The 56,164-nt window shown below is 44.1% G+C and overlaps 3 protein-coding genes across 3 annotated transcripts in view; 1 reads left to right on the top strand and 2 right to left on the bottom strand.

The window, feature by feature from the left end:
* Positions 1 to 8,448: 8,448 nt before the first annotated feature.
* On the top strand, positions 8,449 to 9,697 carry LOC138796463 (vomeronasal type-2 receptor 26-like). Its single transcript, XM_069976068.1, has 2 exons — positions 8,449 to 8,488; positions 8,811 to 9,697. Exons 1-2 carry the CDS (start codon positions 8,449 to 8,451, stop codon positions 9,695 to 9,697), a joined length of 927 nt encoding a protein of 308 aa, XP_069832169.1.
* Positions 9,698 to 31,739: 22,042 nt separating this feature from the next.
* LOC138796462 (vomeronasal type-2 receptor 26-like) lies at positions 31,740 to 32,543 on the bottom strand. Its single transcript, XM_069976067.1, has one exon. The coding sequence runs from the start codon at positions 32,541 to 32,543 to the stop codon at positions 31,740 to 31,742; it is 804 nt and encodes a 267-aa protein (XP_069832168.1).
* A 19,061-nt stretch (positions 32,544 to 51,604) lies between these two features.
* LOC138796461 (vomeronasal type-2 receptor 26-like) overlaps positions 51,605 to 56,164 on the bottom strand; it is a 14,113-nt gene continuing 9,553 nt past the window's right edge. The window contains exon 4 of the mRNA XM_069976066.1: positions 51,605 to 52,512. Within this exon, the coding sequence (XP_069832167.1) occupies positions 51,605 to 52,512 (908 nt within the window). The remainder of the gene's footprint in view (positions 52,513 to 56,164) is intronic.

Raw genomic sequence — 56,164 nt, 5'->3', positions numbered from 1 at the left:
TAGCAAGATAACAGGGGGGTTGTTGGGGTAGGAGCCGTTCTTTCCTCCAAGATCTGAGTACAGACATTTAATTTTTATTTGTGATTGAGAGTTTGAAGAGGATTGCTCCAGGTTTTTTTTAATATATTAACAGGTACACTTTAAGGATACCTATACAGTTGACAGTAGTGCTAAACTTATAGAGTACAGAATCAGGCAGTCCATGTTAGACTAGAGTCCTTGTTCCTGTATGCACATTCCATGCTGTGGTATGCATAGCTGCTCTCTATGCAGGGGCTCACTATCTTGCCTCCTGAGGCAAGATGCTCATCTTGCTTCAAGGCAGTTGTAGCCCTGCCCTTATGAATACATGTAAGATTGAAGGGAAATTAGGAAAGTAGGAAAATAATATTATGAATAGTAGGGACCACCCTGCTGTTTTGTCTACTCTTGTTTCTTGGGGGCATTGCTTAGCATCTGCTAGTCGATTAGTGTGGATCAGCAGATGATACTGCAGCCCAGGGCTCATTTGTACTAAAATATTAAGATTGGATAGATTCTCTTTAAAGGGTCACTGTCATGAATTTTTTTTGCACAAATCAATAGTCCAGGCGATTTTAAGAAACTTTGTAATTGGGTTTATTAGCCAAATCTGCCAATAATTGCATGTAAAAAGCCTTTTACCAGGCCCCCCCCCCTCCTCTCCTTTCTGTTGTCCACTCCTTAGAATCAGGAGACCTAAATCAGACGCATCCTGTTTGTTCTATGAAGAGGGGAGGGGGGAAAAGAGACGGAGCAGAAATGTCAACAGCAGAAAACAGAGAACAAAGGATTACTCAGTGGGGGAGCTATTCAGAGTGCTATTCAGAGATCAGATAGCTCAGTGGTGACTATCAGAGGAGAGAGCCCATGTTGTAGCTTTTAATTAACTCTTTGTTGTCCTGTTTTGGTTTCTTTACTTTCTCTCTCCATAGGAGAACAATGAAGACAGGGGGGAGAGCTTCAAACTGCTTTTTCATGATAAAAATTCATTTTTCGGCTAATAAACCCAATTACAAAGTTTCTTAAAATCGCCTGTACTATTGATTTCTGCAAAAACAAATTTCACGACAGTGACACTTTAAGTATCCCTCAATAGTTTAGTGTGGTTTTAAATTAAACTTTATGCTTTGTGTTTTAACTCAGCATTATTTGTATTTCTTAAGTACTTTAGTAGTTTCTCACCTACTTGTTTTGTCAGCTCTGTTGTTTCCTGGATCATTCTTAGAAGCTCATATTCCTGTATGTTGTAGTTGCTCTTGGTTCTGGTTTTATCTTGTAGCATTAGCTCCTTGCTAATAGCTCCAACATTAGCCTAATTGGCAAAACTAATGCTGCGTTTACACGTAACGATTATTGTGCGAATTTGCGCGATAACGGTCGAATTGGAACGATAATCGTACGTGTAAACGCAGCGAACGATCGAACGACGCACGATAAATCGTACATCGTGATCTTTCATCAGGTCAGCAAATCGTCGTTCATCGTACGCAAAAAATTAGCAAATCGTTCCGTGTGAACAGTCGTTCGCCGATTTAACTAATGTGTGAGATAGGCTTAAACGATCGCAAAACGATCGCAGTGCGAATTTTCGTACGATATATCGTACCGTCTAAACGCTGATCGTTATAAAAAAAAAATCGTAAATCCGACATCGCTAATCGACGATCGGGCCAAGCTTTTGAAGCCAAAGCTAGAAATGGATTTGAAAGAGGAGAAATATTGGTCTTTCCTTTATGATCTGTTCTCTGTTTATAGTCTGTTCCTGGCTTTGGCTTCAAAAATCTGTTGTCAGATAAATCTATCAGTGTAAAGGCACCCTTATTTTTGCCAATTAGGGTTCTTATTGGAGATATTTTTTGTTACAATGAGGAGCTGGAAAGTAGACACACCATAGAAAGAAACAGTGCAGCTCTTTTACCCACCAGAACACCCCAACACATGTTTTGGTCACCCCCTACTGTCTTTAACAAACTTTGTGATATGTTTTTCATAAACTATCGGTGTGGCTTTTGTGTTGTTGTTCTTTTGGGGATTATTTGATTCTGTGACACATTTTTGAGCGATTGTTTGAAGAACCCCTCTGGGGTCGGTTAGAAATATTTTTGGTGTTGGCTGCCTGTCTGTCTAAGTAGCTGATGTGCTGGTTGTCTATGCACTGTATGGACTGAGCTATATGCTGTGATGTGTAATAGGGCTTTTGGGCCTTTTGCCTGCCTAAAATCTGTGAAAATCCTTTCTTTCCCTACTCCAAAATCTCTCTCTCAACTTTTTCTGCAACAATTAGAATGTAGGAGCAAATAGATCCAGTGGAGTCTATTCTTCACAATAAACAACAGCTGTCTGGCTGTCTGTGAGAATAAGCAGGTGCTGTGTTGGTAGCCGTCTTTATCACGGTTTATTAAGAGCTATATGCTGTGCTGTGTATTGTAGTAGCCCTAAAAAGGGCTTTTGGGGTCTTTCCCGCCTACAATCAGCTAAAATCCTAACTGTCCCTACTCTAGGATCTCTCCCTCACTAGGTTCAAGAAGGCATCTGATAAAGAGCAGCAGGTGCTGAGTTCTTATAGTTTGGAGGTCACATGAGTAAGCCATCCAATGTGTGTAGACGCTGTTCTTGCAATGCCTGCGTGCTCCTAGGGCCTGTCACACCATGCCTACTCGGATGCTCAATTAAAAACGAGTATATCGATTGGTGTAATATTCGGTCAAACAGCTACTCAATCGAGTACTACTCGCTCATTCCTAGTTATAACCTATTGTTCTTTCTTTTTTTTCTGGATAAATGTGAGATACATGAATATCCAGGATTTATATTTCATAAAACCCCTTTATCCCTTCTAGATCAGCTACAGAACAGCAACGCAAAGGGACACTGACATTTTAGAAACTTATTTTAAAATTAGTCAAAATGAGAAGTTTTGGTGTATGGCGGCTGTATTTCTTGTTAAACATTTTGGATGGAACTGGGTCGGTATCATTGTATCAGATGAAGGCGACGGAGAATCAGAATTGTTCTATCTAACCAAGGAAATGGCCAGACAGGGAATCTGTATTGAATTTGTAGTTAGATTCTATAAGTATACCTTTAAAGAATCGCAAAATATCATATCTAAGTCAACATCTAAAGTTATCATACTTTGTGGTCAATATTCTTTTACTCTTCTCACATTATTGGATATAGAAGTTGTCCACCGGGATAGAACTCTGATCCTCAGTGAGTCTTGGTTCACCCACTCGTATGTTATAGATTTTTTCCGTCAAGTAACCAACTGTAGTTTGATTTTTTTCCCGTTTTACAAGCCCATTCCGGGTCTGGTGACGTTTCTCAGTAATATAAACCTAAAAACCCATCCAAGTGACCCGATACTGGAAGATCTCTATTACTTTCTTTATAATTGTTCATTTCCAAATGTTTCTAAGTTAGGCATATTAAAACATTATTTTAAGGTTCCTTCTAAGAACTGCACAGATCATGTGGATCTTCTAAAATTTTATTTGAATCACACATCGTACTACTCTGTGTATACTGCGGTACATATCCTGGCTCACGCTATTCATGACATGAACGTCCATCTGAAAAGGAGCCATAATAGATCCAGAGATTGTGATCGCAGCCGGATGGTAATGTAAACCAAATAAACTCTAAGGAGCAGATCCATCAAGGACTGCACCTAGTGACCACCCTTGTGGAGAAATTGTGGGACTTTTGCCATGTGATTTGGGAGGGGGCATGGCATTGCATGTGGGGAGGCGTAGGGGAGACATTTTCGCCTTGATTAGGCAACAATGAATCTAAAAACCTCTGCCAGCTCGGAGCAGCCTCCAATGCCCTAGACTTATCAAGAGAAGCGTGAATAGGGGAGGAGGAGTAGAATTTAATATTAGGGTGGCACAAAGAAACACTGCTCATGATGTACCATTTTATTAACATTTTCCTTAGAATCCAATGTAGTCCAAAACAAACTTAAAGGGAACCTGTCACCCCCCGTGCCGGGGTGACAGGCTCCCGACCCCCCGCTACAGCCCCCTATACTCACCTGATCCCGCTGGGTCCCGCTTCTGGATCCGGTCGGGTCACTGAGATCTCAGCCGCTGCAGCCCGGCGCGCGCTGAGAGATGAGTCCAACACTCATAGAGAATGACAGGCGAGTCCAGCGCTCCGTCATTCTCTATGAGCGTTGGACTCATCTCTTAGCGCGTGCGCCGGGCTGCAGCGGCTGAGATCTCCGTGACCCGACCGGATCCAGAAGCGGGACCCGGCGGGATCAGGTGAGTATAGGGGGCTGTAGCGGGTGGTCGGGAGCCTGTCACCTCGACATGGTGGGTGACTGGATCCCTTTAAAACAAAGTTTAAAAACATAGAAAAAGTTTAGGAAGAACTAACTAACTAAATAACACAAATATATTTACCAATCTTACCTTTTACAATCTTACTCTTGCTTACAGCCACACAATTATTTGGCACACAATAATTTTGGAGAAAATTGTCAACAATCCCCCCCCCCTTCTCTTTTTTTTTTGTCTGGAAAATCCTGTGGTATTAAGCGGAATAATCTAGCACTATGTAACCTAGCACTACAGTAACTTATTGTGGCATAAAAAAAAGCTGTACTGGCCCAAGGACTCTATAGAGAGCCAATGCTTGTCAAAATTTTGACAGGAGTCCCTGCTTTATTTATGAAGTACACAAGGCATCTCTAGCTTATTGTCTTCTCTCCTCTTTCCATGGTGCCATGCACACTGGAGATAGATGTAGCATGTGGTGCTGTCTACATTTATAGAATAGACTTACAACCATATTATCTAACCATATTTATCTGAAAGAAGACACCTTACACCTTGTCAGGATGTTGAAGTTATGGAGATGTATTCTGATTTGTGAACTTTTAGCATTAGTGGAGTTTTTTCCCATTTATGCTTGCCTGAGCCTGCTCTCCCGTTGTCCTTCTTCTCCGGTCCCTACCAAAATTCAATTTAGTCCAATCAGATCTAAAAAGAAAAACAACTTTCATCCTTGTCTCGAGAGTGGCAGCCAATGGCGCTCTCCCATGTCAGTCAGCCAGTGATTTCCTGAGTAGGTTGTCACTACCAAGACTTGAGTGACAGCCTGCTCAGCCAATCACTGGTTGCAGTACTGTCCCATCTCAGTCAGTGGTTGGCTGAATTGGCTGGAAGCTGCTGGAGACACCGGAGACCATGAGGAGGACACCAACGGAGTGCAGATAGGTGAGAAAATGTTTGTGTTTTTTTTTTTTTTTAATGTGGTCGCCAAAACTTTCCAAACTCTTTCATTCTTCTTTCTCTTCTACAGACAAATTTTGTTAAAAGAATAAATTACCTGGATTACAATGCTGAGAAGATTTCCTTCACTGAGGAAAGACTCCTCAACTCACAATCTCCATTAGATATAAGAAACTTGGTGATTATAAATGGCAATGTAATGTTTCTGGACACAGGGAGCTATTTCACTACAGAAGACCAGAAGTTCTATGATCCCAACAAAATCATTACATGGAAAAAAGGCAGAGTGAGTGTTTTCAGTGATGGCCAAGATCATGGATTCTTCTCTCTGCAGTCAAAAAGATCGAGAACTTGTTTAGGAGAATCACATAAAACAAGAGACAAATAATTCTTGTAGAATAATAATTGACATAAAGGTGCACACCTTCTCACCTTCTAAAATATCAAATAAGCCCAGAGGGAAAGTAAAGTAAAACTAAATTTCAGAGGCATATAGAAATTTTAAAGGGGTAAAGGGACTTAAAGGGAAAATTAACTTGTCCCCTATCCACAGGACAAGAAATAGATAGTCCGGGGTCCTCCATACCCCTTGCCGATTTCCATATTGGGCCCGCGGCTTCTTTGTTTTGAATAGAGTTGATGATACGGCACATGACCCGCGTCTCTATGCTCACTCAGCTCTTTTCAGCGGCTCCATAGGAATTAATAGAGCTGCGGGTCACATGCCATACCAATGGCTCTTTTCAAAACAAAGAAGTAAGGGGCCTGATATGGAGATTGGCAGGGGGTATGGAGGTTGGACAAGTTAATTTCCCTGGACAACCTCTTTAGAGGGGTACTTGAGAGGAAAATTGTTTTTAAATCAATCAGAGGTGGCAGCAGAGAGCACTGTGTCAGACTGGAAAGAATACACCACTTCCTCCACTTTTTACATAGATGTGGATAACAAATCTGTATAACTTGAACACCAGTTGATTTGAGACCAATTTATTTTCTCTGGGGTACCCCTTTAAAGCTATGTCTGACTGTATTTGATTGGGCATGACCATAACATGTTTAAATAAAATATAATTCAAAAATTTTCGTGGACTTGATAGACAGTTTATATTTTTTTTACATAAGCAGAAGCCGCAGTCTCGGTGTAATGATCAATGTTCTCCAGGATACAGGAAAATCACCAATGGAGGATATCATGTCTGCTGCTATAACTGTGTGCCATGTTCTGAGGGGGAAGTGTCCAATATAACAGGTAAAAGCAGAGAAAGAGAGAAAGAGAGAGAGAGAGAGAGAGAGAGAGAGTGACAGGGCTCAGCTTCTAAAGAAATATGGATATAAGTATTGAGGTGTGGAGTAAGGAGGCATTCAAGCCTCTGGGACTTCAGGGGTTCTGGACTCCACCTCCTTGACACTTGGCTGCATATTAAACATTTTTCTAACTTTTGGAAGCACAGACTGCCCCTTTGCAGGTACCATGTCGAGATGAGCGAACTTTTCAAAAGTTCGGACAGGACTTCCGGATTTTTTCGGAAAGTTTGGTTCTACCGAATTTCGGATTTCTTCGGATTTCATAGTTTAAAGTATCTATATGATACGGGGGTAGTGTATTTGGTTGAATTTAGGGCTCTACAAGTCAGTAACATTATTATATTTTCAATATCTTAAAGTCAATTGTTTTTTTTTTTTAGACTTCAATATTCACCATTACAGGGTCTATGCAGGAAATTCACCATTACAGGGTCTATGCAGGAAAAATGTCACAAATGCAGTGAAGGAGCAGCAGTAGTCATTGGAGGCCAGTGGAGGTCCAGCAATAGACATTTGAGGCCAGTACAGGAGCAGCAGTAGTCAACATGGAGGCCAGGCAGGAGCAGCAGTAGCCAACATGGAGGACAGGCAGGGGCAGCAGTAGTCAACATGGAGGCCAGGAAGGAGCAGCAGTAGCCAACATGGAGGCCAGGAAGGAGCAGCAGTAGCCAACATGGAGGCCAGTACAGGAGCAGCAGTAGTCAACATGGAGGCCAGGCATCAGCAACAGTAGTCAACATGGAGGCCAGGCAGGAGCAGCAGTAGTCATATACACTCTCACAAGGGAGACAGTATAGTACTTATATATCTGTAGAGACCTTTTTTTAGAGTTTTATTCTCCACAAATGCACAAAAGGTATATTTGTGCCTCAGGATAACACCTATGTCATATACATTCTCACAAGGGAGACAGTATATTACTTGTATATCTGTAGAGCACATTTTCCTCTGTGCACCCTTTGCTCTCCTATGCCTAATCTATCTATATTTCACCCTCTCTATTTTTCTCTCTCAATCAGTATATGTTTCTCCTCTCCGCTTTCCTAATAATCTTGTGATCTTTGCTTTTGTAAATATCTTCTCAGTAGTCAGTACAGCAGAGTACAGCAGCAGCGTTTTATCACTGACTAGCTGTGTGCAGTAACAGACTCCTTCCCCTCTCTCTCTCTCTGTGCAGACTGTGTTGTGCGTTTATGTGACCGCGCCTCTTAAAACAATACCACGTCACACAGGGGGTGGGCTAGTGCAAGATCCCTGCTGATTGGATGTGTTCCAGGCATCATGGGAAAGCGCTTTTCCCGCCCGGAATACTTCCTACTTTCTAAAATGGTGGTTGCCTTAACTTCTAACTATGGTTATCTGTAGATTGTAACATGATCTTCAGCTGATTCCCTTTAAGTATTGTACCTGCAACCTGGTGATCTGTAACTGTTTTGTGTAGCACAGGTGCTGAACAACTGATTGGCATGGGTGTCGGATGTATTCACCCCACTGATTAGTGACTGATGAGCTATCCTATTCTTTTTACTGGGAAAATCCCTTGAAAAATGAAAGTGAGAATAAACTTGGCACAGGACTTTATTCCACATAGACATTTTATAGCATATTGTCTGTCTTTTTGTAAATTTTTGCTGTATTGTAGATATGAATGTGTATATGGTACCTGTCTTAAATGCGCCCGTGCAGTAGATTTTATACAGTATTGCCCAATCCACTGTAACCAAGTCAAAGAGGAGCGGTGGCTTCGCGTTTGTGCTGCACTTCGGCACGCTTTACCACCAATTCTTCCTCCCTCTTTTTGCTGCATATTTACCCCTGGCCGGCATCCTGCTCCATGCTATCACAATCTTGCGCCGTTCTGGCCCTAGACGTTTTCAGGAGCATGCGGGCAAGAGATAAGAAACGCAGGCATGAACTGGCAGGTTAGCGCATGGAGCCCTTGGCTGCAACAGTGCATGCATGTACTAAGATGATGCCAGCAGGGATCAGAAGGCTGGCCAGCAGTAAAAAAGAAGGGGGAGGAAGTAGTGATGAGGCATACTGAAGTGCGGCACAAAAGCCAAGCCACTACTCCTCTTTTACTGTATAAAATCTACTGCACGGACGCATTTAAGACAGGTACCATGCACACAAGGGGCCAGACACCTATACTACACTGTCTGCACCTCCGGTCCAGTCCAGGTGTTGACAGATTCCTTTTAATTTGAATTGTCTTATAATACCTTATTGTTCTCTTCCCCACAGACAGTGAGATCTGCCATAGATGTCCTGATGATGGATGGCCTGATGAGAGGAAAGTAACTTGTATCCCTAAAACATATACATTTCTATCCTATGAGGAGGATATTGTCATCATTTTTATAATCACCTCTTTATTCTTATCTGCTGTAACCATTATTATACTGGGAATCTTCATCTATCATTGGGACTCTCCCATTGTGAGGGCCAATAACCGCACTGCAAGCTTTACCCTCCTGGTCTCCATCTTGCTGAGCTTCCTCTGTATCTTCTTGTTCCTCGGCCGTCCTGTGGATATAACCTGCATGCTAAGACAGACTATATTTGGGATATTCTTCTCTATCTCTGTATCTTCTGTTCTCTCCAAAACTCTCACAGTCTGCATTGCCTTCAAAGCCACCAAACCTGGAAGCACCTGGAGGAAGCTGATAGGCGTGAAGACATCTACTTATGTGCTGGGGATTTGCTCCTCACTCCAAGTTCTCATCTGTGTTTCTTGGATGTCCGTTTCTCCTCCATATCAGGAGTTTGACATGACGTCCTATATGGATCAGATTCTCATTCAGTGTAATGAAGGGTCAGATATCTGGTTCTACTCCATGTTGGGTTATATGGGGTTTCTGGCAGCTTTGAGCTTTGTTCTGGCTTTCATGGTGAGGACATTACCGGACAGTTATAATGAGGCCAAGTACATCACCTTCAGCATGCTGGTGTTCTGCAGTGTCTGGATCGCCATGATCCCGGCCTATCTGAGCACCAGAGGGAAATACATGGTGGCTATGGAGATATTCGCTATACTAGGCTCTACTGCTGGGTTATTAGGATGTATATTCTTACCTAAATGTTTTATAATAATAATAAAGCCTGGTACAAATGTTAAAAGAAATAACTAGGAAGAATTAGAAATAAAAGTTAAATATAATAGTGAACTGAATAACTGGGGGGATTCGCATGTTTGGGTCTTATCTCGTGTTCTGAAGTTAAAGTCTGACAAAAACCTCAATAGAATGTGCTGTGGCTGTACCGGAATGGGAATGGGCTGTGCCGGAAAACAATTAAGAAAGTAAACGTACCCCTCCCTGTGCTTGTATTCCGCCTACCCGGGGACCTGCCGACAGCTGACAGATGTAATTTTCTAGCTGGAATCTGGATATGTCATGTACCCGGCTCTTCCAGGTGACATGTCATGGCCTATCTGAGGGATTGGATGCTCAGTCAGTCATTAGGTGAGTGGCCAATCATTCAACCGACTACATGACATTGCAGCTGGAAGAGCCGGGTACATGACGTACCTGGATTTCAGTCGGAAATAATGTTTCAAAAGATTTTATTTAAGGATTTTTCAGGTAAATTTCTTCAAAGTTGGTATAAAGTGGTAGGGTAAAAAGTTCTTGTTAGCAGTAGTCCCTGTGAATGAGTCGGTATCAAGAGCATCATTTAAGCTTCATAATGGAAACAACCTCAGAGTTAACATAACAACAAAAAAGAAAAAAGAAAACAACCGTCTAACAGTTTGCAGGCATTGTTACAGTAAAAAGAGTGTCAGAGAAAATATGTAATATATTTCAGTTATGTGTCAAATGTCCGATGGTACATGGTACTAACTTATCTCCCAGGATTGCCATTGTTTCGTAAAAGTACTAGTTGTTCCCCTACCATAAGCAATATATTTTTCCATCAAGTTTTCCAGGACATTCTCCAGGACACTTCAAGCTTTTTTTGAAGTAATGTAGACATTGGAGACAATGGCTATGGATTTAAAGGGGAACTATCAGTAGGTTTCACTAACCAAACTACTGGTAGCCCCTTATTGAGCACTGGGCGCCGAGGACGAAGGGATGTCTCTTACCTTCTTCCTAAGCACCGTTCCCTTGCTGTTAGCAGTGTAATCCTGGGTCCGGAACACTGTTAAGAGCACTCTCCTCCCCCAGAATGGCCTGCCCGCCTGCTCCATTGACTATCATTAGAAGCAGCCGTTTCGGCGCTTTGGGGGCAGGGAAGTGCTCCTTACAGTGCTCCAGACCGAGAATTACACTGCAAACAGCATGGGGACCTTCCTCCTTGGAGACCCATGCGCAATAAGGAGCTATCAGCAGGTTACATTTGCTCCTTTTTAAGCCCTTTATACCCTAACTATAGGATATATAACACAAAACCATAATACACCCTCTTAGCTGTCCAAGGAAGTATAGGATAGTGCTCAAAAGTAGCAGTCAGGGTGCAGTTTTACAATCCAGGAAAACCACGGTACTCAGAAAAAATAAAGTGAACATAGAATTTTTTTTATTTTTTTTTTGCATGTAATAATATGTGTACTCCGACCAGATAGAAAAATGTAATCATTGATGGTATTTGCAATCTCCAGACAAAATTATATTGAAGGCAATGTTTTGGTTCTTCACAGAACTTTTATAAGTTATATATAGGCCTAAATGGAAAAGACTAAGTATGCATATTATAAGTAAAGTATGTGTAGAGTACACTAATAAAGTAACTCTGACATATCATAAGATAAATTTATACACAATATATCACTAGCGCAAAGTACAGCATACGTAAAATACATCTGGAAATACAACATTCTGGCATGCTACAAAATATGTCATTAGGAGCACTGGGGGCGGGGCAGGGCTGCGGATTAACTTCACCATAGGCCCCGGGCTGTTCACCAAGCCTGGGCCCCTCCATCTCACTGTAACTATGGCAGCACTAATGTTGTGTTCATAGTACAGGATAGATAATGTCATGATTCCCTGATTTATGCAAAATTGAGGAAAAAAGAAAAGGAGCAATTATTTGCAAATGATGGCAGAATTGTAGCGAGGGACAATACACCACTTCAAGTATAAGTCTGTTTTGGTGGCCATGGGCCCCCCAGGAGCTCAACAACCTGGGCTACCACCCGAAAAGTACCTATTATAATCCGCTACTGGGCTTGGTGGGGGCCGATTGCCACGCGAGGGGGTGCTCTTAACAGCCTTACCGGTCACAGTATTTTTCCAGCAAAAGCGCGGGAACAGTGCCAAGGATGAAGGAAAGAGACTTCATCCTCAGCGCCCTGTGCACACTAGGGAGCTATCAACAGGTTAGATTTGTCTAATCTACTGATAGTTCCCCTTTAGACTTACTATGTAGCCAATGCCATTACAACAAGGGATCAGCAAATTTACAGTCCTAGCAGAGGTCTTTGCTAGACTCGGCGATCAGCTTGTCAGCCGGATGCCTTTGAACTCCGTTTCGTGCTGCTCTACTCCGAGTGCCTGGAAAAGCTGGATGCAGTCCAGAAGTTTCTCGTGGGAGAAGTTGATTGCTGAGCCTAGTAAAGTGCTTTGCTTCGCTAGTACTGTAAATTTGCTCTTCCCTAATTACAATATGAAATATTAATAAATGTTTTAATCAGTTTTATATTTTTAAACTGTATGTGTTAAATATTTTTTACTATTTTTACTATTGCTCTTGGTTTTGAACTTAACTTGTTAACAACCATTCCCAGGCCCCTCTGCTGCCACCAATGTTTGTGTCGGGAACTGCAGGGCCGTTGTGACACCATATAATATATGGAACTGATAAAAAAAGGTAAAAAAAGGGTTTCCCCTCAAAATGTGTTGTCTGTTGGAAAAATGAATCTGTTTATTATTTTACACAGCATTTTGTTATTCCTAGCCACCATCCTTTTTATCTCCAACACCGCATAACACCTAACAAGTCCATGTAACTTCTTCATATACATTAGTTAATATTAGTAGTTAATAATAGCGAAATCACAGCAGCACTACAATATGGTGATCAAATAAAATGATTTATATTTCCTGTGGTGTCCCACCACAAGTGTTTCTTGTCTGTACACCCCCCCCCCCCCAAGTCTGTACTTCAAAGTGGAACTGGTAATGAAGTAGTACCAAAGTTTTGCCACTAGATGTCGCTAGTATGTATATTGTGTGCCTAAGTATTGCACAGCTGTAGGTAACCAAAGGGTTATTGTTTTTAGGACCTGTGTACCAATGAGAGCTCTTTCTGTTTTCTGCCTATCTCTATTTCTCTTGCACTCTCTTCTCACCCACTCACAGAACACGTTCCAAATGCTGTAGAAGGAAGTCACATGGGGAGAGAATTGTAGCCACACCTTTAGTGGGTCTTACTCTGGCTTTGGTAGAGGAAGGACGCAAGCAAGAATAGTCCCTGTTGTAGCCAAGTAGGGCCCTGGCCTATGCCCGGTCCCCTGTGGAGGGTTTTTGTTGGTCTCTGTAGAGAACGGACGCAAATGAGACACCTTTGCACTTGCTTCTTGAAAGCAGCCCTTTTATACACTATGCAGTGCTGAACGCACACTTAGAGAGGACAAGTCAGGGATCACCCCAACCCACGCCGAGAATAAGTCTAACAGTGCAGGGCAGTATCCTGAAGGAAGAGGAACTGATCCGGATAGAGCAAAGTTGCTAGAAGCCTATGTACTTTATAATGCAGCATGGGTGTCATCAGAGAACTTTGGCCACTCTGCTCAACCCAGACAACAAAGTCTGGGGCTTTTCTCACCCTCTAGGACGGGTCGCTCGACACTGGTGGGCAAAAGGTGGTGCAAAGACCAAAGAGTCAAAACAAAGGCACAAGTATTCTCTTTACTCTCAAGTATTCTATGTATTCTCCTTCTAAAGTTCTGGCAGAGCAAAGTACTACATTGGGTTGGGACTCTCTCAACATCCTCTCTGCTTCTCTAAACCTCTTCTAACTCTCAGCACGCATCTCAGTCAGCACGACTTTACCTCTCTTTAAGCTCTCAGCACAGGTTGTGTCACTAAAGATTAAAGTATATTGTAGAATCAAGATGCTACTGAATATCACCGTATTAAGCCTTCCAGCACTAAAGAACAGTTTATTTATTCTAACTGGACTCAGGGGATATTTGTGAAGCACCCACATAGCCGATGCACCTTCTTTGGGTCATCTCCCCTTTCTGTGGGTGGCGGTACCAATAGTCCTGGTGGGCCATAACTCCACTCCGGACCACCGTGATAAGCGCCCAAGGGACCCCCAAACAACCCGGCAGGTTACTGACCATAGGGAAAAAGGGTATAGCCAGCCTACCAAAAAATAAAAGCAGGTGTTCCACTATACCTGTGTGCCCAACCGGCACTGACATCACGACAATCTAACATCTGGGTGAGCTATCCCCGACCAACCACTACTGTAGTGGAGTCACACTTCACCATCTGGCAAGTGACCGGTCGCACCACTGCATCAGTGGCATACTGTACTACCACACCACACTCCCACATATGCTATGCGCATATGTGAGAGAAATAAATCACTTAGTTTGATCACCATATTGGAGTTCCGCAGTGATTTTGTTATTATCTGGATTTCTACACAACTGTCCACGGTGTACATCGCTGGAACCACCCTGTATTTACCTGGAATGCTGCACGTATATTTTCTGGATGGATGAATGGATGGATGGATGGGAGATAGAAAGGAGATAGATAGTAGATAGGAGAGAGAGGGCGATAGACAGCTAAATAGATAGATAGATGCAGGGGCGTAACTAGAAATGGCTGGGCCCCATAGCAAGCTTTTGATTGGGCCCCCCCCCCCCTGCCCGCCCCCTCTCGATCGACCACTACGCCATCAACACACTCAGCTCTACACAGGTCCTGTACACCATATAAATTACAGTACAGTTATATCAGGTGACTTACAGGGGACGTCTTCTCTGATCGGAGTACTTCCCTTTTCATTTTCTTCTCCATCTCCTTCTCCGAGCCACAAATCCACAGAATCTGCCAGAAAAACATATTAGTCTCCTCACACTGGCACCATCCTCATCTCTCTATACTGCACATCTGCATTGGCCCATTTACACCCTCATTTATTGGGAAGACTGACTCTATGTGATCCCATTTTATTATATGGCCCTCCTCTCTGTCGCCCCTCCTTATAAATAGCCCCCTTATGTTGCCCCCCTTATAGAAGCCACCCATGCTGTCCCCCTTATAGATGCCCCCCATGTTGTCCCCTAATAGATGGTCCCCTATGTTGCCCCCCCCTATAGATGGCCCCTCCTATGTTGTCCTCTTATAGATGGCCCCCTCTCCCCCTATATTGTCCCTTTATAGATGTTTCCCTCTCCCCCAATGTTGTCCCTTTATAATATCCCTCTCCCCTATGTTGTGCTCCTCTCCTCTATGTTGTCCCCTTATAGATGGCCCCCTCTCCCCCTATGTTGCCCCCCCCCTTATAGATGTCCCTCTCCCCCCTTCCTTATAGATGTCCCCCTCTCCCCCCCTTCCTTATAGATGTCCTCCTCTCCCCCCTTCCTTATAGATGGCCCTCCCCCCCCTCCCTTATAGATGCCCCCTTCTCCCTCCCTTATAGATGTCCCCCTCTCCCCCCTTCCTTATAGATGCCCCCTTCTCCCTCCCTTATAGATGTCCCCCTCTCCCCCCTTCCTTATAGATGCCCCCCTCTCCCCCCTTCCTTATAGATGTCCCACTCTCCCCCCTCCCTTATAGATGTCCCCCTTCTCCCTCCCTTATAGATGTCCCCCTCTCCCCCCTTCCTTATAGATGTCCCCCTCTCCCCCTCCCTTATAGATGTCTCCCTCTCCCCCCTTCCTTATAGATGTCCCTCTCTCCCCCCTCCCTTATAGATGCCCCCTTCTCCCTCCCTTTATAGATGTCCCCTCTCCCCCCTTCCTTATAGATGCCCTCCTCTCCCCCCCTTCCTTATAGATGCCCTCTTCTCCCCCCTTCCATATAGATGTCCCCCTCTCCCCCCTTCCTTATAGATGTCCCCCTCTCCCCCCTCCCTTATAGATGTCCCCCTCTCCCCCCTCCCTTATAGATGTCCCCCTCTCCCCCCTTCCTTATAGATGTCCCCCTCTCTCCCCCTTCCTTATAGATGTCTCCCTCTCCCCCTTCCTTATAGATGGCCCTCTCTCCCCCCTCCCTTATAGATGCCCCCTTCTCCCTCCCTTATAAATATCCCCCTCTCCCCCCTTCCTTATAGATGTCCCCCTCTCCCCCCTTATAGATGTCTCCCTCTCCCCCCCTTCCTTATAGATGTCCCCCTCTCCCCCCCTTCCTTATAGATGCCCTCTTCTCCCCATCCCCCTTATAGATGCCCCCTTCTCTCTCCTCCCCCCCCCCCCCCCCCCGGAAAGCAGGTTTAAAAAAAAAACAAAAAACTCACCTTACAACGCGCTCCCCCGTCGAGCCTTTTTCCTGTCAGTCCCCCGTCTGATGCGCGGCTGCCGGGGGTGTCGCATCCTATCCCCGACAGCGAGCGTATCATAGAGCTCTCTGTGGGCTTGTGCTGCGGCCGCGACTTCCGGTACACAGAGAGCTCTATGATACGCGCGCTGCCGGGGATAGGACGCGACACCCCCGGCAGCCGCGCATCAGACGGGGGACTGACAGGAGCGCTGTCGGTCGGTCCCGTGCTCCTCCTGGCCCAGTGACTCCTTTTCCCTATGGTTGGGGAAAGGAGTCGCCGGGTCAGGAGGAGCACGGGACCCGCGTCACGGGCCCCCTGATGCGGCGGGGCCCCGTAGCAGCCGCTATGTGGATAGATAGATAGATAGATAGATAGGAGATAGATAGATAGATAGATAGATAGATAGATAGGAGAGAGATAGATAGGAGATAGATAGATAGATAGGAGATAGATAGATAGGAGATAGATAGATAGATAGATAGGAGATAGATAGATAGATAGATAGATAGATAGATAGATAGATAGATAGATAGATAGATAGATAGGAGATAGATAGATAGATAGATAGATAGATAGGAGATAGATAGATAGATAGATAGATAGATAGATAGATAGATAGATAGGAGATAGATAGATAGATAGGAGATAGATAGATAGATAGGAGATGGATAGATAGATAGATAGATAGATAGATAGATAGATAGATAGATAGATAGATAGGAGATAGATAGATAGATAGATAGATAGATAGATAGATAGGAGATAGATAGATAGATAGATAGATAGATAGATAGATAGATAGATAGATAGATAGATAGATACTGTAGATAGATTTTTTTGTAATGAACCAAGGAGTTTATTGTTTGAAGTCTTAGTTTATTGTTGCCAATTTTTTCCATTTTCACATCAACCTACAGTGGGTATGGTCCCAGATGGCCAACAAGTATTTAGTCAGGATATATCAGTTTTAATTGATAAAGATACCATAAACTTAATAATATAGGCTATAAACACATTAAAAGGTCAATAAAAAGATGATTGGTTTGTGCAACAGATATGTATAGAGATAAAAATGAGAGTACATATACAAAAAATGAGAGTACATATACAAAAAGGGAGAGGATTTAAAATTATCAGTGTGATACCGCTAGGTATTTGGCCAACGTTGTATTAAGAGATAGTTCAAATGTATCAAGCGTTAGTTCGATAGGTGTCAATTATGGCCACAGATGGGAAATGGAATAAGAAAGTCACAGTTGTAGGACTTATAGTCCCACTATTTGGTATATGTCTCACCGCTCCCGATATTCTGGTGTAGCGGGATACCTGATATTTGTCTCACCGCTCCCGATATTCTGGTGTAGCGGGATACCCAGTCTCTGGCAAATCAGTTCGCATAAATCAGTTTGCTTGTATTGTAGCGATACAATGTATACGGAATGGCGTCTGTGACGCCGCTCACCCGTCCAAGTAGGTAGCTGCTGTCGTGGCTCTCTCCCTCCTGCGGAGGCTCTTTGGTGCGGTCCCTGGACCTGACCTGGAGAGGCTCTTGCAGTATGACCTCGTGGTATCGGCGTCCGCGCGCTGATCTGTATCACGGCTTTAGTCTGTGTTCCGGCCTCGTTCTCACTCTCACCTCGGATGTCTCCGTCTAGGGTGAGATGCTGATGGAGATAGTGAGTGGTTTGCCGTAAACTTGTCTAATATCCTGTATTCCTCCAGCTGAAGACATGCTGGGACTTTTGGAGTCCCAAAAGTCCCAGCATGTCTTCAGCTGGAGGAATACAGGATATTAGACAAGTTTACGGCAAACCACTCACTATCTCCATCAGCATCTCACCCTAGACGGAGACATCCGAGGTGAGAGTGAGAACGAGGCCGGAACACAGACTAAAGCCGTGATACAGATCAGCGCGCGGACGCCGATACCACGAGGTCATACTGCAAGAGCCTCTCCAGGTCAGGTCCAGGGACCGCACCAAAGAGCCTCCGCAGGAGGGAGAGAGCCACGACAGCAGCTACCTACTTGGACGGGTGAGCGGCGTCACAGACGCCATTCCGTATACATTGTATCGCTACAATACAAGCAAACTGATTTATGCGAACTGATTTGCCAGAGACTGGGTATCCCGCTACACCAGAATATCGGGAGCGGTGAGACAAATATCAGGTATCCCGCTACACCAGAATATCGGGAGCGGTGAGACATATACCAAATAGTGGGACTATAAGTCCTACAACTGTGACTTTCTTATTCCATTTCCCATCTGTGGCCATAATTGACACCTATCGAACTAACGCTTGATACATTTGAACTATCTCTTAATACAACGTAGGCCAAATACCTAGCGGTATCACACTGATAATTTTAAATCCTCTCCCTTTTTGTATATGTACTCTCATTTTTTGTATATGTACTCTCATTTTTATCTCTATACATATCTGTTGCACAAACCAATCATCTTTTTATTGACCTTTTAATGTGTTTATAGCCTATATTATTAAGTTTATGGTATCTTTATCAATTAAAACTGATATATCCAAAGGTTGGGACTTGTTGTGGTCTGGAGGACTAAATACTACTATTTTCTCCACATTTATTCTTTTAGCCCATGTCTAGGTAAGGGCATTTTTAGGCACACCTCGACCCAATTAGTGACTGTAACCGTGAGCTGCACCTATATATATTATCTCTTACAAGTATTTAGTCAGACATACAGTAGACCTGTAGCCTGCTCTCTTTACTAGTGTTGAGATGATCTGAAAAAAGTGTTCGAGTTTGGCAACTGGAACGCTTGGCATTTGATCACTGGTGGCTGCAGAAATTGGAAGCTGCTCTAGGGCTGCCAGGAAAACATGGACACAACCTATGGTCATGTCCATGTTTCCTGGCAGCCCTAGGGTGGCATCTCAGGGTTTGTTATCTGAACCCACAAGAGGCCATATTGATGCCAATCAGAAGTGGAGCCAGAGACAATGTCATTTAGATGTATCCTTCATAAATGGACTATGGCCTCTCCATGGCACGTAATAAGCCTTTGCTCTGCGCATGCAAGATCCATCTTATACCGCCAAAAGTAATTAAACCACCTGGGCGGGATGGGCGGAGTGCATGACAGAGGCAAGTAGAGGCAGCCACTCCCCCCATCTGAAACACAAAAAAAAGACAAATTTGGTCAGCTCTCCTAGAACACTATTCACACCAACATGTGTGTATAACCAGACATGACCATAAGGTGTGACCACAACAAAATACCCTAAAAGGCTCAATTTCCTCAGCATAATGTTTGGTGGTCTTGGTCTTGTTGGAATAAAATACCACCACCATTTTGTTTAAGCTGTGGCTTTTAACCCCTAGCTTCACCAGCCAGTTATAATACGTCCTTGTAGGAGGTTAGTTTCAGCACCAGGACGTACTATAACTGACCTGCTTTAGATGTTCGCTGTTTACACAAACAGTGACCGGCCGGAAGCTGCAACTAAACTGTCAGCTGATAGCTGACAGTTTAGTGTAGCTGAGAGCTTAGTGTAACTGTCACTGGACCCCCAAAGGTCCAGCACTGACAATCACCAGCATTGGTGGATCGGTAACAGTAATTGGTGTGGTAAAAAATACATAAGGTTAGAATTGGAATCTCTGCAAAGAAAATACAGATTTGAACTTTTCACTCTTAGGGTGCCTTCACACGTATCGTATCGCTGCGTTATTATCGCTGCATTTTTGGTGCGATTTTTACATGCAAGTTTTGATTTTCATTAGAACATCAAAACTCGCATGTAAAAATCGCACTAAACACGCAGCGATAAAAACGCAGCGATACGGTACGTGTGATGCTACCCTAAGGCCGGGTTCACACACAGTATATATTTCAGTCAGTATTGTGGTCCTCATATTGCAACCTCAACCATTAGTGGACAGAAAGGATCTGTTCACACAATGTTGAAATTAAGTGGATGGTCGCCATTTTACGGCAAATATTTGCTGTTTTTTTTTTTTTTTTTTCAAACTGTTTTATTGGTTTTTCACATGTAATAAATTACACCACAAGAAGAGGACACATCACATTTTGTGTCCGTAAGGGAGAGAATCACATGTATCACTTATAAATGTCCCATAACCGTCAGTGTGGTGGTGAATAAGAACACTGAATCTAGCTTACAAAATGTAAGGCACAAGGCAGAAGGCACTATAATCATATGCTCCAACCATAATTCTTATGAAAACAAACTAACCCCTCCCCCCCAAACACCCCCTTCCCTCCCCTTCCACAGATGCAGGTACCTAAAACAAAAAGAAGAACACAAATGCATTGCGGTACTTGTTGCACAGAATCGGGTATCAGACTATTAAACTTTTAAGCGACCTAATGTCCCAGCAATATCAGAAGTCAGGTACCATTTGGTCCCCCTAAACACCTTCATCAGATCCTTAATTTCCATATCTGTATAAAAGAGCTCGACAAAGCGTCTGCATTTCTTAAAAAATGTTACCGTGCTCTTTTCCTTAAGGGTTTCACATTCCACCCTATCCATAAACAGAAAGTGTTTCATCTGCAAAAGGACTTCTGCTATGGAAGGCATGACTGGCTGAAGCCATGCTCTCAGTATACACCGTTTGGCCACCAATAGCAATGCATGGAGGGCCAATGGAATATGCATAGCTTCCAGAGCCGAATGGAAAAGAAGAAGCTGTGGCGATATAGGGAGCTTCAGCTTCCATTTGGTCTGTATTAACGTAACCAGTTGGGACCAAAAGTTATAGGTGTGGGGGCAAGACCATATGCCATGAGTTAGGTCCGTTGTCGACTGGTGGCACTTAGGACAGGCCAGAAGTCTGTCTGGGGCCAAGGGATGAGGAGGAATATTAAAACCATAGATGGTTCTATGCATGAGTCTATACTGTGATTCTCACCACCTCTCGTTGGGTACAGCCCACCGTACGATAGCCCAGCCCGATAAGATTTTTTGGGGCAGATCAATATCATCAAATATTGTGGCCCATTTATTGAACATGTTAGCACTTAATGAATCACTAGATCTGTCCCCTAGTTTATGGTATAAGTATGACAGAGATGGGTTCGAAGGCGGGACAGTAATCATTGCGTCCATCTCAGTTAATTTGGTTAAAGGTGCTAGATTTTTTAGCCGTGAGGTCAAAAACCCCATCAACTGAGAGTAGGCCAAAAACTGAGATGGAGGCAACGAGAACCTCCCACATAACTCCGGGAAAGTGAGAAGTCTACCCTCCTGGTGATGAAACAACTGTTCTATGGAAATGATCCCAGCGTCTCTCCACTTTTGGAACATCGGATTGTTCCTCCCCTGAGGGAATTCTGGGTGACACCATAGAGAAAGATACCTGGAAAGTGATTGGGGTAAGCCGTACAAATTCACCTTAAACCCCGAGTAACTGCCAAATTGATTTAGCATAGTGTAAAAGATCGGCAAGTCATCCACTGGAGAGGCCAGGAACAACATCAGGTCATGAGCAAATGCCGTCAATTTAGTAGTCACTTGACCCACTCTGATGCCTTGGACCTTACTATTCTCTACCCACCGGAGAAAAGGCTCCAATGATATATTGAACAGCAAGGGCGACAAAGGGCATCCCTGACGTGTGCCCCTCTGTAGAGGAAATGGTGTAGACAGAAAGCCTGAAGTATGTATCCTGGCCTGAGGTTCAGAGTATAAACCCCCCAAGAATGTCTTAAATGTCCCCGTGATGCCCATCCGATCAAGTTCCATTCCCAGCCATCCCCAGCCCATATTATCAAACGCTTTCTCGGCATCAAGTGTGAGGAGGGCTGGGGAGGGGTGGGAGGCCGGTTTAGTACGTACATTATCTAACACCGCCAGCACTTTCCATATGTTAGCAACCGCCGATCTTCCCTGAACAAAACCGACCTGGGACGGGGTGATTAGGCGCGGCAAAAGAGTAGCAAGTCTGTCCGCCAACAATTTGGACACTAGCTTTAAGTCAACATTGATCAGGGAGATCGGGCGGTATGCTGCCGGACACGTAGGATCCTTCCCCGGTTTCAGTAACACCTTGATGTATGCTGTGTTAACTTCCCCTGGAATCCTCTCACCCGCTAAATAGCTGTTATATAGTGTTGTAAGGCTAGGTGTAATTTGGTCGAGGAGTGCCTTAAAGAATTTCCCTGTATATCCATCTGGGCCAGGGGCCTTGTTGTTTGGTATTTTCTTAATGGCCGCTGTGACTTCCCCTTCAGTGAAGGGGGCGTTCAACATTTCTCTATCCTCTGGTGTTAAACTGGGTAAGCTTACTTCATCCCAAGGAAAAAGATCTGGATCTCTTCCTCCCGTCCCTCCAGAGTATAACTGAGCATAAAAATCCCTCAATAAATTGTTAATTTGAGCTGGTTGGGAGATTAGGGATCCCGAGGGGTTACGCAAGTGTGTTATAGTGGATAAGGGTTGCTTACCCTTGACCAAATTGGCCAAAAGCTTGCCTGACTTATTGCCATAGCGAAATAACCTCGCTTCCCGGCGGGATAGATACAGTGATTCCCTTGTCCCCAACCAGTATTCATATTCCCTCTTCACGGTCTGCCATAGTTGTCTGGTGGTGTCTGAGGGAGAGGATTGGAAGTTAGTATTAGTATAGGCCGTACGCAGGACTGTCCCCTTGAGTTCTAGTTGGGTCGCTATCTCTTTTTTCTTTTTAGCCATGTAAGAGATTATTTGTCCCCTCAACACCGCCTTCGCCGCGCTCCAATATAGCTGCGGATTTTGCGCATGTTCTGAGTTGTTGGCCTGATACTCAAGCCACCAGCCCCTCAACAGCTCCAGAAAGGAGTCATCCGTTGCCAGCTGAGTTGGAAAGCGCCAAAGGAAATCAGTGCCCCTGATATGGGCTGGACGTATGTCCACAAGCACTGGAGAGTGGTCTGAGATCAGTAGGTCACCTATGTCTACATTCGTGATGTGGGATAGGAGGGGTTTCGACAGAAACATATAGTCAATACGGGACCAAGATTGGTGTACCGATGAGAAGTATGTATATTCCCTGCCTTCAGGGTTTCTATGTCTCCATATGTCCATTAGTTCTGAGGCCAACAGAAATGCAGGTAAAGGGGTGACCCTCCCACTAGTGCCCATTTTAGTCGGGGGCCTCAGAGCGTCTATCTTCTAAGGTCTCCCCCCACTATTTTCATGGGGATCGTATCATTTAGCAAGGTGTCTCTCAGGGAGTCTAAAAAGGCCTGCTGTCCCGTATTTGGGACATATACACTATAAATGCTAATTGGATGAGGGGTTCCCTTGAGGACAAGGCTCACCACCCTCCCTTCAGTGTCATGTTGGACGTTGGTAACAAGTTAAGTGAGACGTCTGTGTATGAGAATTAGGGTACCTGCTTTACCCCGGACTGCCGGAGATCCCACCACCTTGCCAACCCAAAGTCTCTGCATACGGATAAAGTCCGCTTCCTCCAGGTCAGTTTCCTGCAATAAAGCAATATCAGATTTAAGACGTTTTAAGTGCCTAAGTACCATCAGACGCTTTTGCGGCAAACGTAAGCCTTTTACATTCCAAGTCGTAACCCGCATAAAAACAATTAAAAATTAAATTGTGTAGAAGAAAAGGTCCTGCATCTGTGGAAATTCCCCCCCCCCCCCCCTGCCCCCCTGCAACATGAAACTGTGGTGAACAAAAAAACTAAAACATAACATCGCATAAGTGACTTCCTTTTTTCCACCATGCCCGGCGAAGAACCCGAACTGGGCCTGTGGAGGTAACTCCAGAACAGCCAGTTTCCTGGCATTACGCTAACCTTCTCAAACTAAACAAATATAGGAAACGCTCTTCACCCCTCTGAAAGTGATTTGATAAACTGCAAGGATAAAATCAGATTAAGCAATATATGACAAACAATGAAAGAAATGTAACTGTTGACACAAGACATATCACATGTGTCCCCCCTCCCCTTTTAGTAGGATAGTAAAGTAGTGCAGTCCCCGTTGGGTATAAGGAGGTTTGCAATTTCTATGTTTAGTCATCCCTCCTCCTTCCCTGTAGAAAGATCAACTGTTGACCTAGCTCTCCTCAGGCCTCTACGGCGCTGCTCCTTTGGCGCCAGAGGCGATGATGGTGGGCCTGTTCCCCGACCCAAATCCTGCTGGCCCCAAGACGATATGCGTTGATTTTTGACTTTTGGCCTGGGAGAGTCATTGGGTTCAGCTGTGGAGGGGGAGGGGTTAAATCCCTGGGTTTCCGCAGCAACCTGAGGGTCCTGAAAAGTCATTGTAATCCCATCGGGGTGAAAAACCTTCAGTGTCGCCGGATACATCAAGGCAAACTTCATCTGTTTTTTGTGGAGGATTGAGCACAGGGGGGAGAACAGTTTCCTCTTTCTCGAGACCTCTGCAGAATAGTCAGCAAAAATCAACAGCTTATGTCCCTTGTATAGTACAGGTTGGTTTTGTTGCTTAAACGCTCTCAAAATCGCAGTTTTGTCCGTATAATCCAAATAACGCACAATTACTTGGCGTGGACGGAGATTAGTAGGGGTCTGGTTTTTGTCCATGTCTTCCGCTGAGCAGAGATCAGGGCCTATGCGGTGTGCTCTCTCCACCTTACAAAGCCTAGGGATGCGCAGCAGCTCAGGCAGGGGCGTAGCTAAAGGCTGATGGGCCCTGGTGCGAAATTTTAGATTGGCCCCCCCCCCCCCCAATCCCACCTGATCAGACGCATTAATTTACTCTAAGGTGACGCCCCCTGATGTGCCACCGTGTCCTAATCAATTGTCACTGGCCCCCTCATGCACTGTGCCACTGCCTACCTCCCATGTAATGTGCCACTGTCCGCTATAATTTGTGTCATTCCCTAATCATTGCTTCACAATTTTTGAGCTTGAAAACTACAACTCCCATCATTAACTGCCAGCAGGGTATGATGGGGATTGTAGTTCTGCAACATGGAGAAACAGAGACTGCAAAACTACAACTCCGATCATGAGCTACCAGCAGGACACCAGGAGCTACCAGCTTTGCCACCTTAGCCGGGCTGACAGGTTTCCTTTAAACTTAAAGGGTCTCCACACAGTAATTACCCCCATAATAGTTCCCCACACAGTAGTTGAATCCCCATATGTAACACCTTACTATAGATAGTTCCCAGATATTGGCCCCATATAGTACCTCAAACAATAGAGGGGCCCTATTCCTCTATACCAGGGAAAGCTTTGGCTGTCCAGGCATGATGGGATGTAGCTGGAGGGACGAAGGTTCCCCATCTCTGCTCTAAACAGTGCCCACTCAGTATAAGAAAATAAAAAAGGGGTACTCCGCCCCTCAAAAGATTTTAATATATTGCTGCCCTTATATAGAACATAGTAAAGAGTTGCCTACTACTTCCTTGCGCTCTCCCCAGGTCCTCCTGTAGCATTCTCGAGGTCCCAGTCCCCACTCCTGCTGCCACTTGCAAGACGGACTCATCTCAGCAGTGACCGCCTACTCAGCCAATCACTGGCCACATTAATGCCGCACTTCAGTCAGTGGTCGGCTAAGCAGGCGGTCACTGCAGAGATGACTCCGTCTTGCAAGTGGTAGCAGAAGCGTTCAGCGGGGGACCCAAAGACGCTGCACGACATATATACACAAACATAACACAGCTAAAAACACATGCAGATTACATCTAAGTATAATATGTTCACATCTATAGTACTCACACACTCACAGATAAACACATGACATGCACAAACACACACAGGTGACAGAGACACAAATACGCACACTTACTTGAAGCTGGGGGTCCATTTGTAAAGTCTCCATCCAGCTCCATTTTCTCTGCTCCTAGTCTGGACCTTACCGCCTGCAGGCACTCCCCTCCTATACTGCACCGACTGCAGAGCTGTATACCAGTGTATACACAGCAGCAGGAGGCTAACACCATAGCAGGAGGAGAGAGAAGGGGGCTGCTGCCTGTGTCTTATACCCAGGGTGGGGGAGCCCCCTGGGTGGCTGGCAGGAGGACAGCAGTGCCCAGAGCTGCTGCAGAGAGTCCACAGAGAGTGCAGGGGGGGAGGGGCCATGATTTTAGTTCCATACACAGAACGGCCTCGGCTGTTTTGCAAGGAGCCGTTCTTTTAGCCACATATCAGTATGTGAGGCAGCAGCAGGTCCCTAGGCCCCTGACAGCAGTAACAGCAATATTTCCCTGATGGCATCCCTGCACCACATGCTGCACACTCCCTGCACCACATGCTGCACACTCCCTGCTCACACACCTGGTCTCTCCCTACACCACATGCTGCACACTCCCTGCACCACATGCTGCACACTCCCTGCTCACACACCTGGTCTCTCCCTGCACCACATGCTGCACACTCCCTGCTCACACACCTGGTCTCTCCCTGCACCACATGCTGCACACTCCCTGCTCACACACCTGGTCTCTCCCTGCCTCTATACAATAAGATGAAACTCCAGCTCACACTATAGAAGCAGTAAGTGACCAGGTGACAGGAGTCTGCAGCAGCGGCCTGGAGGAGGAAGGGGGAGGGGCCCACACCGGTCCGAGCCTGAACAGGAGAATTGAGCAGCAGTTCTTCCCAACCAGCTGACATGATCACAGCTGATTCGGAAGTACTGCAGAGTGACAGGAAGTGGTGATGGGGGCCAGTGGGCCCCCTGTAGCTAGGGGCCCGGTCGCCATGGCGACTGCTGCGACCCCTATAGCTACGCCACTGAGCTCAGGTAAATCAGACTCGCATAATTGGCGCAAATCCTTTTGCGGTATCGCCTCCGGGATGCCCACTATGCGCAAGTTATTGCACCTCGATCGATTCTCCAAGTCCTCCACTCGACCCCACAACTTTCCATTTTCACGTTGCAATTCTCGGAGCCCTGCAAAGGAAGAATCCACATCATTCTCCAGGGAGGGTAGTCTTTGGTCTAAATCATCTATGCGTTCATCGTGTTGGGCCACTTTTTGCTGCAATTGCTGGAACGAGCGGGCAACAGTGTTCGCTAGCGTCTCTTGTATGTCAGGGGCAAGATGGCGAGCCACGGCCCCCGCCAGATGCCTGTAATCTATTGATGTTTCCTGGAGAACAGTCTCTCCATCCTGTATACATTGGAAGGGTGGAGGACCCGGTTTATCAGGAAGGCTGGGATTAGATGCCGTGTCATCCAAAGGAGGAACTGAGGGTGTTGTTGTCAGTTTCGTGGACTTTACCCCCTTATTTTTAGTTTTCCCCATTTTGACCAGATAAGGATCCATTAATGATGTCTAATGTCTCCTGCATACAAAAGTATATGTGGATGTTCAAGAGTCATATAGGATTGAAGCAAAGCAGGGCTACCTATAAGCAAGCTGATATATGGAGATGATATCTTAGTCCCAGTATAATTGTCAGGAACCGGTGACACCAGACACACAGAGACAGTGAACCCTAAGCTCAGCCCCGCCCACTGACTCTACCTACTTGCCCCCCTAGGTAAACCCTAGGGCAGCAACTGGGCGGCGGTCCCTGTACTGGCTTGGTGGGACAAAAAGACAAGACAGACAGACAAAACACAATAAAGAATGGTCGACAGTCCGGGTCACAACAATCGGGCAGCGCAGTACAAAAACACAATCCAAAAAGCAAGGTCAATAAACAGGCAATATGGTCAGGGGCAAGCAGCAAGCAGGGATAGTCAGAATACAAGGCAAAATAGTCAGAATAAACAGAGAACTAAACAGAGGCAGAAGCAGGCTGAGACAAGCTCAATAACCGGCACCAGAATGAGCCTCAGCCAAACACTTATAGGGAATAAGGAGAAACTCCCAGCCCATATTGGACAAGGCTCCTGGTTCCAAACAGAATCACCTGCGGATCAGAACTGGCAGCAGTTAACTCCTAAATAGCCAGAGCACACAGCAGATGGGTGGGGCTGAACATCATGATAGAAATAGGCCAGTGTTCAGACAGGGTTCAGGTTACTGCACAAGACATACAAAACACTGAATATCAGCGCCACCTCAGCCGCACAGCACGAGCTGAGGGGCGCACGGAGTTCATCCCAGGCACATTCATGACAGTACCCCCCCTTTTATGAGGGGCCACTGGACCCTCACTATATAAATCAGGAGTAGGAGGAAAATGACCTCTGACCACACAAGTTTCAGTGTCACTATCAATGTCACTATCGGTCTCCCACTAATCAGCGGAAGACTCTGGGTTACAGACAGATGAGTTACAGGCAGATTTATCATCACCACAATTAACATTAGCATCAGGCACAGGTATGGCAGGTTTATCAGAGGATGCCAATTTCACCAATTGTTACCTGTGCGCCCAGATGACCTTCCTGGTAGTCATCTGGACGCTGATGATGTTCTAAGCGCCTGGGACGTAAAGGGCAATGGCTGATGTAGTGACCACTGTTCCCGCAGTAAAAGCACAGGCAATTATGTCTCCGAAATTCTCGTCTTGTCCTGATGTTCAATACTCCCATCTGCATAGGTTCCTCCTCTGAGACAACAGGGAGGAAAGCTTTTTCAGCAGGAAAAGAAGTGGAAGTTTTGAAGAGGTCAGAGTTTGCTTTCGCCCTTTTTCTGTCACATAGTCTGCGGTCAATACTAATGGCCAAAGCCATGGTCTCTTTAAGGGTTGGAGGATCTGGGTGACCTACCCAGGCATCCTTAATGCCCTCTGCCAATCCTTACTTAAAGAAAGCCTTCAAGGCTGGTTCACACCAACCAGTCACCACACAAAATTTTCTAAATTCAGAACAATATTCCTCTGCTGGTCACTTACCCTGACGCAGAGAGTAGATTATTCTCTGCCAATGCCATGTGATCTGGTTGAGCATATATAGTACCCAGGGACAAAAAGAATTTCTCCAAGCTATTCCATTCCTCCGCCTCAGGAGGGATTTTGAGAGCCCAAGCCTGAGGATCTCCCTGAAGCAGTGAGACCACAATACCAACCTTCCCCTGCTCAGAAGGGAAGTGATTGATTGGAAAAAAACAACATACAAGCACCCCTAAAAGACTCAAATTTCTCCATATCACCAGAAAATCTATCAGGGAGCAACATGACCGGTTTTCTAGGCCTTTCCACCACTGGGGGCGCTACCACAGCATTATTCTGGTTGACGGACAAAACTTGAACCTGTTTAGCCAGGTCTTCAACCAGGCAAGACAAAGCCTCCATTTTAGCAACCAGGTTAGAATCCATTAACTGGGTGATCTGGTTTGCCAGTTTGACCACCAGACCTGACACCCCCTCCACCCGGGTAGCAAGATCTTCTACAGTAGCCATGGCACCAGAGGGGGCAGTATAACTTTTTCGGCCGGTTATTCTGTCAGGAACCGGTGACACCAGACACACAGAGACAGTGAACCCTAAGCTCAGCCCCGCCCACTGACTCTACCTACTTGCCCCCCTAGGCTAAACCCTAGAGCAGCAACTGGGTGGTGGTCCCTGTACTGGCTTGGTGGGACAAAAAGACAAGACAGACAAAACACAATAAAGAATGGTCGACAGTCCGGGTCACAACAATCGGGCAGTGCAGTACAAAAACACAATCCAAAAAGCAAGGTCAATAAACAGGCAATATGGTCAGGGGCAGGCAGCAAGCAGGGATAGTCAGAATACAAGGCAAAATAGTCAGAATAAACACAGAGCTAAACAGAGGCAGAAGCAGGCTGAGACAAGCTCAATAACCAGCACCAAAATGAGCCTCAGCCAAACACTTATAGGGAATAAGGAGAAACTCCCAGCCCCTATTGGACAAGGCTCCTGGTTCCAAACAGAATCACCTGCGGATCAGAACTAGCAGCAGTTAACTCCTAAATAGCCAGAGCACACAGCAGATGGGTAGGGCTGAACATCATGATAGAAATAGGCCAGTGTTCAGACAGGGTTCAGGTTACTGCACAAGACATACAAAACACTGAATATCAGCGCCACCTCAGCCGCACAGCACGAGCTGAGGGGCGCACGGAGTTCATCCCAGGCACATTCATGACAATAATATAATATACACAGCTGTGTAGGGCAGGTTGGTAAGTTGTAGTACGATTGAGCACAAGTCACTATGGCCCCTGTGAGATGATGTAGTGAGGCTGACGTACTGCATACAACTGATAATGACGTCCCCTGTCCCTTTCATCACATGGCTGCCGCGTGTGGGTATGATGCGGGGGAGGTGATATGGCAGCCCGGGCCTCGGGCCCATAATGTTATCAGTGTGGGGAGCTGCTGTTTCCCCACCGAGTACCTCACTGCCCTTTGTCTGGGTCCGTCCCCCCGTGCTGCCGCTCTGCACAGCTCCTGTATTCGGAGGAAGCGTGGCCGCAGGCAAGATGGCGCCGGGTCTTTATGGAAGCACCTCTCCGCCTCATGCGCCGGTCTCAGTGTGCGGTCCTTTCACGTCCCCTCGTCCTCCGGTTCTCCCACCCGATGGGCTGCAACGTGTGTGGCTGCGGTAAGGGGGGATCTCAGCTGCTGCTCGGGGTGAAGGCGCAGAGGTCCCTCTCCACACAACCTCACATGGTGGTGCCGGAACCGGAAGTTATTTGCTGTTATTTTAAAACAAGGGCTGTTGTATTGAAATAATGGTAGTTATTTACTGTTATATGGCGGCCATCCACTCAGTTTCAACATTTTGTGAACATAGCCTTTCTGTGTTTTCAATCCACTCCTGGTTGAGGTTGCAATATGAGGACCTGACATGAGGACCAAATACTGCCTGAAATATATTGTGTGTGAACCCAGCCTTACTTTGCAGTTTTTTCTGAGTTCTGAGTTTGAAATTTTTATGAAAAATTAGAAAATTACTACTAAACATTTACAGCCTCTACCATCCTAAAAAAGTAAAAACATGTTCACCAAATGCTGTTAATACAAAGTAGACATGTTATAGATATGAATTTATAAATAATTTATGTAGTATTAGTATTTTCCTTATTGGCAGAAACCTTCAAATGTAGAGAAATGCTATTTTTTTAATTCACAAGAAAAATTCCAAAGCTACAAACCCAAACATAAACCCACTAACATTAAGTTGAATATGTCACAAAAAAAAACAATCTTGGAATCACAAGGATTGGTAAAAGCATTCCCAAGTTACTGATGCTTAAAGTGACACATCATATTTGAAAAATTTGGCTGTGTCATAAACGCCAAAACTGGCTGTGTTCCCTAAGGGGTTAAATGTTATGAACAATGAAGTGATGTAAAAAAGTTATTCCTATGGCCAAGCTGAGAAAAGCTTAGGTTTCTCAAACGTTGCATATTTTTCTATTAATCTATATAGGCTTCAGCGGTCAGAAACTGATTGAAAAGAATAAACACTATTCACCTCTCTGGCTTCTGTACTGCCTCCTGTATTTTACTGGTCTATCCCCACTGTGCATCCACATCCAGGCTCTGAGGTCGTGGCCTTGCAGGCCCGCCCAGCTAGAGACCACTGAGCCACCCCACCACCACCCGTAGTTGCTGCTTGGCTGAAGAAGCCTACATAGTAACAATCTTATAATTGGGAAGTAGATGCTCAGCAGGAACTGGGTGGCGAGACCCAGACAGCGGTGCAGAAGCCAGATAAGTAAGTGTAAGCTTTTGAATGCTTTCTAAAGGCATACATCAGAAAATCCTTCCCTGAAGAACCCCCTAAAGGCTTATTTCACTGGGAAGGCCATCAATGTAGAGTCTTGGGAAATCTCTTTAAATCTAAAAATGTGTATTAATATGCAGACATAATCAAAGACTTATCATTTCCTAACAGAGGTAAACACATGATTCTTAGTGTTAATATATGGTTTTACCAACAAGATATACAATTTTGGAAAGAATATACAACTTAGTATTCCAGCACATGAGGTCAGTATGGCGAAAATTTCCACAGCCACCATGTATTTCCCTCTGGTGCTCAGATAGGCCGGGATCATGGCGATCCACACACTGCAGAACACCAGCATGCTGAAGGTGATGTACTTGGCCTCATTATAACTGTCCGGTAATGTCCTCACCATGAATGCCAGAACAAAGCTCACCGCTGCCAGGAACCACAGATACCCCAACATGGAGTAGAACCAGATATCTGACCCTTCATTACACTGGATGATGATCTTCCCAGGATACGTTATCATATCAAAGTCTTGATAGGGTGGGTAGGTAGATAACCAAGAAACACAAATCAGAACCTGGACAGAGGAGCAAACCACAACTATAGAATTGGACAATGTGACGCCATTCCACTTTTTCCATAAGCTGCTGGGTTTGGTGGCTTTAAAAGCAATGCAGACCATCATAGACTTGGCAATAAGTGAAGAAATTGCTAAGGAAAAGAAGATCCCAAACAAAGTCTGTCTCAGCATGCAGGTTATATCCAATGGACGACCAAGGAAGAAGAAGACACAAAGGAAGCTCAACAAGAGGGAAACCAGGATGATGAAGCTCAGGGTCCGGTTATTGGCCTTTACCAGAGGAGTGTCCCAATACAAGATAAACTTTTTGAGTGTAAAACAAGTGATTACACAGCACAGTATTACTAGGAAACAGAAGAAGGAAGCCATCTTATCTTCTTTATAGGAAAGAAACTCCTGTAATTTAGGAAGACATCTGTTTTTTTTTGGATTTGGCCACTCATCCATGGGACATGTTCGGCAGGTTTCACTATCTGTGGGATGGAAGGAATAGGTTATTGTTATCTACTGTCTGATAAATGTATAATAGACTAAACTGGCAGAGTGAATGATTGGCTGCATTAGGCATATCAGTCGATAACCCTGTTTTAACAAGATCATGTTGATCATACAAATCTGTTTGCCAACCCAAAATCTGATGCCTTATACATATGATGTCTCCAATATACTTTCCCATTTGTTTATGGAGAGGTAAACTGCTGCCACCGGTGTCCGGCAGTGACCTTTCTTGCTCTTTTTCCAAACACATGAACCCTTGTTTTAGTCTGATATCTTACTTCCCACTTCCGTTGGCTCAGGCACTGGCAGAATGAGTAGAGAACTGAATAGGGTCCCCTGTAGACTTATTTACCTGTATGGGCTTATGCTCCTGTCAGTGCAGCCACTTGTTTTATAAGTTTTCTTGTATAATCTATAACCTTTGGAGTGTTATTATTCTCCAAACACTGCTGAGCTTAAGAGCTGTCAGCAGGGCAGTCAAAAGTAGTTAATCTAAATGTGGTGATGGGGACTTTAAGGCCCCAAGGCTTTATGGGCCCAGTCCCAGCCACTATCACAGGTGTAAGTTGAATTATTTGTGTTACTGGTTCATACAACCCTTGCAAAAGCCTGTACTCTAAGTTAATGTGGTAATGAAGTCGTACCTACGTTTTACCACTAGATGTCACTGTTATTTGTATATGCACTTGTGTATTGAACAGCTGTAGTGAACAACTATCACTTGTTTGTAATCTGTGATACAATAAGAGCTCTTTTCTCTTCTCCACCTATCTCTGTTCCTTTTCTTCACTTATAATTTCTTCTCCACTACTCACAGGGGACATAACACCTCCTGTAGGAGGTTGTCACATGGGGAGAGGAAGTATACACCCACACTTAGGGAGTCTTACCCAAGTCTTGGTGGAGAGAGCATGCAAGATAAGACGGTCCCTGCTCTAGTCCAGCTGGGCCCTGGCTTTGCCAGGTCCCCACTTAGTAAGTATCCAGTGTAGTCTAAACTGTAGTGTGGTAGTAAATGGATGCACATAGGAGACGCAGACACCAGTTTCTTGAAAGCAGCACTTCTAACACTATACAGTGTTAAGACTCACTATGCAGTGTTAAGGACAAGGACAAGTCAGAGATCACCCCAACCCACTCGGTGAACACTTCTAAAAGTGCAGGGCAGTATCCTAAGAAAAAAAGAACTGATCCGGAAAGAGCAAAGTTGCTACAAGCCTACATACTCTATCTCGCAGCGCGGGTGTAACCAGATAAACCTGGCCACTCTGCTCAACTCAGGTAACAAGGCCTTGTGCTTGTCTCACCCTAATAGGGTCACTCAACATTGTAGGGCAACATGTGGTGAAACGACAACAAAGGTTTAAACACGGGCACAAGTATTCTTCTATCTTCACATATTCTTTAGTATTCTACTTCTTCTTCCTCCAAAGTTCAGGCAGAGCACACTTCTACCCTGGGTTAAGACTCTCGGCACAAACTCCTCTCTACTACTCTTAACCTGCAGCAGAAACTCCCTCTACTTCTCAGCACACAACTAAGTCAACTCAGCTCTTCTACTTCTACAAGGCTCTTAGCGCAGATTCTGCTCTGTTACATCTACAGTTTGTGATCAACTACTGTACAAAGTATTCTAATAAGTAAAGCAGAGTTTATTTATGATACAGGGACTCTGTGATTATTGTTACGGTACCTACACAGTAGACACCTCTTCCTTGGGTCATCTCCCCTTTCTGTGGGTGGGGGTACCGATAGTCCGGGTGGGTCACAACTCCACTCCGGACCACCGTGATAAGAACCAAGGGACCTCCAAACAGCCCGGCAGGTCAACAACTACAGGGAAAAGGGAATAGCTCACCACCTTAAACTAAAAGTTGGTGTGCCTCCATACCTGTGTGCTTAACCCATACTAGCATCACGACAGTACAACTACAGGCTGAGCTATACTTTGACAACCACCAAAGGAGTGGCATCACACGGTACCATCTAGCAAGTGACCGGTCGAGCACACACCACACTACCTTTTAAATTATACATTGTTCCTTCAGTACATGGCAGGCAGTCATAGCAGCAGATGTCATATCCTCCATTAGGAGCTTTTCTGGATCCGGGAGAACATGGCTCATTACACCGAGACTTTGGCATCTAGAAAAAAATTAATAAACAAAAGTAACTTTAATTGAATGTTACCATATATTGCTCCGGCAATTCATCTATATCACTATTCTGGTTGTCTTATTTGTCATAGTCCCTCACGGATTGGGTTTCCTGCTGAACACCTATTGTTTCAGGGGAGACACACCAAGATCCCCTTCTTCATTCTTTCAAATTGTTATTCAGATGAGCCCATCTTCTCTTCCCTCTTTGCGGTAGAACTCCAGGGTCCCTACACCACATGATGTTCTTGATGTTAGTTAATAAAACTGTAGCCTTGGATTACTTTAGTACCATTACTTTCTGACCCCCTAGTCATCATATTGAAAAATCACATCCATTTATTGTAGTGGTGACTACAGATCAAAGTTTTGTCTTTTTTTTTTTTTTTTTTATGTGGAATGATTTTCTGTTAGTTTTTTGTTTTTTTTAGCAGTATTTTATAAGAATTTCTATTAAGGGTACAAACACACACAGCAGATACGCAGCAGATACGCAGCAGATTTGATACTGTGTTCAGTTATTTAGATCTAATCTGCTGCGTATCTGCTGCGTATCGCAGCACTAAATACGCAGCGTATATGCCGTGTGTGTTTGTACCCTTAAAGTTACTTTTTAGAAGCATATTTCTGTGATTTTCTTTGACTTAGTGTCATACAGTGATGTTACCATCTCTCCACCTCAGTGATTTTATATATATATATATATATATATATATATATATATATATATATATATATAGTTTTGTTTCTCTTCTCGAATAACTCTAATCACAGGAAAGTTGGATGGTGTTAAAGAAGAACTCTAATATATATATATACAGTTATGCTCTAAAGTTTACCAACCCCGACAGAATTTTTGCTTTTTTGTCCTATTTACAGAGAATATTAAGATAACACAAAAACTATTTTTCCTACTCATGGTTAGTAGTTGGCTGAAGCCATTTATTGTCATACTACTGTGACTTATCTTTTTAAATAATAATGACAACCAAAAATAAAAAGCTTGGGGGATGGATCGCTGATGTTTTGGGAATGTGTGAGCTACAAAGGCGCAGGAAACTTGGTCAAAGTTGAAGTAAATATAAATGCAGCAGGTTATCAGCAAATACTGCAGGCAAATTTGCACACATCAGTCTGGAAGCTGCGCATGGGACGTACTGTACTTAGATGTTCCACCATGACAATGATCGAAAACACAAGACCAAGTCCGCCTGTCATTGGCTACAGCAGAACAAAGTGAAGGTTCTGGAGTGGCCTTCTGAGTCTCCTGACCTCCACTCTGGGGAGAGCTGAAGCGCGCAGTTCCTGCAAGACAGCCCAAGAATATACAAGAACCGGAGGCTTTTAGAGGAGGCAATACAAAGTATTAAGAACTTGGATATGTAAATGTTTGATCAGGGCCATTTGGATGTTTTTGGTTGCCATTATGATTTAAAAAGAGATACCAACCACTAACCATGAGTGGGAAAAAAATTGTGTTATTATTCATATTCTTTAAAAAAAAAAAAAAAAAGGACAAGAAAGTAAAATTTCTGTTGGGGTATGTAAACTTTTGAGCACAACTCAAAATATAAACTCTTGAACACAACTCAATAAATAATGGCCGTTGTTGCAGATTGATTCCACCACCACTGGTCAAGTTTGCAGAGGGTCAGACCACCTATAGAAATTTCCGAAAATTTAATATACAAGGAGGAATCTTACTCTACCAGTTTTCCATATTAGTCTATGATCCGTGACATGAAGCCAGTCTTCTTCTGGTATTGTAGAGTTGGGCATAAAGTAGCTGCTTGAATTTGTATGATATCTCATACTGGTCAAGTTATATTCAAATACCCAATTTTTTAACAACAACCTAGATGGAAAACGTAACCTTCTTGTCTCATCAAATGAAACCTCTAGTCCATTGTTCTCCAGGAAATTGACTCTTCTTACAAAGTATTTTAGCTTAGGAAAAGATGGAGATATTTCTTACATAACATGTTGAGAGAGAGAAAAGCTCACACACAAGTTTTTTGTGTCTTCAGCAGAAAACAGCAGCTGAGAACTGGGGGAAGGAGACTGAATAGATAATAACAAGAAACATATCAAAAGTTATTTTTGAGTGGAATACCCCTTTAATTGTCTGTTTGTAGAGTTATTCCCGAGAGACTTGCACGTTCCTGTCAGTCTGTATAGTCATTGATAACATTTTTTATTCACTTCTCACTGAAAGAGAGATGTAGCAGCTATGTGTAAATAACCAACGATTGCATGTAATGTTATGCACCTGAGCGGCATAATTGTTTAGTATAAATTCTCAACCACCTTTAGCAATAGGTTGCAGAGATTTGATGGCTATACACTGCCGGCTTCACACTATTTTTCAATATTATATTTAGGTGCAGTGATATAATTAATATACACTGCTATTTACCCACTAGGGCTATGTTCCCACAACATTTTTTTTTGTCCATTCAATATTATTTTAGTTATTTATTTATTTATTTGTTTTCATTATTTTGCGGTTTGGCCCCCTGTCTGTTAGTATATTACTCTAGTTTAGGTGAACTAATCGCCGTTTGGGTGTGTCTTTAATTGAGAAGTCCATTGTATTTTATTGTAAGCCCGTTTACACTTCGGAATTGTCCACACCCCGTCTGCTATCTCTTTCAATGGGATGTCTCAAGCGCCTCCACTCTCCACGCCTTTTCGCTCAAAGAATTGACATGTCAATCCATAGTGTGAACGGGCCCTTACCCTTCCATAGTTTGTATCTATATAGCAGTTATTTGAAAGCTATACGCCGGAGGTTCTAAATAGGCTGCTCCTACTAGATTGCTTCTATATTTAGTATAATATGGGGATTAATGCAGATCTGGTATTTACCCAGTGGTGCCTCCGGCTGGTAAGTGGACAGGAGGTGACCGATTAACTTTAAACCTAAAGGGTTATTTCCACCCCATAAGCTGAAGTCCCTCTCTCTACCCTGGCTACCATCGGGACTCTGCGATGGTGAACAGAGGAAGAATTCTCCCTTTGTAAAAATTTTTTTTTTTTTTTTTTTTTTAAATGTTAACTCAAGAGGAAAATTTTGCTTAAGTCAAACATTTTCTGTTATCATTGTCTCTTGATATTTGTATCCAGGAAGATAGGAAAGACTTGAAGACTTGAAATATTGGCTTACCAGACTGTTCCGTGAGAGATGTTAGACCTGGAATTTAAGTAAAAGTAAGCTTTGATTGTTAACTTATTTTATCATCTGACTGACTTATCAAAGTTTTTTTTTTTTTTAATTCTTCAGGTAATGGGAATCAAATGCTAATAGTTTAGGTTCAGGAAATTACTGTTCGCTCATTTCTAGTGGTGATGGTACTAGAACACTGGCAGTAATATCTCTACTTACCTTTGTTCTGTAAGTAACACTCTTGGATTCAAAAGGAAATCTTTCCAGAAACAGATTAATGTCATGTTAAGCATGAGCCAGGATATAGACTGCCGTATACACATACATAACTGTTATATCTACTGGATAAATATCCATAAGTGGGAAATATCTTGCTGAGCAGTTCCTAACTATAAGATGTAGAGTTTGGTCAAATGCAACATTTTTATATCCATTGTTTGGACTGAAACAATAAAAGGCAGAAATCATAAGAAGAAACGGGTCCCTTGGCTCAGAGGATAGCTTCATCTTATATATAATCTTCCAGAATTTGGCCAAAGGTTTATTGATTGGTGAAAAACTTAAACTACAATTCACCATTTTCATATAATTCACCCCCATAAGAGGATGCAAGAACCAAGAGTCGTTCAGGATCAGTGTTTTCTTCTGGTCAAACAGATGTACCAGTTGTCCGTATATTGTAGTAAACTGACCGCATATTATTATAACTTCGGCTCTAGACCTATCAATGATTTGATGATTTTTAACATTATTAATTTTGCCATTGACTATTTTCACTATAAATTCGGTGCAGATTCTGTATCTGCTCATGACTCTGGTGAGCTCCCGCACTTCGGCCTCTGCGCTGTCATCTACAGGGGTTACGATTCCAACCCAGTTTCATCCAAAATGTTTTAAACAAAGCACAATAGCCAGATGGTGAAACCGATTATCCGGAGCCATCGTGAAAAATGTCTCTTTATAAAAATTTCTATTCAGTAGTTTATCCGTCATGTCGTAACTGATCTACCAGAAATAGATAAATAACTAGATCTTACTGTGTTAACTGATTATTTTAAAAGTTTGTGTCTCTGCCATGTAAGAGAATCTGTACAAAATGTAAGCATATCTGTGCACCAATGTTACCTTAATTTCTGCCCCATGCCAGATTTCTTGAGAGATGTGCACCTCTCAGTTAATCCAGAAAATCCGGACCTGACAAGGCAAGTGCCAAGCTGGACCCCAGCAGGGACCAACTTTTTTTGTGTCTTCTTTGGGTAACGACCAAACTAAGACTACTCTCTAAAGTGGGTGTATGCTTCCTCTTCCCCTGTGACAACATCCTACAGAAGGTGTAATATCCCCTGTGAGTGGTGGAGAAGAAAAGCATAGAAAAAAGGAGCTCAGAGATAGGTAGAGAAGAAGAGAAGGTCCTCATTAGTGTACAAATCACAACACACAATAACCCTTTGGTTACCTGCAGCTGTGCAAAACATAAGTACAGTTACATACAATAATGACTTCTTGTGGGAAAACTTAGGTACTGCTTCATTACCTCAGTTTACTTGGAGTATAGACTTTTGCGAAGGGTGTAACAATAAGCAACACCCATGGTGGACACCACACATGCATCTGACGCAGTGAAGGAATTCCTTTCTGACAAAGATAGACCTCCTGTCAGGACTAGGGGACTGGACAACACGAGACAGGTGAAGCCCTGGCATTTACACCCGTCCCGCTGTCCCTGCCTAATTGCCTCAACTGTCCTAGGCAGCAGCAGACAACTAGGTGACGGTCCCTAGTCTGTACAGAAGAACGACACATGTGGACATGAGCAAGACAGACTAAACACCAACACTCAGGGTCAGAGGTCCGGGTAAGCAACTAGCAGTCTGCAAAGCACAAAAATGCAATCCAAAGAGTAGTCAAAACCAGAAAGTCAAAGATACCAGTATAACAATCAGGAAACAAATGCTAGGTCAAGAAGTCACTCAGGGTATGAGGCTCTATCACAGGCAAGGAGGGAGGGGAATTAACAGGTTATATGGCCAGTCCCAGCCCCAGAACTGATTGGGGCCTTGGACATCAACCGCCTGTGTAAACCTAAAGCAGCTGCATCTGCCAGTCAGCATAACAGTAACTATTTGCAGGTGAGAGCCTGGCCGGGAGCCGCGTGGTCCCGGCATTGTAGCTATAGCATCGCTAACGTCCCCTAGCAACCAGCTGGGCCAGTTACCAGGGATGCCGTCGGTGCATCTGACAGGCTGGCCACGCGCTCTGGCGGTGCCGGGAGCCGAGCATGTGGCCCAACTCGTGACACCTCCATTCCATACACCATTGCCATGCTGCCCTACACCATGATAAGCTTTTAGAGGTTCGATGTGAGGTCAATAAAACACTAGCTGAATATCTTCTTCATTTCCCAATGTTAAACTAGTCCCTTCTTATGGTTTGTATAAACAATAACATTAAGAATGGATTTGTGTGGACATTACAGTTCAGAATGGATCACTACGGGCCATTCTTCTAATGCAGCTATCAGTCCGAGCTGAGGTTCCCCACTGTGTAGGTTAGACCCATCTTTGTATAGCCATATATTCCCAGTATTTGTCCCATTAGAAATGAATATCCCACAAATCCGACTACTTCCCGATATTTCATGCAGGAATAATTTGGAGCCTCGTAGTCCACACCAGAAAGAATCTGTAAAACACTTTGCACAGATTTAATCTCATCTCCATAAGCATCAAACATGTGGTAGCCCAGAGTGATATTGGGGAGAAGGTTTGGATTCTGTTTTATTTCATGAATTGCAAACATAAAAGCCAAGAACGCAGCATAACTCCTCAGAAGTGGACTGCGGAAATTAATTTTATAATTTATTACATTACACTCAAGCAATGGATTTAAAAAATGAAAATAAAAAAATCTACATTTAGGTTAGATTCACACATACCGTATCTGCTGCGGATACGATCCCTGTCAGTTTCAATGTGGATACACATTCATTGTCATCCCACTGGGGTTAAGGGGGCCGGCACTTACATACTGGCAGCGGGATGGTAATTCCGCTGCGAGTATGTAATCACATCGAAACTGACAGGGATCGTATCCACAGCCGATTTCGCCGCAAACTCGCAGGGCGAAATCCACTGCGGATATGGTATATGTGTTTCTACCCTTAAACTTTCTTTGTATTGTTTAAAGACCCAAGCAAAAATCTAATAAATCTGAAACAAAAAGAAAAAATCCATTTTTTTGTGAATTATTTCCTTTATGAATTCCTTATGTATACATTCATAATTTGAATCTGAACTCATTAATGCATAGAGATTTATTTCTTAAAAACTGTCAAAGGCAGGGCACACTAAGATTGAGACTACGGGGGACATTTATGAAGTCTGTTTTTTTTACGCCGGGCTTACAAATGTCCCCGCAGCTCCGGAGCTCAGGGGATTTATGTAAAGGTGCACTGCCTCTACATAATTCCCGATTGCACGGAGCCCGTCCATGCGAAGATTTTGAAACCTACACCAGCTCAGAGCTGGCATAGGTTTCAGTGTCATTTTTCCACGGGAAAAATGATAAATGCGGCGCACTCACTGGCGAAGATGGCGCAGATGGGGCAGATGCGAACAGAATATTTACAAAAATACCCTTTGCGAATATTTTGACGCCAATTTGTCCCACCTGCGCCAAAAAAAAGACATATTCGCCTTTTCATACATGTCCCCCTATGTTCCCACATCTTTTTAGGTCGTGTTATCAAAACACTGCAGTTTTTTTTTTCTGTATAAAAAAGATGTTTTGGGGACATAGCCTGAAACTGTGGAAAAAACACAGTTTCGTTAAAAAAAAAAAGTGGTTAAGGCATTTGGCCAACACACTAAAAAAAAACAACAACAACAAAAAAAGACAAAGATAAATAGAAAAAAACATCAATAAAAAAAAGTCTAAATTGGCATGTGGTGCCAGTTTTCAGATAAGATCACACTATGGATATAGTGTCTATCATTGCCACAAACATTGGATTTTCCACGTAAAAATGCAAAATTTCTTTCATTTGTGGCTATGTTCATGGGCTTTTCATAAATTAAAAATTGGACAATTCCTCCCCCCCCCAATAATAATAATAATATTATGGAGGAAGGGATTTCTGTACATCTTTGTTGAATATGTTTGTACTGTATACGTTACAGAGAATAAGTAGACTAAAATGTAGGACTTACAATGATCGCATAATCCTTGCTTCACGTTCTTCAAAAGTGGGAGCTCTATTCCATATCCATAGTGTAGAGAAGAGTCCTCAGATGATGGTGTCTCCTTTCTTATAATATTTCAATTGAGGTTTCCAATCAATAAAATGAAGGTGACACTGGGATGTGGGTAATGGTGATGATGGTGAATGTCGGTTTCTCAGTCCGCAGGATGGAGCACACAGGACAATAAGCCAGAAGATAATAGTGAGTACATAAGCCACTGTATCTACCAGAGAGTGATCCATGGATACAGGACTATTCCATTCTGTGTGGTCAGTGACAGCTCAGCTCTTTGTAGTCCCTGTATGATATACACTGACTGACTGCACCTTATATACTCATCTCTCCAGCTTACAGCTCCAGGTGCAGAGTAACGTCACCAAGATCAATTATAAAAAGTTACTTTGTTGTTAGTTTTCTTTACTCAAGAAACTAAAAAAGTATAAAGCTCTGGAGACCCGAAGAAGCGAGAACCTTTATGCTGAAATAGTCTACCAGCTGCTCCTTTACAGTAGCTGCAGTAGTAAGATATGGGGGAGATTCATGAAGATGTCTTAGGGCAAAAACACACGACTGATCTGCTGCGGGTTTCTCGCTGTGAATTCTCAGCGAGATCCGCTGCAGATCGCTGCCCTGTAATCTCTATGGGCAGACATACTTGCAGCAGGATTGACAGCTTATACATTACTTGCTCCGCAATCCGGCTTGCTTTGGGGGTTCCCGGCTACACATCCCGCTTAGCCAATCAGTATTCTGCCCTGCCACAGCACACTGATTTGCTGAGCAGGAAATCCACCCGGGAACTCCCAAAGCAAGCCGGATCGCGGAGCAGGTAATGTATAAGCTCCAGACGGCGGGGGGTTAACAGGGTTAACAACACTGAGGAAGGAAGTCACGTGGGAGACAGGAAGAGTAAGTCAGTCTTAGTCAGAGCCCCGTATGGGTAGGAAGCAAGACAAGACACAGCTAACCGTTTTCTTCTCTGTAACGCTACACAACACCATGCAATGTTAGATCTTCACAAGAGAGGACAAGTCAGAGACAACCTCAACACACGCCGTGGACTAGGAGAGTCACAGTGCAGGACTGTATCCACAGACAGCAGTAAGCTATGAACTGATCCGGATAGAGCAAAGTTGCTAAGGCCTATCAATTCTATCTTGCAGCGCGGTGGTCAGCAGGGAACCCTCAGCATTCCGCTCATCCTAGGTTACAAGGTCTGGGGCCTTGTGTCACCCTCATAGGACGGTTCAGCTGACACTGGTGGGCATTAGGTGGTGTGAAGACCTAAAGGTCAATACACGGGTACAAGAATTTTCTTCTTCTAAGTATTTTTCTACCTTATCCTCCAACATCCCGGCAGAGCACAGTACTACTTGGGTTGAGACTCTCACGACATCCTCCTCTCTGCTACTCTCCTTCTTTGCATCTCTTAACACGCTACTCAGTCAGCACGACTGTACTCCTCACTCCATTCCTGTCACAGATCTGGTTATTGTGCTATCAAGTGTCTTATCGAGTGCTTTATCAAGGGAACTATCAGGTGTAACCTATACTGTCAATGCAAAGCTGTATAACGCTGCACACAAGTATCTTTCAAGTAAAAACGAGGTTATTTTTTGCAAAAGAGACTTTGTGATTCTTCTCCTCACACGGACACAGTGTACACTACAGCCTTGGGATATTTCCCTTTTCTGTGGGTGGCAGTCTGATAGTCCGGGAGAGTCACTACACCACTCTGGCCATCGGTGATTACACTAACTCAAGGGAGCCTGTAGCAGCCCAGCAGGACACTGACCACAGGGGAAAAGGGTATAATGCCCACCCACCTGATGGCTTACTGTTTCCTCACAGGAAACAGACAGGAAGTGTGACATCACAGGAAGAAAGCACAGGCATCGTGATCATGTGACTGAGCCTGAGAACACAATAAGCGCTCTAAATAAGAAATGAAAGTGTATATAGAACATACAACACCCACAAAAGTCAATGCAATGCTAGTTTATTGAAAAATCTTGGACAACCACTTTAACATACATGAGTGATTAGACAAAGTTTTACCCTAACTACTAAAATTGTCCTTAAAGGGAAACCTGGAATCTGCATAGCAACCTACTAGCATTGTTATATTGCACTTGCCTCACAGATAGCATGGATTATCCAGAAGGGTCAAAGAGGCATTTCTGGACCCCATAATGCCCCAGTCTACAACACTTCTCCCACTCAATTTACACCATCCCCTCCTGCTGTGATTGACTATCAGGGCTCTGAATGGAATCAGTGGTTTTGATTCATAAGAGACTAAAACTTTAACCAAACATGCAGTTGAAATAAACCATGTCCTCAGATACCACTACGTAAAGGTAATACTAAAGGTTTACAGTATATGGCTCGGTTCACACGTTGTAACAGTGCGGCTGTATTTGCGGCTGTAATTGTGCGGCTGTATTTTTGGTGGTTCGTGTGTATGCTTGGAAGTATAGGATATGCGGCTGCACAGTGCACACTATGTATGAATCTACGGCCCTATCGTAAACGGACCCGTAAAAAATGAACAAGACCATTGTTTGCGGCTGGACATGCGGCCGTGGATTGACAGGCGGTCCGTACGGAGTACTTCAAAAATAGCCGGCAATGATGCCGAATGCCGATGCCTCTAATAGTTAATATATTAAATTAATCAAACACATTTTTTTTGTAATAAAGACACTTTCGTTGGTCAGTAATTTATTTCTAACAAATCCATCATTTTGCAATTAAATATACTGTTAAAATAAATAGATATATAAATAAATGTATATTTATCTATATATTTATTTTTTGACAGTATATTGAATTGCACAATGATGGATTCGTTAGAATTAAATTATTGAACAAAGAAACTGAATTTATTTCCACGAAAATGTGTTTTATTCATTAAATATTAATTAGTACAGGAAGTTCCATAAGCCGTTAATTCATATTCCCGGCAATAGAGCATTCTGTACTAATCATCACTTTACTTTAATTAAAACATGTTTCTTCTAATTATGTTATCACAATAGCATTATTAGAAGAAACATTTAGAATTATATGTGCGCTCAGCTGATTGGCTGATCGGCTGAGCGCACATATAATTAGCGGGTCCGCAGTACAGTGACTTCATTGTGCTGCGGACCAGCGAAGAGGACACATCGGGGTGAGTATAGAGCTCTCCCCACCCCCTCCCCAGCACTGCACCCCTCCCAGCAAGGAAGGGGGGTCACTTAACCCCTTACTTGCTGGGATGGGTGCAGTCTGACATCAGTCTGGCCCCCAAGGGGTTAAGGGGGATACAAAACATCCTCCCGTAACCCCTTGGGGGCCAGACTGTAAGCAGCGATCTGTAAAGATGCTGCATACTGTAAGGTGCACAACACCGCTCACAATGATGGGTGTTGTGCTCCTGTTTGTGTGTTTTTTGTGTGTTTCTCCCTTTTTGTTTTTCAGATATCGGTATCCTGGGGATTACGTCGGATTCCGTGGACTACGACGATGACCAGCGGTTGTTGTTTGAATTTTTTTAATAAAATGGTCAATGAGGGGCGTGGGGGTGTTTTTATTTGAATAAAAACATTTTTAAACTTGTGTCTTGTCTTTATTTCTTTACTTTATAGACTTAGTAGTGGAAGCCGTCTAATAGACGGAATCCATTACTAAGTTGGGGCCTAGTGTTAGCCGGTATAAAATGGCTAACACTAACCCCCTATTATTACCCCAGTACCCAATGCCACCAGGGGTACTGGGAAGAGCCGGGTGCCAGTGGTCCCGGAGCGTCAATATTGGCGCTCCTGGACCGGGCGGCAGCAGGCTGGTAAGATTTAGGCTGGGGAGGGCCTAAACCAATGGCTCTTCCCACCCTGGTGTTACCAGGCTGCTGTCGTTTGGTTTTTAACCCGGCTGGTTATAAAAATAGGGGGGGACCCTATGCGTTTTTTTTTTTAAATAAATAAATAATAAAAAAAAACCGCATAGGGTCCCCCCTATTTTTATAACCAGCCGGGTTAAAAACCAAACGACAGCAGCCTGGTAACACCAGGGTGGGAAGAGCCATTGTTTTAGGCCCTCCCCAGCCTAAATCTTACCAGCCTGCTGCCGCCCGGTCCAGGAGCGCCAATATTGACGCTCCGGGACCACTGGCACCCGGCTCTTCCCAGTACCCCTGGTGGCATTGGGTACTGGGGTAATAATAGGGGGTTAGTGTTAGCCATTTTATACCGGCTAACACTAGGCCCCAACTTAGTAATGGATTCCGTCTATTAGACGGCTTCCACTACTAAGTCTATAAAGTAAAGAAATAAAGACAAGACACAAGTTTAAAAATTTTTTTATTCAAATAAAAACACCCCCACGCCCCTCATTGACCATTTTATTTAAAAAAATTCAAACAACAACCGCTGGTCATCGACGTAGTCCATGGAATCCGACGTAATCCCCAGGATACCGATATCTGAAAAACAAAAAGGGAGAAACACACAAAAAACACACAAACAGGAGCACAACACCCATCATTGTGAGCGATGTTGTGCTCCTTACAGTATGCAGCATCTTTACAGATCGCTGCTTACAGTCTGATCCCCAAAGGGTTAAGGGAGGATGTATTGCATCCCCCTTAACCCCTTGGGGGCCAGACTGATGTCAGACTGCACCCATCCCAGCAAGGAAGGGGTTAAGTGACCCCCCTTCCTTGCTGGGAGGGGTGCAGTGCCGGGGAGGGGGTGGGGAGAGCTTTATACTCACCCCGATGTGTCCTCTTCGCTGGTCCGCAGCACAATGAAGTCACTGTGCTGCGGACCGGCTCTTTATATGTGCGCTGAGCCGATCAGCCAATCAGCTGAGCGCACATATAATTCTAAATGTTTCTTCTAATAATGCTATTGTCACAACATAATTAGAAGAAACATTTGATGTTTTCATTAAAGTAAAGTGATGATTAGTACAGAATGCTCTATTGCCGGCATATGAATTAACGGCTTATAGAGCTTCCTGTACTAATTAATATTTAATTAATAAAACACATTTTCGTTGAAATAAATACAGTTTCTTTGTTCAATAATTTAATTCTAACGAATCCATCATTGTGCAATTAAATATACTGTCAAAAAATAAATATATATATATAAATATACATTTATTTATATATATTTATTTTAACAGTATATTTAATTGCAAAATGATGGAATCGTTTACATTTAATTATTGAACAATAAAAGGGACTTTATTAGACAGAAAATGTGTTTTATTAATTCAATATATTAACCATGAGAGACATCGGCATTAGTGCAGATGATCGCAAACCCCGGTAATAGCGATTCATGTAAACTGTTTCCCTGCTTTCCCAGATGCATCCAGAGGTGTTTGCATCACTTTCTTAACATTTTATTTGTTATTTTTAGTTGAACCAGATTTCCAAGTAAATGACCGTATGTTTTGAGCCGCATGTCTATTTTTTCCCACGGCCGGAGTTTCACCCGCACATTTACAGCCGCATAAAAAATACAGCCGCACAGTTACAGCCTAAGGCTGGGTTCACACACAGTATATTTCAGGCTGTATATTTGAGGCTGTATAGCAACCAAAACCAGGAGTGGATTGAAAACACAGAAAGGCTCTGTTCACACACTGTTGTAATCAAGTGGATGGCCGCCATTTAATGGCAAATATTTTCTGTTATCTTAATACAATGGCTTCTGTATTGAAATAATGGCCGTTATTTACCGTTATATGACGGCCATCCACTCAATTTCACCATTGTGTGGACAGAGCCTTTCTGTGTTTTCAATCCACTCCTGGTTTTGGTTGCTATGAGGACCTGACATGAGGACCAAATACAGCCTGAAATATACTGTGTGTGAACCCAGCCTAAGCCTGCAAGCCAAGTTTGGTAAAAGGAACCTTAATAGGTGAGGGACCAGTCTAAATTTTACACCCTTTGATAAATTCCCCCAACTGAGTGTTTGGACGTCCACTTGGTAAATGAGGTTCAATGTGGATAAATGTAAAGTTGTGCACCTGGGTACTAATAATCCATATAATCCAATAATGTCCTGGGGGGGGGTAATAACCTGCAGCATCATATGTCCTAGGGGGAGTAATAACCCACAGCATCATATGTCCTGGGGGAGTAATAACCTGCAGCATCATATGTTCTAGGGGGAGTTATAACCCACAGCATCATATGTCCTAGGGGGAGTAATAACCTGCAGCATCATATGTCCTAGGGGGGGAAATAACCCGCAGCATCATATGTCCTAGGGGGAGTAATAACCCACAGCATCATATGTCCTAGGGGGAGTAATAACCTGCAGCATCATATGTCCTAGGGGGAGTAATAACCCACAGCATCATATGTCCTAGGGGGAGTAATAACCCGCAGCATCATATGTCCTAGGGGGAGTAATAACCCACAGCATCATATGTCCTAGGGGGAGTAATAACCTGCAGCATCATATGTCCTAGGGGGAGTAATAACCCGCAGCATCATATGTCCTAGGGGGAGTAATAACCCACAGCATCATATGTCCTAGGGGGAGTAATAACCTGCAGCATCATATGTCCTAGGGGGAGTAATTACCCGCAGCATCATATGTCCTAGGGGGAGTAATAACCTGCAGCATCATATGTCCTAGGGGGGGGTAATAACCCGCAGCATCATATGTCCTAGGGGGAGTAATAACGCACAGCATCATATGTCCTAGGGGGAGTAATAACCCACAGCATCATATGTCCTGGGGGGAGTAATAACCTGCAGCATCATATGTCCTAGGGGGAGTAATAACCTGCAGCATCATATGTCCTAGGGGGAGTAATAACCCACAGCATCATATGTCCTAGGGGGAGTAATAACCCACAGCATCATATGTCCTAGGGGGAGTAATAACCTGCAGCATCATATGTCCTAGGGGGAGTAATAACCCGCAGCATCATATGTCCTAGGGGGAGTAATAACCTGCAGCATCATATGTCCTAGGGGGGGTAATAACCCGCAGCATCATATGTCCTAGGGGGAGTAATAACCTGCAGCATCATATGTCCTAGGGGGAGTAATAACCCACAGCATCATATGTCCTGGGGGGAGTTACACTGGGAGAGTCACTGATGGAGAAGGATCTGGGTGTACTTGTAGATAATAAACTACAGAACAGTACACAATGTCAGTCAGCTGCTTCTAAGGCCAGCAGGATATTGTCATGTATATACCAGGCCTGGACTCTCGGGATAGGGATATAATATTACCGCTTTATAAAGCTTTGGTGCGGCCCCATCTGGAGTATGCCGTCCAGTTTTGGAACCCGATTCATAAAAAGGACGTTCTAGAGCTGGAGAGGGTACAAAGACGGGCAACTAAACTAATAAGGGGAATGGAGCATCTTAGTTATGAGGACAGATTAAAAGAATTACATTTGTTTAGTCTGGAGAAGAGACGTTTAAGGGAGATATGATTAATTTATTTAAATATATAAATGGCCCCTACAAGAAATATGGGGAAAAGATGTTCCAGGTAAAACCCCCTCAAAGGACAAGAGGGCACTGCCTCCGCCTGGAGAAAAAAAGGTTCAATCTCTGGAGGCGACAAGTCTTCTTTACCATGAGAACTGTGAATCTGTGGAACAGTCTACCACAGGATCTGGTCACAGCAACAACAGTAGAGGGCTTCAAAACAGGGCTAGACAAGTTCTTAGAGCAAAATAACATAAATGCATATGTATAGAACCTATCACCCCTCCCCCTTCCCTGTATCCATTCCCTCCTTGTATACCCCCTTCCCTGCATCTATCTCCTCTTTGGTTGAACTTGATGGACATGCGTCTTTTTTCAACCGTATTAACTATGTAACTATAACTGAAGAGTTATATAACAGTTGACTGAACCCTGAAGAGGCTATATTGATGCCAATCAGAATTTTAAATGCATCCTTCATAAACGGCATAGAACATGTCTGTTATAGTAGACCAAAATTCAAAAAGTGCAACAGCAACCCACAGGGCAAGGTCTTACCGTACATACTCCCCGTGGTGTAAACATGACAAAAACTTGCTTTGTAGATATTGAAAAATGAGGATCCTAGCAAATTATTCGATCAAACAGACTCCACGTCAGTCACCACGCCAAGGTGTCCTCAGAGGCATGGTCCCTACCCCAGCATTCTTACACTAGCAATGGCCTCTTCTGGGATGAACAAGCCTACAACTGGGCAGATAGGAGCCAAATGATCTCTCTCTATAGCAACCTTGGGACATAGATGGAGTGCAAGCCAACAGGAGGTAGCCACACCCCCCACATTCAACAGAGAAAAAGGAAAAATTGGCAGCACATCTATGCCTCTGTTCACACTGCAAGCAGCATACAACCTGCAGTGTGAACAGAGGCGTAAATGTGCTGCCAATTTTTCCTTTTTTTTCTGTTATAGTACACCAACATGTTTGTATAACCAGACATGATTATAAGGTGTGACCACAAGAAAACCCCTAAAAGGCTGAATTTCCCCAGCATATTGTTTGGTGGTCTTGGTCTTGTTGGAATGAAATACCACCACCATTTTGTTTAATCTGTGGCTTTTAAATGTGATGCACAATGTATCGGTATAAGAAAAAAAAATTATGTAACCAATCTCTAACTCCTTTGCCCAAGCTGAAAAGAGCTTAGGTTTCTCGAACGTTGCATAGTTTTTCATTGATCTATGAAAAAACTGAGAACGTTACCATCCAAATAGGCTTCAGCAGTCAGAATGTGATTGAAAAGGATAACCACCACTCACCTCTCTGGCTTCTGTGCTGCCACCTGTATTTTACTGGTCTAGCCACCCTGTGCATCAACTTCCAGGTTCAGAGGTCATGGCCTTGCAGGCCCGCCCAGCCAGCAGCTGCAGTGGTAACCGTCAGTCGCTGTTTGGCTGAAGGAGCCAATAAAATTTCTGGCACTCCAGAACCAATCTGCTTTGTGGTGCATAAGGTATATATGAACCCAATATACAAAGAAGATCGACCTGTATGAACTTTGTCTACCGCATGCTGTTGACAAAGACCGTTTTGGTCGTAACATGTTCATCATTTTGTACTACTAATCAATAAATAATCAAAAGAAAGAAGCAAGTTACGGGATCTTCTTGGCATATTGACTGAAGGAGTCTATATTGTCAAAATCTTATAATCGGGAAGTGGATGCACAGCAGGGAGTGAGCGGTGTGACCAAGATAGCAATGCAGGAGCAGGATAGGTAAGTGTATGCGTTTGTATAAAAGTGCCTCTCCAGACAACCCCCTAAAGGATTATTCCATTGGAAAGACGGCCAATGCAAAGTCTTAGAAAATATCTAAAAAAAATTTTTTAATGTGCAGACGTAGTCATAGATTAATCATTTTCTAACCCATGAAATAAAATGCTTCCTATTGTAAATATATGGTTTCACCAACAAAATATACAATTTTGGAAAGAATATACAACTTAGTATTCCAGCACATGAGGTCAGTATGGCGAAAATTTCCACAGCCACCATGTATTTCCCTCTGGTGCTCAGATAAGCCGGGATCATGGCGATCCACACACTGCAGAACACCAGCATGCTGAAGGTGATGTACTTGGCCTCATTATAACTGTCCGGTAATGTCCTCACCATGAAAGCCAGAAGAAAGCTCACCGCTGCCAGGAACCCCAGATACCCCAACATGGAATAGAACCAGATATCTGACCCTTCATTACACTGGATGATGATCTTCCCAGGATACGTTATTATATCAATGTCTTGATAGGGTGGGTAGGTAGATAACCAAGAAACACAGATCAGAACCTGGACAGATGAGCAGATCACTACTATTAAATTGGACAATGTGACAACATTCCACTTTTTCCATGAACTGCTGGGTTTGGTGGCTTTAAAAGCGATGCAGACCATCATAGACTTGGCAATAAGTGAAGAAATTGCTAAGGAGAAGGAGATCCCAAACAAAGTCTGTCTCAGCATGCAGGTTATATCCAATGGACGACCGAGGAAGAAGAAGACACAAAGGAAGCTAAGCAAGAGGGAAACCAGGATGATGAAGCTCAGGGTCCGGTTATTGGCCTTTACCAGAGGAGTGTCCCAATACAAGATAAACTTTTTGAGTGTAAAACCAGTGATTGCACAGCACAGTATTACTAGGAAACAGAAGAAGGAAGCCATCTTATCTTCTTTATAGGAAAGAAACTCCTGTAATTTAGGAAGACATCTTGTTTTTTCTCGATTCGGCCACTGATCCATGGGACACATTTGGCAGGTTTCACTATCTGTGGGATGGAAGGATGAAGTTATTATTATCTACTGTCTGATACATGTATAATAGACTAAACTGGCAGAGTGAATAATGGGCTGAATTTGGCAAATCAGTCGATACCCATGTAGTTTCAACAAGACAGATCATTTTGATCATACAAATCTGTTTGCCAACCCAAAATCTGTTGTCTTATACATATACTGTCTCCAATTTATTTTCCTTTTTGTTCATGGAGAGGTAAACTAATGCCAGAGGTGTCCTGCTCTCTGTCCAAACACATGAACCCTAGTCAGATATCTTGTTCCCAACTCCAGCTGGCTCAGGCACCGGCAGAATCAGTAGGGAGCTGTGTAGGGTCCCCTGTAGACTTATTTACCTGTATGGGCTTCTGCTGCAGCCATTGATCTTTTCTATATTATAATCCCTGGTACCTTTTTTTTTTTTTTTTTTTTTTTTACAAATACTGTAACTATGCAGGGTGTGGCTATGTTCACACTACGTAAGACTACGGCCGTAGTTCTCGCCGCCGAACTACGACCGTAGTTTTGAGGGGTGGAACATAGCCTTATTTTCAATGGGATCCCGGCCGGAGCGTATACACATCGTATGCACTCCGGCCGGGATCCCATGCGGCGCCGGAAAAAACTGACATGTCAGTTCACACAGTGAAGCAAGCGGCTCGGCCGCTTGCTTCACTGTGGGCTATGGTAAACTCTGATGCAGGCGCACGCTGATAGTGACCCCCATGGTAGATATCTCCCCTAGTGTCCCTCGTGGTAGGCATCTCACCCTGTATCCCCCACGTACATAGGGTCTCCCAAAATAGGCATCTTTTCTAGCATCCTACCCCCCTTCCCTTCTTATACATAGTGTCTCCCATGGTAGGCATCTTCCTTTGTAGTATGATGACAGCTCAGGAGGCCCAGTGTATTGCAGAGATGGGCCCCCTGATGTGGTGGGCCTCATAGTGTCTGCTACAGTGGTAGTTACGCCCCTGTACACAGCACAGCATAGCATATACTGTACATCCGCATATACTGTGCATAGACTAGCAGCATATTAGATAGACAGACAGACAGACAGACAGACAGACAGAGAGGCTGGCATACATAAAACTTCAGATATATCCAGTGTGTGCTTGGCTTGGCATAGTTACAGAGTGATAGCAATGGTTACAGTGTTTTAGTTGGCTCTACGCCAGTTTGAAGAAATATATATTTTTTTTAACTTGCATGTATTACCAGCTGGCATATGTAAAAATTCAGATATATTCAGTGTGTGCCATGCTTAAGGTTACGGTGTGATAGCAACGGTCAAAGTGTTTTATTTGGCTCTGCGCCAGGCTTAGGAAAAATAACCAAACATCTTGCACGTATCGCCAGCAGGCATACGTCAAACATCAGAGATATTAGATGTTTTACGTATGCCTGCTGGCCAGTGCCGGTGCCCTACTTGCGATAGTTATGGTGTGATAGCAGTGGTCGCAGTGTTTTATTTGCCTCTGCGCCAGATTTAAGAAATAACATTTTTTGCAATGCGGAAGGCTGGCGTAAAGGGACGGGGGAGCGGGATTGCTGTTGCAGCGCGTGGTGAAGAAATGCATGCTGCTGAAGGGCATCAAGGATTGCATCCATCCAGCATCCCTGGCCTCATTGGACAGTTAACCAGGGGGCGTTGTGCCCTGCTGTTGAAGCCACGCTTTCAGTAAATTTTCCACCCAGTCATCCACTTAGTCTAGTCTCATCGCTAGCCAACAGTCTGGACTGCAGGAATCTCTGTGACCGTCCTTTCTCCCAACCTGCCCAATGTCTTCCACCTTGTGATCCCACCCTTGTCCACTCCCAGGAGCTCTTTTTCCAATTGGAATCCTGTCAAGTACAGCAAGAATCCCAGGAGCTACCTGAGGAGTTTGTGTGTAGTGATGCTCAAACATTGGAGCCATCTGATGGTGATTTGGGTGGCGTGTGCTGGCAACCTCAGGTCTCAAATCATGAGCGATAATGACGAGACTCATTTTCCGAGCAAGGGATGCTGTTGGTATGTCCAGTGGGCAGGAGGACGAGTAGAGTAAAGAAGTGGAAGAGATCATTGAAGATAAAATAAGTGACCTGACCTGGGCAGGGGTCATGTCTAGTAGGGAAAGAAGTGAAGATGTGGAGGTCTGCGCAGCACCGCAAAAAGCAAAAAGAGGCAGTGGGATGGCTAGAGGCAGAGCAGAGTCCATTCAGAGAAGGCAGACCAAAACCAGCAGAACCGCAGCTCTTCCTCATGGCATCCAGTCGCGCAAAGCTCCCCCATCGTGTGCTCGTTCTTTCTTGGTGTGGTGAGATATTTTAATGTGTGCACAAACAATAAATTGAGCGCTGTTGTGTCATTCAAAGCTGAGAAGGGGTTCGAAAAAAAGCGACCTGACCCCCACTGGCAAGTGGCGACACTTGGAAGCCAAGCACTGGACTGAGTAAGAGAGAGCCAACAGAAACCAATCAGCGCCAGTTGGTGCCGCTACAGCCTCTTCTCCTACTTTGTGTACTGGCACTGCAGTTCAGTCCACCAGCCAGGACACCAGCACATCTGCCTCTGCATCAGCCCCTTTGCTTTTCTTTGCTCCTTCTACTGCATCCACTCCTTCGCCTGCACCATCATGCGCCTCGTCCTACCAAATGTCTATTTCCCAGGTATTCAATCGCAGTTGGAAGTATGCTTCAAGTCACCCATATGACTAAGCCTTAAGCTGGCACATCTTCAAACTGCTGGCCTTGGAAATGTTGTCGTTTTGGCTTGTTGAGACGCAAGCCTTTCACGATCTGATGGTGACCGTCATAACCCGCTATTCTGTTCCAAGCCATCACTATTTTTCCCGCTGTGCCGTCCCCGCTTTAAACCATCACATGTCCCGTAACATTATGCGGGCCTTGAGTTACATGGTTAGTGCAAAGGTCCACTTGACCACTGACAAATAGACAAGCACTTGTGGCCAGGGATGCTACATCTGCCTGACAGCACACTGGGTCAACGTTGTGGAGGTGGGGACCAGGTCATACCCTGGGACGGCCTACCTGCTACTCCCGCCCAAGATTGCGGTCCCTGCTTCTGTCAGGGTTTCCGCAACTTTGACAGCTTGAACAACCCCTCCTCCTCCTCCTCATCCACCGGACATTACTCTCAGTCGGTAGCTGGAAGCGCTGCAACACTGGTGTGGGGAGACGTCAACAGGCCTTGCTGAAGCTCATCAGCTTGGGTTAGAAGAAGCATAGCACCTCTGAGGAGCTGCACACTATAATGTAGCAGACAGAAATGTATCTCTCTCTGCTGCAGCTAGGACCAGGGATGGTCATGTGTGATAATGGCTGTAACCTGGTAGCGGCTCTGAAGTTTGGCGCACTCCCACACGTACCATGCCTGCCCTTTTTTAATTTGGTGGTACAGGGTTTTTTAAAAGCATACCCGAATCTGCCAGAGCTACTGGTGGAAGTCTGGCGCTTGTGCAAGCATTTTCATAAATCAACTGTAGCTGTGGCTAGCCTAAAAAAAAACTGTAGCAGCGCTTACATTTGACAGCTCACCAGCTTTTGTGCGACGTCAGCACTCGCTGCAATGTTGTCCAGGGTTGCCTGGTAACTAGTGCATACAGAACACGACGGCTGACAGTAGAGCATCCCAGCAGC

This window comes from Dendropsophus ebraccatus, chromosome 7 (assembly GCF_027789765.1).
Source record: "Dendropsophus ebraccatus isolate aDenEbr1 chromosome 7, aDenEbr1.pat, whole genome shotgun sequence".
NCBI lineage: Eukaryota > Metazoa > Chordata > Amphibia > Anura > Hylidae > Dendropsophus > Dendropsophus ebraccatus.
Note: the sequence above shows the minus strand (reverse complement) of the source record. Positions and strands in the feature narration are given on the sequence as shown.

Coding starts and splice junctions, on each gene's coding strand:
- LOC138796463 (XM_069976068.1), top strand. CDS start 8,449: ATGCGGGCAAGAGATAAGAAACGCAGGCATGAACTGGCAG. Junction 8,489..8,810: donor ACGCAGGCATGAACTGGCAG/GTTAGCGCATGG, acceptor TCTTCCCCACAG/ACAGTGAGATCTGCCATAGA.
- LOC138796462 (XM_069976067.1), bottom strand. CDS start 32,543: ATGGCTTCCTTCTTCTGTTTCCTAGTAATACTGTGCTGTGTAATCACT.